The sequence below is a fragment of the Ipomoea nil genome, unplaced genomic scaffold (genome assembly GCF_001879475.1).
Source record: "Ipomoea nil cultivar Tokyo-kokei standard unplaced genomic scaffold, Asagao_1.1 scaffold3087, whole genome shotgun sequence".
Classification (NCBI taxonomy): Eukaryota; Viridiplantae; Streptophyta; class Magnoliopsida; order Solanales; family Convolvulaceae; genus Ipomoea; species Ipomoea nil.
In genome coordinates this window covers 2,594,039-2,649,343 of record NW_017619515.1, presented here as the reverse complement: position 1 = coordinate 2,649,343, position 55,305 = coordinate 2,594,039, and the positions used below count along the sequence as shown (strand labels likewise).

The window sequence follows — 55,305 nt, the reverse complement described above, 5'->3', positions numbered from 1 at the left end:
AAAGAGTGAAATGATGGTGCATCATTGATCCTTTAAGTGGAAGAATCAGTGTCTGATGCCTACAATGATTTATCCCACAAAGAGAGTGTACATTCAAGTAATAGCCGCGAATTTCTCTAGTCATAAAAAAAAAAAAGAGTTAATACACAAAATCGTCCTCGACTATAGTGATTTTTCTTAATTTCGTCCTAAACGACTTTGGTGACCTAATATCGTCCCAGACTTTTGTGTTTCGCTCAATTTAGTCCTCCATTTGTTATTCCGTCAAATTGGTGTTAAATAAAGGGACAATTCAGTCATGTCAATATTGATCTCTCTTTACTTTCAACTTGTGAAGTGCGAAATTCCTCTTTCTTGTACGAATTACACCCAGAATTACTCCCGGACCTGCAAATCAAATTTTACATTCGCAGTTTTAGGAGTAATTCTAGGAGTAATTCGTAAAAAAAAAAAAAAGATTTCACAGTTCACATGTCTATGAGTAAAGAGATGTCAATATTAAAATTACTGAATTGTCTATTTATTTAACATCAAATGAACAGAATAACAAATGAATGACTAAATTGAGCAAAAACACAAAAGTCTGGGACTAAATTGAGCGAAACACAAAAATCTGGGACGATATTAGGTCACCAAAGTCGTTTAGGACGAAATTGAGAAAAACCACTATAGTCAAGGATGATTTTGGGTATTAACTCTAAAAAAAATTGTTTAATGCTAGAATTGTTATTGGAGAATTACTTATGAGGATTTATAAAAGGAAAGTATTAATTGTATTATCAATAATATTTAATGATGTAAATCGAGCTAGTCCATTCAATTTCGAGATGCCAAGCTTATCGAATCAAATTACTTTTTATTTTACTATCGTTAAGTGATTTATATATAATGATAAAATATATTTTTTTGTCATAACTATAAAATCTTATGTCCTATCATGTCGGGTGTAGAGGTCCTTATAAAAGTAAATTTTACTAAGAAAACCTTATGCGACAAGTTCGGTCAAGATGGTGTGGGTAATAATCAAACTTGTACATTTTGATACGAGCATAATGCCTCACTCACTTAATTACTCATTTTGAGACTATTTAATTGTATTGGTATTATTAGTGATTGTGTCAATATTGTTTGATATTAACAAATATATCATATTATATTTAAGGAATAAGGGTCAAATAGCCCATTGAACTGCACAGTAAAGTGCAATTAGGCCATCGAACTCAAAAATAATGCAATTGAGTCCCTAAACAACACAAAATCATGCAATTAGGTCCAAAATGACTTGTTTACCTGAAATGCAGGTTACCAATTTTAAAAATAATTTATAAATATATTTTAAAATAAAATAATTAATTAAAATTATATAATTATTAAAAATAATAATAAAATAAAACTAAAACTAAAACTGCCGAAGACGAATCGTCTCCGACAGTCTTTCGTCTCCATGGCCAGGAGATGAAGCTTCGTCTCCCTGGCCATGGAGACGAAGGCTTCGTTTCCATGGTTGGAGACGAAGCTTTTGTCTCCGGCCATGGAGACGAACCTTCGTCTCCAGCCATGGAGACGAACCTTCGTCTCCAGCCATGGAGACGAAGAACTTCGTCTCCGGCCATGGAGACGAAGCCTGCCGGAGACGATTCGTCTTCGGCAGTTCTAGTTTTTTTTTTTTTTTTTTTTTTTTTTTAATTAATTAATTTTTTATTTAAAATTTATTTTTAAAATTGGTAACCGCCACGTCAGCACAATTTCAGGTCAACAAGTCATTTTAGACCTAATTGCATGATTTTGTGTAGTTTAGGGACCCAATTGCATTATTTTTTAGTTCGATGGCTTAATTGCACTTTGGTGTGCAATTCAGTGGCCTATTTGACCCTAATTCCTATATTTAATTGATACAATACTAACTAAATTGGTAATGATTGACATTATAATATTAAAAATTAAAAATACAAATAAAAATTATATACGAATGTTAGTTTTTGCCGGCGTACCGTTAAACATGGTTAATGTCAGCGGGAGGCTACGGAGGGACTAGTAAACAATGTTGTGCTGGTAGGAGATGGCCAAGTTTGAACATATTCTTATTTTTGGCCACACTCACTCCTCGTTTTATAATACTATATGACAATTAAAAAGGTTGTCTTACAAGAATCAAGATGCACCAGAAAAAGGATGCGCCGCCACTAAAATAAAAATAATTAAAAAAGTAGTATTTTTTTTCTTCAAGAATGTTGAATCTCCACTCCTAAAGTACTAGCAAAACATTTAGAAGGATATAAATCATAGTGACTCATTTGCATTATGAAGGATGTAAATCATGATGACTCAATGATTTAGCGGGACCTGACAGAATATTTGAGGGATGTAAATCACATTGACTCTCAATGACTTGGCTTAGCGGGACCTGACCGAGTATTTGAGAGGATGTAAATCACGGTGGCTTAATGGCTTAGTGGGACCTAATAGAGCATTTGGAATGATGTAAATCAGGGTGACTGAATGGTTTAGCAGGATTTGCCCACTTTGAGCATTATTCCTACACTATCGTTGTCAATGTTCGTGTTGAACATATAACCATTAATGTGCAATCCAACTATCAGCTTCGATTTTTAGTTGAGATGGAGCACATGCTTCAATTGTTCAAACATTGATCTCTTCTTTCAAATATTGCTTACTAAATCAATCAGTGAAGTAAGTTTGTGCAAGCTTAAAAAAAAATATGAGAGAGAGAGCAACTTTCTAGATGCCTTTGGACGCCAAATTAATTAATGTGAAATGGGTGCTAGAGAATTAAATAATAAACAAAATTGTACTAAAAAATCACATGGAAATCAAGCAAAAATTAAAGAAAAAATGGACCACTAACCGCTATTGTCACGAAGAATGAGAGATGAGATAAATCGCATAATCAACTGACTTATATACCTCCAAATTAAATGTTTGTACATAATTCAAACATTGCAAAACTTATAAACTTATTTTAGATTGATTAACCAGTTAAGTTGTGTGATTGTACCTTAAGAGTCTGAATTATTATTATTTTTGTTATTGAGATGGTGATGGAGCAAATTTCTAACGCTAACATTATACATGCTATATTTTTTCACTTTTAAAGTGTGTCATACTTTCATGTAATTAAATTTACAATTCACTTGCATTCAAAAAAAATTACAATTCACTTACTATTTTCTTTGTATTTTACAATTCCAACTCACTTTTTAAAAAGTGGATTTTTTTTTTAAGGAACCATCAAGGTATATATTAGAGACTAGTATTTTTTATGCGCGATGCGCTAAAATATTATAGAGTCAGGAGGGACATTGTCCCAGTACATAGGAGTAGTCTGATCAAAATCAGTAGTAGCTAAAGTATGCGCTAAAATATTATTTGATCTAGGAATAAAATTAACTGAACAGTAATAAAAAAACAGCCATAGATGATCTGCATCCATCAATAGCATAACCAATATATGAGCGAATCGGTGTAGTGGTGGAAGATAGATAATGCTGAAGTGTCTGACAATCTATGTAAAGCTCTATAGACCGTTCTCCACGACCCCATAGCCATGATAAGGCTTCCTTACACGCAAATGATTCGGCCATTAGCGGGGAGAAACAATTTGGAAGTGTTGCAGTGTGGGCCAAAATATACTCACTCCCTCCATCTAGAAGAACTGCCCCCATTGTAGCCATGTTGGACGCGTGATGGTACCCGGTGTCTACACGGCAAGTTCTCGGCAGTTGGGCGGTGATGTTGGCAGCAACCGGCGGTGGTACGGGGGGCATAGCAGCAGCAGCCGTGTCGGAGACCACGGCAGTGGTGAAGCCGGTGGCGAGTGTACTTTGTGCCAAGCGTGCATGGTAGCCGTTGCGCCGACTAGGAGTCTCCTCGACATCGGGAGGGTAGCGTTCCAAACCGCACCATTTCTTGCTCTCCAGATATAATAAAGAATCGCAGCAGCGTATACAACTCCATCAGTGTCTAAAATATTCAAGATTGCACTAAACCAATCATAAAAAAATATTAAAAGTGGATTTTACTTTTAAATCATATTAATAAATTATTATCTTTCATCAATAAATGTTATTTTCTCTTCACAATTATTTATTCTTTAAAGTAAAAAAAAATACAAAAATATTGCCATCAGCAACGTTTTGAATGGCTTGCAAGTCAAATCAAATACAAGTGAAGTAAACAAATTAAAAAGAAAAATAAAACTCCATCTCAACAAGAGCATCAATATCAATGAATATTTTGGAGTTTTTAGAACAGTAAATAATGAGTTGATGGAGAGAGAAGAGGTGGGTTTCTCTGCAAGGGAGGAATTTTTTGCAGAATTGTGGGACTCACTGAAAAATAGCCCAACCGCGTCGTGCCGCATGGCTCCCACAAGTGCGCCTAGCGGGCATGTGCACTGCACGCGCCCGCTCAGGCGCTTTGACATTTGCTTTTTTTTCTTTAAAAAAAAAAATAGATTTATTTATTTTCTTTTTTTTTTTATATATTTCCTAATCACACTTACAAAAACTCCTCAAAAATCATTAAAAAAAAAAAAAAAAAAAAAAAAAAAAAAAAAAAAAACTCTACTATTATGGATGCTTACAAGTAAGGCTATCATTTTTCCAACAAGTGTATCTCACTTTTAACAGCAAGTCCCACATCCACATCATCAAATTTAAAATTAATTCACTATTTTTTCTACATTCCTACAATACTCTCTCACTTTTAAAAACGATCTCACCTTCACATCACAATTATAAATTATATATATATTCAATAAATAAATACATATAATAACAATAAAATATTAAAAAATAACTTTTGTTGTCATATTTGACAATAAAAATAGTGGGTTGAAAGCTTGCTAATAAAAATAAAAAAAAAAAAATTATTGCCTCCTCACCTAGCAAGGGATAAACTTGATGGGTTGAGGTTAGCCTAATGTTGAACTTTCAAGAATAAGATTAGTCTAAATTCTAAAGAGATGAAAAGTGGGATAAAATGGCATATAACATTATAAGTGTCCAAAGTTGACCTTTAAAAATTACAAGCCATTATTGTTTCATAGGGCATTCCAATGGAGAATATTTCCGTTCAAAGTTAACTCCTAAGACATTTGTAATTAAAAATAAAAATTGTCACTAAGGTTGTACCATATGAGAAGTTGTGGATTTGAGCTTCAGTGGATGCGACATTGACTCTTTGTGCTTTACTAAATTGAAAAGTAGTTATGAACAGATATTATATTGTAATAGAGTTAGTAACATTTTTTAAAAAAATTGTCAATATACAAATACATAATAAAAATCAGGGTTGTAAAAATCGGTCTAGGCGTCCGCCTAGGCACTAGGCGCCTCTAGACCGTGGCGATTTCCCCCCTAGGCGCCCGCCTAGGTTACCGGCCGCCTAGGCGTCCGCCTAGCGCCTAACTCGGCCGATTTGGCCGCCTAGCGTCTAAGTTAGTCGAGTTAACTCGTCCATTTCAGTTGAGTTAACCCGATCGACTCGGCCTATTTTTTTTATTATATATATATATATATATATATATATATATATATATATATATATATATGTGTGTGTGTGTGTGCGCGCGCGCGCGTATACATACACACACACACACACACACACACACACACACACACATATATATATATATATATATATATATATATATATATATATATATATATATATATATATGACATATATACACTCGTAGACTAGTTTGATACTTTGAATCTTTGGATGATTGAAGTATTTGAGTATTTCATATTTGAGTATTTTTAATTTGTAATATTGTTTTATTGTTTTTTTTTTTTTTGAAAACCATTTTTTTGATGTTATGACTTATGAATTATCATTAAATTTATTTATTTGGATGTGTTATTTGATTAAATGTTGAAAACAGCCTCATTAAAATTATGAAACTGCAAGTCTACCACTGTTTTTTTTTTTGCGCCCGCCTAGCGCCGCCTAGGCGCTAGGTGCTGTCCAGGCGCCCGACTAGCGCCTAGTGCCTACTGCAACCATGATAAAAATAAATAAATAAATGCATAAGCTTTGTTATACGGGTGCATCAAATGAGCACGACACATGTTGATATTGCACACGTGCATCCTACGAGCATGGTGTGCATCAAATGAGCAGAGTATGTGTAGATGGTGCGCACGTGCATACTACGGAAACCTTTTGTGCATTGAACAAACACAATAAAATAAAATAAAATAAAATCCATAAGTTTCATTATATTTTTTTGGTGTAAATCACGAGGTGTTCTGAGTCTTTCTCTGTCCATCTTACGGTCCTGTCCGGGTCCACCCGACTAATCCCTGTTCGCTACAGGAGACATAGGAGCTGGCACAAGGAGAATTATCACTTATGAAAATTGAACCAAGGTCCCCCACAAAGAAGCTCCTTTGCCACTCAAGCTGCTCCTTTGAGTTATAAGTTTCATTATATACTTGCACCAAATGAGTGTGCATTGAACAAATACAATAAAATAAAATCCGTAAGTTTCATTATATGCGTGCATCAAATGAGTGTGCATTGAACAAACACAAATAAAATAAAATAAAATCCATAAGTTTCATTATATGCGTGCACCAAATGAGCATAACACATGCCGATGTTGCACGCGTGCATCCTACGAGCATCGTATGTGCACCAAATGAGCACGATACGTGTAGATGTTACACACATACATCCAACGAGGTGTGCATCGAATGAGCATAGTACGTGCAAACTACAAGCATAGTGTGTTCAAATAATTTTTTTTTTTTTCAAATAAGGGAAGGCGATACCCACATATACAAGCTAATAATCAAATGTCACCATAATCGTCTCCACTGAGACTTAAATCCACCACCTCCCACATAAGGGAACAACTTGGTACCATTGGACCTGAACCACAAGGTCCTTGGTAGTGTGTGCAAATAATTGTCCACCACTTCTTTCTATTTTCATTTTTATCTCATTTAATATTATATATATATATATATATATATATATATATATATATATATATTAAAAAAAAATCTTTATTGCCAACTCAGCTCCCATCCACCTGTATTGTTATTGCTACTTACAAACGAGACCCAACTCCATTACAAGGAATATACATATGCAAAAACGAATTAAAATAAGCAAATTTGTAAAATGTTAAAAAAAGAAAAAAAAAAAAAACTAAAAATATTTTACAGAATTTTCACAACAGAAGAACAAAAGGCTACTTCTACTTACAGCAATAGGGGGCCCAAAACTTTTGTACATTTTGTATTACAGATATTCAGGAGTAATAATAAGTTACTCCATTCTTATTTGACTGGGGAGCAAACAAATAGCTATGGAAAGTAAAAGAATGTGACGGCCGGTGCTGAGTTGAGTTTGGGTTTCTAACAGGCTGGCGAACGACGGGCAAACCACTGGCAAAACAATATGGAACTGCGGGGTTAGCCACCGGGGCAAATAGTATTGATGCAGGTAATGTTTATATAATGCTACTTTTGAATGTTCGTATTACCTTCAAACTGTTGATTGTTGGAGACTGCTTCCTGGTTTTCCTCGTCTCTCTCTTCCGGTACAGAAGCTCTTCTGTACCCAAAACATATGACACCTAGGGAAATCGGGGGAACAAAATTAGCGAGGAATGTGATTATGTGATCATTTGTTTGTGCATCCTAGGTGCAGGTATAACTTGTGTGTAGGGAAATCGGGAGAACCAAATTAGTGAGGAATGTGGTCTTTTTTTTCTTGTTTTTTTTTGGTGTAAACCACGAGATGATCCGGGTCTTTCTTTGTCCGTTTAACGGTCCAGGTCCACCCGACTAATCCCCATTCGCTCCGAGAGGCCATGGGAGCTGGCCCAGGGGGAATCGTCGCTTGTGGGAACCGAACCCGGGTTACCCCAAAATTCTCCCCCACAAAGAGAGCTCATTTGCCATTTGAGCTACCACCCCGGGTTGTGGTCATTTGTTTGTGCATCCTAGGTGCGGATATGACTTATGTGTTGGATTTACCTTCAGTGTCCTGCTGGATATCTTGCATTCGAGACCGTTGATCATATGAAGCCTCTCCATTGCCTTGCTTGTTGTAAACGAAGTTTCATCTTCGTATCCACATTTTCGCCTGTATCTGCAAATATGAAATAAATTTAAATACGGATCATACTCGTAGCTTGAAATATATATCTGTTTGTTATATATATACTGCAGTACCTGTTGAGGAACACCCTGGGTCTTTCTGGAGCAGGCGAGAGGAGGTCGCTCAAATAAGTGGCAAAGTTTTGCTCCATCGCACCACCAGTCACTTCGTGCTTGTCATGTTCATGGTCCATGAGCTGGACATACAACCGCATTGGTGTAGACGACTGCAGCAGAATTACGTATAGCCCATTTATATGGAGAAATAAGAACTTTTTTTTTTTTTGGTCAGATCACGAGATGTACTGAGCAGATCCTAACTGTATGAGGCACCTTTAAGCCCGTACCATACTCAGACTAATCCCAATCCTCCGCACCGGGCCGGCCCAATTAAGGGACAAAGTGCTGGCCAGATTGGCTTTTCCATACGAGGGAGTTCAAACTCCCGACCTTTCTTAAGGGACGAGAGTGCACGGCCACTCACGCCAACCAAGCTGGTTAATAAAATAATTATTTTTTGGAGGTTCAAATGTTTCAACCAAAACGAGAGTAAAAGCAACTGAAACTTACGCATTCCATTCTGTATATGTTCTCATTGTGGAGGAGAAGACGCATGTTTTCATAATAAACAACATCACAGGACGTGCCAGATTTTCTTGATTTTTCATACATGAACAACTGAAGTAGCTTGTTCTCCATCTCCTCGGTTGCAATCGTTTGAAGCTATACATAATGAAAATAAACAATTATGAAATAAAACTAAAGTTTATATGGCTACAGAAAACAAAATCTTACTTAAATAAGTATGAAACAGAGTATCAAGCGCATTCACCTGCTTGACTATTTTATATATCAGTTTATCTACGGTGAAGAGAATATAGGACTGGGATCCAATAATAGCTCGGCAGTCATCCTCAAACTTCGCATTGTCACAGGAACCATCCAGAAGACCAAAAATGGCATTCATAAATCTGCAGCACAAGATAAGCAGGAGAAAGGATTCATGCTTATAAACAATTGTAAGTAAACCTAATTCAAAAACTAAAAAAGTGCAGCTGCATATGCCCAACCTGGCAAATGGATCAGGGTTTCCATCATTTGATATTCTCCGTCTGTTTTCAGACAATGAACATTCACATTTTGCTTTCTGAACTCTCTCATACAATATCTGTAGAATTAAAAGAAAGTTAGAAAAGTGTCACAGTAAGTGCGGGAACCGGGAAGTACACTTATGTATAATAGTCTCACCTGGTAAAGTCTGAACAGAATATAGAAGCAATCATTTCCATAGAAGATTCGGGAGCCCTTGTCATGCAAGCCCAAAGGGATTTTTGTTGTGAGCGGCTTGGCTGTCTGTACTGCAGGTTCTAGAGATGGCAACAATACTCCATCTCCTTCAACATCACGGGCAGTACCCATTCCTTCTACCTCACCTTCGCTCTCGGCCTTATGCTCATTCCCTTTTTGGTTTCTTTCATTGGGATCTTCATTAGAGCCAGCTTCTCTATCAGCAGACTCACTCATTGAAACATCACCATTTCCAGAAACATTCTCACTGTTCTGAGATGATCTTTGTGCATTTTCGTTCCCAGCTCCCACCTCTCCAATGCCGTGCAGCCTATGTGCAGCTGTTGTGTTTGAAGCATTTGTCAGTTCTGCTCTGGAATCATTAGTTGCTTCAAAATTGTCCTCCGTATCAACATTTGGAGACAACTCACCCTCCTCTCTCTCAACTTTAAAATTGTCATCATCTTCAAGAGATCTCTGAGCCTTGGCTTCTTTCGGGTTTGGCAAACATTCCTCCTATGACCCAAACAGGATAAACTTAAGAGAAATGATAAAAGAAAGGATGAACGTAAACATGCAACTTACAACCTTGGCAATACCTTTGGTCCTTTGATGATTGCATCCACTACACTGGTATCAGTGGGCGGGATTCTTAGTGGAGCAGGGTCAATCTCAGCAGCAGCCATATTTACATCGTGAGAAGCATCATCTTTTACTGCATCATCAGCATCAGCTAAGCAAACTCTGGATGAGCTTGAGTGTTCAGGAGGGGTATCTTCATCCCCATTTCGAGGAATATTAAACTGTCTCAGAGTAATAGCAGCACCACTAGCACTAGCAGTATTATGATCCTTTTCCTCAACGGTACAAAGTACACTACCAGTGACAAGATAGTTGTTCCTTATGGCACGTTTCCCATCCACCGAACCTTGAGAGCAAGGAGGAACACCAAGCATCGGTTCCATGAGCGTTGTCCAAATCTTCATAATTTTATGCAGCTGTTCAGTTGTGCATACTTCTCCACAGGAATGTTTTATAAGCCGGTATAGGTCCTGGTGGATGTCATGATCAGGAAACACAAATTCTAGCTGTGGGCTAATTGGTAATCTATTGCCAGTAGCAATTGATAGCAGTACATCATCCTCTCCACACTTCTTGTCACTGATTTCTTTGATTTCAGCCAGCAATGCTGCGTGGAAAAATAAAAAATGCAAGCTGTGTTAAGCGAGGACATGCTTCCAGTCACAACTAATCAAATTGATATCTCTTTGGATGTTCAGAAAATTCTGAATAAACTAAAATTTACAAAGATGTGGAACAAACCCAGTCCAGAATCTGGAAGAGAAGAGATGAAGTGGTTAAATTGCAATCTGGACAATCTAAACAAATTGGATAATGTTAAAAACCTGATTGTCCTGAAGCATCGATTCTAAACAAATGCTCAGATAGGCTTTGATCTACCATTCTATTCTGTTGCTACTTGTATTAAATAACCCTCAACAGTTAATACCCAAAATAGCCCCTTGGTTATGACATAATTTTCATTTTGGTCCTCAACTATCAATTCATCCAAAATGGCCCCTCAACAATGTAAAATGTACTTAATTTAGTCCTCTAGTGTACTAAATTGAGGACTAAATTAAGTAAATTTCAAATAGTTGAGGGACCATAGTGGATGACATTTAAGGAAAATTTAAAGGATCATTTTAAAATCTGACCATAAATTGGCGCATATTACTATTACTATGTATAGTAAAAGAAGAGAGAAAGAAGCAGTCCAATGCAAACTTGAGCATAACATACGAGCGTAGTAAATTAGGAATTTAAGAAAATGCTAAGAGCAGTTTTGGAAAATAACATAGTATTTGGGAGGATTTTCACTCAATGAGTTACCCCTAGCAAGGAAGGAGGAGAGGGGTGATGAGAATAAAGAGGGAGCATACAAGACAGAGGAGACGTGTCATAGGGAAGATAAAACATGTCAATAGACCCAATCATTACTATATCTTTTAACTCACATGCTAGATAAAGGTACTGCCATACTAATAACATATAACTAAACCTAAACATGGCTCTACATATAACATATCCTGGTCCAATGCATTTAAAGGCCAAGTAAGTTGGAATACTGCCAAATTTCCTGTATATAAATAGTCATACCGAGAAGGGTCAAAGTGAATCATGCACACCATGCAAGCAGTGGATCAGTGGATGCAATAGAAAGATGTTCAGTGCCCTCATGAAATAGAAAAGAAGATGCTTCATATTCCCATGTTCCAATAACATTTCTGACAATTTCCCAGTGACTTGTTTTCTAATTGACTAATGGTAGGGAATTTTTTGTATTACCTTTAGTACTCAAGCTCTTTGAGTCCTGCTGTTTGAAATAAAAGCTACGATGATCCAGTGACTTGTGATGGTTCTTAGCATAAATTTCAGCCCAAACTTTATCAAAATCAGAACGACAGTTTTCCCACTCTCCTAGTTTCTGCTTCAGGCGGGATAGAATGACTGGAAGAGCAAGATGGACATTCCTCCTTAAAACATCAATGACATCAAGTCCATGATCACCATATAGTCGCTCAATGCATCTTAGGTTGAGAGCTACAGCAAAACAATGCAAAAGGATTATTCATTATAGTATGTAGCACACAAATTGAAAAATCATCCACCAGTCATCAGTGTGCTACCTGTAAAATATTCTTCAATATGAAAAGGACCATCGGTAATTATTGTATTATCATTAATCTTGTCAAGCACTTCTTCTACACGTTTTGTCGTTGCTTTTACCGACTCTAATAGCATATCCAGTTCATACCTGACATCACCAAAACAATAATTACTACGAAGGAATCTTATGAAAATCAATATATACATTTATGAACTTGTAGACAAGAGAAAACTACTATTCCCTAGATTTTGTGTTGCAACCCTCAAGTAACTTCACATCAACCAATCATCAGTTTTGATGTATTTCTCTCTCCTCTATAAGGAAATCCTCATATCTCATTACTTCTAAATTATAAAGAAGCCAAATCAAATCCAACTTCCAAAATTAAAGATATTAACTTATTTAAAAGATTCTAGAACAAGACTGTGCTTTGATTAGAATGATATGAATAGCACAAGTGCTCTAAAATTGGAAGAGTGTTAGTCCTAACAAACAAACAAACAAAAAAGACCTTGTAGTCAACTAGCATAGGACTAAGAGTCCATATAACTATATAAGAGGTCTAAGGTTCAATCCTTATCCCCTTTAGTTGAATAAAATAAAAGACAAAGGTCTGAAAGGATCCAATACATCTTAAGGGATAATGAAAAGATAATTATACATTAAATAAATGCCTAATTCTCCATTAACCCATATAACCTAACTCATATAACGGTTTTGGTATTAGTTTTAAGTCTTTAGACAATGAAAAAAAAAACATACACAGAATAATAGCCAATAATTTTATCATAAAACACTAAACAGCCCATGCACGGCATGTAGCTGATACAACGCTAAGTTTAGGGGAAAAGGAAATTGTCAGTGAAAGGGTTTCATTTTATGCCACATTTTAGGTGACTTACTAACTAAATGTTATCAAGGCAACATCTGACCTGTCATCTTCACATCGAAACAAGCTTTCTTCATACTGGTTTTTCCGCATATGTTTAAAAGAGTAGTCTTCACTCCCAGAAGTTACAGATACCCAAAGATCATTCAATACTTCAGCACCTAACTCTGTTCTCTGGCTTGCTATAGGAATTGGATACTGAATTAAGTAAAGACCAAAGTAACATAAGTACAGAGATTTGTAAGATAAATATTTTGGGCATTGAAATCTTAAACATACAACCTACATTATCTGGAAGAAGCCGATAACTTGGAGTGCAATGTTCACAATTGGAAAGGTCAAGTTCATGTATTGGGTTTTCCATATACTTATCCTTGCTCAAAAAAGACATTTTCCTCCCTTGTAAATCTCTACTTCCAAATGCAACACCTCTGTCAGGTCTATCCTGCTCCCTGGTATCAAAATCTTTTCTGTCTTCCCACTGACGGTCCCGGTATCTATCCCTGTCCGGTACCTTCACAGATCTGGGAACTTTCCCATCATTCCATAGGGATCCTGCAAATTGGAATTCAAAAAGGACATGAAGATTAAATCATAATAAGCCAGAATATCACCTAAAAACTATTAAGAAAAGACATCATACAGAATAGCATTATATAGCCATCTGCATGAAAACACTAAATTGGAAAACTTTATTCATCTTGCAGATCTCATAATTCCAAACTCCAGTCTTATACAGTAACATATCACAACAAGAAGCAGCTGCAGTCCAAGAAAGAAAATACAGAAATCAGTCAGTGATGTAATAGATTGTTAGTTAGCTGGTTAGTTTATTAGTTTTGATTAGCTGGCAGTTCGTTATTCTTGTCAGGAGAATAACAAGAATCAGTTTCTTCTTCTTCTTCCTCTCTCAAATCCTCTGCTCTCTGTGATTCTTGATCCAGGTAATGCCACATATAGAGAATTATTGGGGACTCTGAACTTCCTTCAATGCCATATATAGCTCCAACATAGATTTTAGAGATACAAGATTTCATTGTTTCCCTTTTATTCTTTTACCTTTCCTCTTAGGCATTTTACCAAAACAAGTCAATATTAGTTCACTTATTTACTAGAATAAATCCAAAACACATTTCAAAAGATCCTTTATAGTTTATTAACCAAATAAAAAATGAATCGAGGAATATCAAAATCCTCAGAAACTTCCCCACCTTGATGGAAATGATCTGCAGCTGAATTCCTTTCCAACCTTTTTTCATCACGTTCTTTGTCTATTCTTTCCTTTTCCATACGCCTGTGTCGCAGTCTCTCATAATCTGGGTCAGATCTATCTACGCTGAGGTCATAATCAGCATGTGAAGCAATGAACTTCTGGAAACAGAAAACAGAAGTAATAGTTACTACCCAAAAATGTCACAGTACAAAAATACCAGTATGAAAACTACCTTATCAGTATTTATGGGTCTTCCCTTTATCATGGGAGTGCTTTTGTCATCATACTGCAAGATATGAGTTCTATTAGACTGATAATGTGCACGAGTTGTTGCAGATGTGTCAGGTAGAAAACGGGTGAACTCCTCAAGCAAGTCGGGGTGTTCGTGCAAAAGAGAGGCAACCTACCAAAAACACAGAAACATTAAAGTGATTAATAGATTACAGATAGATCATCATATTAAAAGATAAACAAACTTACATATTAATAATAAACTTATCCTAAAGGGTGGGGTAGAGGTTAAACCAAGAAGCAAAAGGAACTAGCATACCTTCTGGTAAACCTCTGAGATTGATTTACTTTCCTTTTTATACATATTCAAAATGTCAAGAAAAGATTTATATACATAATCATCACCTTGAAATCTAGTCTGCAAGGAAAACAAAAACCCATCAACTGTAGAGCATTATGGAAAAAATCAAAAAATAGAAAGCAAAATTTTAAAATGGAATGGATTAATGCACACCTTTATCTTGTTAACAAAACCGATTGCTTCATCAAATTCAACAGGTTTTTTCGCAGGAGGTGTTTCATCCTCAGGTGGAAGGGTGATCTCATATCCCTTTGGCAAAAAGGTATTGAACCCCAAAATTAGATCTCTATGGCCTCTAAATAGATCTTTCACCCTTGCTATGACGCCAGATGTGTCAATTCTGTGGAGATTGACAACCATGATAACAAAATGAATCAACATTAGAAGTTTCACTGAAACTGTCTGCAGAATTGAGGAAAACAAATCTTGGATATTCTCACATCAAAGTCAATGAAGTAAAATATGCACAACTTTATCTCAATTTCTAGAACCCATAACCTCAAGCCAACTCAACTAAACATAAATAAGTCAGATAACATGGATTCCATTTAGTCCTAATGAGCTCCAAATCACTGTTGAACGGTTCACCTAACTGCCCAAATAAAAAAAGTAAAAAGAACAAAGAATCAACCTTTGAGCCTTGAAATCTTTCATGGCTTCAAGAAACTCATCATATTTCTCTCTTTTGTCTTGAAAGATGTCTTTCACAGCCTTGAGATATGCAAGGGCATCAACTGTTGTTAGCTTTTGTGCAGTTACTCCACTCGTCATAGGCGGTTGTCCAGACCTTGAATGCCCAAAGATAAAAGCCAACCATATGAATCGATAAAGCATCAATAGCAACATTTTCTAAAAATTAAATCAGTACTTAAATGCAAACCCTATTTGAGCCACAGGGAGACAATAATTTAAAAAGATTGTATCTTTCATAAATATAGCATATGATACACTGACTTTGAAATGCCAAAGTGGTAAAAGCTGCTATATGTAAACCAGAAGAACAGAAAATGTATTCAAAGCATTCAACTTCCAACACAACAATGAACAGCAAATAGCAGAATAATGAAAGAAAACTTCCTGTAGTAAAGCTCATTCAGGGGTTCAACAATTTTCGATTCAAAACCATGATAATCGGAGACTAATCTCACTGAAAGCAAAAATCAAACATTTCCGAATTCACACAAATAATCACAATTCACTACACAAAAAAATACACAGAGCAGATAAGACTTACCCTTCAGCACGAGAGGAAGAGCTAATTGGGCGTTTGCGAGGAGGACTCCTGTGCAATTCGTCTCCAGACCTCTTCATCGTCCTCGTCAATTAATCCCCTTAAATCCCTTAATCTCCAAACAATTGTGCTTTAATTCACTCTTACCACTACAATTAACCAATAATCAATATCCTGAAAAAAACAAAACAAATTCACGAATTCAAGTACTCCCTCATTTACCTCAAAACACCAATAGATCTAACCAACCGCAAAAAACACACAATTAACCGGCAAAACTAGCTCTAATCCTTACTTTTACGCAGATCACCGTCAACAATTCTCGCACAAAATCCTACAGGAAACAACAAAAACTCACTGAATTGCGTTACTTGTAATTCCACGAAAGCAAAACAAAAACAATGGCGCAGAAAAAGAAGCGAAATTTACACAGCGATCCTTAGACGGAGCAAACAGCTTTGAATTCTCCAAATGAAGAACTGTGCTTTCCGGAGCTCTATGTATAGAGAGAATCTCTGTGTGTATGGTGTTGAGAATCGATTGTATGTATGAATTTCGACTTCATTTATTAAAATTTTATTTTTTATTTTTTACATATCAACAAAAGAATTTCTGCATTTTTCTGTATGTTATGAACTCTCTCTTCAAGCAAATATAGAGAGAGATAGTATGTATATATATATATAAAAATATATATGTATATATGCATGTGTGATTGTTTTGGTAACGGTGGTGATACATATATGAGGTGGATGGAAACCGGGAAATGCCGGTAAGTTGAATCCTACGTGTAGGTTATTGGGTTGTGGTTGTAATAATGGAGAGATTTGGAGGGTCTTATTGTAACTTTTGGAATTATGATTTTTTTTTGGAATAAGGGTTAAATAGACCATCGAACTGCAGGAAAAATGCAATTAGGTCACTGAACCTAAAAAATCAACAATCGGATCCCTAAACTAACCAATTTCAAACAAATCTTTCAATTTGTAGGTTTCCAACAGGTTAACAGGTCATCCTCCCAAATTAATTATTTTTAAAAAAATAAAATTTAAAAATTAATTATTTAATTAATTTAAAAAAAAAAAAAAAAAAAAAAAAAAAAAACCAGAAACGGCCGGAGACGAAGATTTCTTCGTCTCCCCGGCCGGACACGAAGATTTCTTCGTCTCCGGCAATGGAGACGAAGAGTTTCTTCGTCTCCGGCAATGGAGACGAAGAGTTTCTTCGTCTCCGGCAATGGAGACGAAGAGTTTCTTCGTCTCCAGCCATGGAGAAGAAGAAACTCTTCGTCTCCATGGCCGGAGACGAAGAAGTTTTCTTCGTCTCCGGCCGTTTCTGTTTTTTTTTTTTTTTTTAATTAATTAAATAATTAATTTTTAAATTTTATTTTTTAAAAAATAATTAATTTGGGAGGATGACCTGTTAACCTGTTGGAAACCTACAAATTGGAAGATTTGTTTGAAATTGGTTAGTTTAGGGACCCGATTGTTGATTTTTTAGGTTCAGTGGCCCAATTGCATTATCTTGTGCAGTTCGATGGCCTATTTGACCTTTATTCCTTTTTTTTAAAAAGATTTTTTTCGAATTACGTTTTTTTTTTTTTTTTTTTTTTTTTTTTTGTTATTAGAGTTTTACTATGATTTTCAAATAAGTATCTAAATTGAACAAATAATGCAAGTGTGTCCCATAACTAAAAAAGTTTTACCTAAACCCCCCTTTAAAATGGGAAAAAGTAAAATTAAAGTCATATGATAACATACTAAACAAGTTATTACTAATTCGGTGAATATGTGGAAAAAAAATATCTTAAAATAACAATAACAAACAATGTAATAATAACAACGCAATAATAATATACAAAATATAATAATTTAATATTATTTTTTATGACAATAGAAACTTACAATTACTACCTAAATGTGCACAGTAAGTAAACCTTGCACATGTGTTATAAACTCCGCAAAAGAAGTAAATCACATTATTAAAAATGTTATCCGACGAGTTCAATCAATAAGGTGTTGGTATAATAGAACTCATGGTTAATTAATACTAATTTTTTTAGAACAAAAATTAATACAGTACTAATTTTGTCATTAATAATTTTATTTTATTTTTTTACTCTCCATCTTTGAGTTAGTTCCTAGGTTAAAGAAAATATAAATAAGCTGGTTGGTATTTCCAAAGTAGGAATCTATTATACACTACTGATAAGTGATAAATTAATGAAGATGACAGCAATTAAGATAGGTTTAAGAGGAACACAAAATACTAGTCTTTTGTCATTTTTTTTCATGAAGGAAAATGAGATCATCAGAGGAAAAAAAATAATATATATATATATATATATATATATATATACTTTTGTTCAAATGCGACCGCGCCCTCCCGTGGGGCCGTTTGACAAAATACACCAACAATGCTAACAAAAAGTATCAATAATGTTATGAAAAAGCACAACAATGAAATGCACAAATATTTCAAAAAACACACAACACATCAAAAAAAAAAAAATGCACCATATGACTCCCCACTCTAGTGGTGTATATCTGAATACTGTATGATGTTTTTATTCATACCTAATGGTGCGTTTTTTGTGATTCGTACCTAATTTGTGCATGTTTTTTTGTTGTGCATTTCTTAACATGGATGGTGTATATTTGTATAACTATTGGTGCGAGCGCACCTGAACTCGACTATATATATATATATATATATATATATATATATATATATCAATGACATTGTGATCTAGTGGTACGAAGTGACTTTCCTATATGAAAGGCCATGAATTCGCCCCTCAGTATATGTGATATTGTCTATTTTTGTGCTTTAGTATATTGAGAAAGTATTTATAATTTATGAATAAATATTGTATTGTAACAGCGTAAATAAATATATATATATTTTTTATATTTATATGTTGGAAACTTGGAATACAGCTACATTAATGATTGCTTGTGGAAGTGAAGCTCCAATTGCCTTTTTAGTTTGAGTGAAGAATTGGATGAGATGATTCACAATTTATATTTGTAGATATCAAATACTCGGAGTATTTGATTTGGAGTCGCTAAGATAATTGTAGCATGATAAAAGGATTACTTCGATGATTTAGTAGGCAGTAATTGAGAGAAGATATTAAGGTTTGAATCTCAACCGCAATAGTCTAGAAATTATGTCTAAATTGGATAGATTTATTGTGTGCATTGCCATATGACCATGATTGTTAAGTCGTTGAGTCACTGTGATTTACAGCATTTCAAATATTTTGTCACGCAATTGTGACATAGGTGTAGGGGCCCTTGGAGTTAGGGATTCAATCTTTTGGGAGAAGGGGTTACTTCGAATCTTCGATGAGTGAGTTTGCATAATTTTTCATGAGAATAAAATAAATTATAGAAAGTCTCACAACAAAATTTTTGGCATTTTTCCGCTACTTTATTCTTCCAAAAGATTGTACCCCAATCCTAAGGGCTCCTTTTCAGCTACTTTATTGAGTCTACAAACGAGTGTTCAAAATGTTAGACGGACAAGTGACTTAGTGATAATCTATAAAATCAAGTCTTCTTTAAATTAGAGATTTCAACTCCATGTTAGTTAAGGAAGCTATTAGATAGCTTATTCAAAGAGAGTAAAAGTGTTCACTTAGGTATTATACATGTAGAAGTACATAATTTACCCTAATCTTGTTGGATTTCCCCGGTATAGATAGATTCATAGATTTGTCTAATTTTTTATTTATATATTTTATTTCCTTGTATTTCAAAATTTTATTATTGTTAAAATATGAGTGTCAAACTTGAACCGTTCTCTAGCCCAAGGCCCAAGTACTTGGCAGATTAGGACTCGGCCCATATATCAATTTTCTATGAAATGCCAATTGGCCCAAAAGATAATGAACCCATGGGCTTTTAGTGCTAGCAAAGCGACTGTTTAGAACAGCAGCTTTAAATCTAAGGCCCGAACAATAATTTGCAAATTTGCGGTCCCTCGCGATAAATTATGGCAAATTATATTGTGGTGCACAATGAATTATGCACCGAACTTCTAAACGACGTCGTTATATTTAATGAAAAAGAAACGGCACATGTTTCGCACCGTTTCGCAAAAAGTAACTATGTTATTCAATTTCATTTTGTATGCACTGCAGTTTCATTTCGATATAACTACAGTTTCATTCGATATTTATAGACTCAAATATGTGAAAATGTTATTTACTTTTATTTTATATACACTATAGTTTTATTAAAACACAACTACATTATTATTTCGATATAACTACAGTTTCATTGCACAATATACACTCAAATATGTAAAATATTATTCAGTTTCATTTTATATACACTGCAGTTTCATTTCAATACAACTATAGTTTCATTTCAATTTATTTGCAGTTTCATTTGATAATATAAAAAAAATACGTGAGGTATTGTCAGTTTAGATACACTGTAGTTTCATTTGATAATTAATATACCAAACATGCGCGTTCGGTTAACTGTAACGGCGCCCCGTTTCTTTACTTAAAGAAACGGTGCCTTTTTGAACCGCGTGCCACAAAGCTTTGTGGACCGTGGTCCACATTATAATTGCTGACAAATTATATTGTAGACTATGATTCACATTGTAAGATAGACGATTTATATATGTTCATTTTTAAATACGATTGATATAGGCGTTGCTTAATCTAGATTCATATAGGCCCTGTTTGGTAATATAGTTAGTTTTTCAATCAATTTTGACTTATCTGACCATTATCAATCAATTTTGACTTATTAGGTCACTATTAGCCGTTTGACTTGGTTAAACAATAAATATGAGTGTTTGATTAATTAGTTTTGTGTAACAACTTATTACTCTAAAAGCTGTTCAAAACAGTTTTTTCGATCAATTTTTAATAAAGTCGTTTTGCATGTAATCAGCTATTAACTAACAACTAATTTACCAAATAATTTTCTACAATCAGCTAATGCTATCAACTAGTCAAACTCACTAACTCAATCAGTTAGCAACTATTTACCAACCACCCCATAATCTTTTATTTGATTTTTGTTCCCACGTATATCAAAAAGAAAAAGAATTGGTTGGGAATTGAATGAATTAATATGTCACACTCAATGTTGCAAAACACGTTAGGCGCCCCCTAGGCGGCAAGGGGGCGCCTAGCGCCTAGACGTCGATTTTTTTATTTTTTATTTTTAAATTTATTTTTAAATTTTTTTTATTTTGTAATTAAAAATAAAATTAAAAATTAAAATTTTTTAAAATTTAGTAATAAAACATAAGGTTTTCATAGTTATTTCTTAGAAACTATTTACGAAAGTGGTTGTAAAAGTGTTCAAAAGATTGTTTAAACCATCTAAATACATAAAAAACTAAAATTAAGAGCTAAAGAAGCATTTTTCTTTTGAGAAATTAGTGGACCAAACCGCCTTAGGCAGTTTGCGGATCTCGAAAAAATACGTGATTTCAAAAAAAAAAAAAATGTCCAAAACGAACAACCGAGTCAAAAGTTATGCCTTCCCGAACTTTTCGCAATTTAAAACGCAAAAAAACAAAAAAAAAAAACAAAAAAAACAAAAAAAAAAAAAACAAAAAAAAAATCGCGGAGGAGGCCGATTCCGGCCTTCTTCGCGGCAGCGGCCGGGCGCCTAGCGCCTAGGCGCGATTTTTGCAACCTTGGTCACACTACATGAAATACGCTGTTATGCATATGAGGTGTTAGTGTGTTACTCGCATGGATTGTGCCCCTCGCATTTTCAATGTTGCTTGATTTAGATTCTTATAATTTTTTTCTTTGATTTTTGTTCCCTCAAATACCAAAAAGAAAAGGAATTAAAATAATTATTGATCGGGTCCAAAAAAAAAAATCTAGGTCAATGTAGCGTTGATATGGCTGAGGTCTGAGTTATCAGATACGGTCTTGAGAGAGCTTGGACTAATAACTTTGAAAGAGTGATTATATATAGCAACCCGTAAATTTGGTGCATTGGATAAATGATCCAAATTTCTCTTCGGAGGGCGGTGGTCCTTTGTTTAATATGATTCTAGAGTGCAAACAGGGAATGAAAAAGAGATGGACTATCAAATGCTGCCACATCCTTCGTGAACAAAACCAAGTCGTTGATTGACTTGCAAGGAGTTGTGACATTGGTTGGGATTTGACCTTGCTTCCGTTCTGCCCATCGAGAGACCAAATATCGGTTCATCATATCCGCAAAGACTAACTTTTCATGTGTTTCTTTCATGGGCTTCCTGAATTCACAAATATGTGTAAGATTACAAAAAAAGTTCTATTACATGTACTCTCAAATCTTACCCTCTAAATTTTATTCCATAGTGTGATGGACTTTAATAAGTTATTTTTTCCAAATGAATCTTAATACAAGTGTTTACATCAAGAATTTGTGTGTCAGAGTACAACTAGTATTTTTCTTACAAAAAAATCTCTTATCTATTACATGTTATTCATTATGATTATTCTCGCTCAGATTCATAAAATTTGGAGTGTTCCTTGAAACGCGTGCCCCGTTGTTTGCTATTGTTGTGGATGGTTTTACCTAAATTTTTGTAATTCTTAAAAAGTTTTTTTTTTTTTTTTTTTTTGAGATTTTCCAAAAAAAAATAAAAAAATGTTTGATTTATTGTATCCTCAATTCCTCATATGACTTAACACTAAAACAGTAAATATTGCAGACTGAAAATATGAGAGTGAAAAGATAAATCAAAAACTCAAAAAAGAAACTGAAAACAGTTGAAAGCTACAGTCTTCCCCCCAACCACTCCACACTTCAGTCACTTCAACCCTCACTCGCATGCTTTTTCTCATCCATTTCCGTTCCTAAAACTTCGCAATCTTCTCTCCTCCGCGCTCCGCCGCCACCGCCGCCGTCACAATGGCTGCGACAACCGCCTTCGTCCTCGTCCTCTTCTTCTTCCTCGACGTGAGCCTCGCTTTCGCTGCCGCCTCAACGGAAACCGTCGTTCCAGAGGACGACGTGCGGTGCTTAGAAGGCGTCAAAGCCGCGCTCTCCGATCCGCTCAATAAGCTCGGTGCGTGGTCGTTCTCCAACGACTCCGCAGCTTCAATCTGCAAGCTCGACGGGGTTTCCTGCTGGAATCAGAAGGAGAATAGGTTGATTTCTATCCAGCTACCGGCGATGTCGCTCTCCGGTTCGCTCCCTGCTTCTCTCCAGTTTTGCCGCTCTCTCCAGTCTCTGGATCTCTCTGGTAACTCACTTTCTGGTTCTATTCCTTCGCAAATCTGTGTCTGGCTACCTTACCTTGTCTCCCTTGATCTCTCTGGTAACTCCTTCTCCGGCGCCATCCCTCCTGATCTCGTTAACTGCAAGTTTTTGAATACTCTCGTTCTCAACAATAATCAGCTCTCCGGTGAGATTCCCTACGAGATCGGACGCCTGGAGAGACTCAAACGTTTCGCCGTCTCGAACAATGATCTCTCCGGGACGATTCCGGCGGATTTGGCTAGGTTTTCCAAGGATGATTTTGAGGGGAACTACGGGCTTTGTGGAGGCCCGTTGGACTCCAAATGTAGCCGGCTGAGTAAGAGAAATCTATCGGTTATTGTGGCTGCTGGAGTGTTGGGTGCTGTAGGATCCCTGATCCTTGGGCTTGGTATTTGGTGGTGGTTCTTGACTGGTTCAAGTAAGAAGAAGAATAAAGAAGTTGAGGAGGGTAAATGTGATAGTGATTGGGTTGATAAATTAAGAGCTCATAGGTTAGTTCAAGTGACATTGTTCCAGAAACCGATTAATAAGATAAAGTTGAATGATATAATGGTGGCAACAAATTGTTTTGATAGTGGAAATGTGTTGTTATCTACCAGAACTGGGATTTCTTATATGGCTATGCTGCTTGATGGATCTGCATTGGCGGTCAAAAGATTGAGTGGTTGCAAGATGAACGAGAAGCAGTTTAGGTCAGAAATGAATCGTTTAGGGCAGCTTAGGCACCCCAATTTGGTACCTTTATTGGGTTATTGTTTGGTTGAGAATGAGAAGCTTTTGGTGTATAAGCATATGCCTAATGGTAGCTTATATTCGGCTTTGCACGGGAGCCTTTGTACTGGTGTTAGGAACAATAGATATGAGCTTGGTTGGCAATCTAGGCTTAGGATAGCTGTTGGTGCAGCAAGAGGGCTTGCTTGGCTGCATCATGGCTGCCAACCGCCCTATTTGCATCAATACATTAGCTCGAATGTGATTCTAGTGGACGATGATCTTGATGCTAGGATAACTGATTTTGGCCTTGCCAGGCTCGTTAAATCAGCTGACTCCAATGATGGTTCTTTTGTCAATGGCGGTCTTGGGGAATTCGGGTATGTTGCTCCTGAATACTCGAGCACTCTGGTTGCATCGACAAAAGGAGATGTCTATAGTTTTGGGGTTGTGCTGCTGGAGCTGGTGAGTGGGCAGAAGCCTCTTGGAGCAGGCAATGCACAGGAAGGGTTCAAGGGGAGCCTAGTGGATTGGGTTAGTCATCTCTTAGTCTCGGGCCGAAGTAGGGATGCCATAGACAAACACCTTGTTGGGGGAGGACAGGAAGATGAAATCATGCAGGTTTTGAGGATTGCTTGCTCCTGTGTAGCTCCAAGACCAAAGGATAGGCCTTCTATGTACACTGTTTACCAGTCCTTGAAGACCATGGCTGACAAACATGGTCTCTCTGAACAATTTGATCATGAGTTTCCAATGAACTTTGGAAAACAAGATGACAATCCAAAGGACTAGATTGCTCCTGCAACCAAAGATTAAGCATCATCATATTGTCTCTTATCAGATGAACCTCAATTATTATGATGCCATGTTACCCAAACCTTTCTACTGCCAAGAGGTAATTCTCCTTTCTATTGTCCATCAAATTGTTGACTATGTATACTAGAAAATCAAAAGCTCAATGGCATCCTGGCATCTGGTTTCTTGACAGAAATCTTGCCATTTGCCAACATTGCAAAAAAAAAAAAAAAAAGCAGCTTGCTGTATTCATCTTGATGGCTTTGAGATAATTCACTTCATGTTAAAATATTTTGGCTCTGCCATTCATATTCTTGACTTGATTCCATGTTCAAAACAAACTGTTGATTACAGATCTATGACTGACCCAGAACCAAGAATGTTCAATACATCATCAGAAAACAGTTCATCTTTAACCATTGATTTCTTGAATAAACTCATTGTTTCTTTTGATAATGAAGAAACCCGTAGGCCGTAGCCACTACTTAAGTTTGTGCACTAGGTTAACCTGACTTTGTGATCCTAATTGGCAAAAGTCCATAAGTAGGTAAACTAACCTAGGATGTACATAGTTGACTGGTACAAACCAAAGAGGGTCAATAAGTTGCTTCCACTAAGTGTCGAATTTGAAATTTCGTAATTATCAAGTGCTGATGAACTTAGATTGCCCCGAATAAACTGTTTGATGACAACACATTGTAGATTTGCAACAGTTATTGCAGCTTTAGAACCTGAAAAAAGCATGCATGCCACTCCATTCTCGTGATATCATTTATGACTCCATGATTGAAAGACAGTGGGGTGGTCAACATTATCTACTTTGTAATTTGTTCACAAAAATTATTTAAATTTATGTTGGACCGCACAATACGTTATGTTGGCCCTCTGTTCTAAACCCCTCCATGTGAACCATCACCTTTGTGTTCTTGTCTTTGCCTAAAATTATATATTCCCCCGTCGCATTTTAATTGTTTTATTTACAATTTTTATTTTTGTTGATTTGCATTGATTGAAAAAAGATTTTAAAGGAATTTTTATAGTGTTCATCGTATTTTATTAGTAATGATTTTTAATAGTATCTAATATAATCACATATTGTGTCGGTATAATTATTATTGAAATTGAAAACTATTTCAATAATAAGTAGTATAATTCAAATTGGTTGGACGGTTAATTTGGTGATTATAAATTGATGTGGTAAATTTCACCGGGTATATGTATTTGTATTCGGTTAAGTAGTATAATTGAGGATTGTGGCTCGAGTTACAAGGTCCGAGGGTCGGAGGTCCCCGAGCTTATAAAGATTTTAGAAAGAGAGTCGAGAGTCTCCTTTACAGGAGTATGATGTGGTATTTATAGGGGTTTGAAAAGGACACATGCCAGAGGATCGGCATGTGTGACACATGTCTCTCATGCACTCGGCGATCCCGATGGCTAAGGAGAGGCGTCGTGCACATGTAGGAGTATATCTGATTAACCAATAATCATCAAGCTCAATTATCGATGTGCGCTTAGAGCTCTAACCGACCAGCCAAATCGAGACTGAGTACATAAGGTTAAAGCAGAAGCCCGTTAAGCCAATTAGTTGTTTAATGCTCATGTCAGGTCGGTCAAGTACCCTATTGTGGTCGGTTCAGATCAGGGAAAGACCCCTTGCCTTTTGGTATCCGACCAGGTCCCTAATATAAAATGAGTCAGTAACCCGTGATATATTCTCTATCATAAAATTTCAAATTTAACTTTTTGTGAGTTGTTTATATTGATTTTCTTAGTTCGAGACAATCATTTATGAATAGTTTAGGTTTGTTTATTTCATAGTTATCTTTTGTCAGTTAAAGTCACAATGCGTACTTCACTCAAAGCATACCCAAAGGTATGGTGGTGAACTTTTTTGTAAATCAACAATCAATCAATAATACTTAATATAACACATAATTGCATTGAGTTGTATACCATATATAATTTTCTTAATTTTTTAACACAAAAATTAAGTATTACTCCATATTTGTTTTAAAAGATACTCCGTACAATTTAATTTTATAAGAGTATATATATTTTAGTTAAAATTAATAGGTTTTCATTCCCATTGGACAGATCATAGAGGACACTAATACTTACATACACATGATGTGTTTTTGGGGACCCATGGCCTACAACTATGAGACTATTATTTGCGTTTTTATCCATAACTAATTTGACACGACTTAATAAGTTTTGATGCAATCACTCATTCATACTCGAGTTAGTTATTCATCATCTCCATGCCATTTGTTCATCTTCGACCTATAAGTAGCTATTCATAGGATAAATCACCTTGGTCAAACTTATTACAATGTAAGTATTTGTTCAACCTACTGAAGTACAAAAAGTCAACGTCTTTACACTAGAGTTCAAACTTGAGACCTCTCATTTGAGGGGCTACAACTATGCCGTTCAACCACAAGGCCTTTGGCAAAACTAAAACAAAATTAACACATAGACCCTGTGTAATAAAATAGTAAGTCTATTAGTTAATTTTGATTTTTTTGACCACTATTAACTTTTTAACTTTGTTAAACAATCAATATGAGTGTTTAATTAATTAACTTCTTATAACAACTTATATTGTTTCAAAACACTAAAATTCAAAAAGTGGCTCAAAAAAGCTTTTTAAGAGAATCATTTTGTATGTAATCAACTAACAGGTAATTTATCAAATAGTTTTCTACAATCAGCTAATGCTATCAATTAGTCAAACATACTAACTCAATCAACTAACAGCTATTTACCAAGCATACATAGACAAAGCAGCACATTTTTACAACAAAAAAGGGTTTAGTGCATAAATTAGTTTCCCAATTTTTTTGCAAATACTTCCTGTATTGCAGCAAATGCCTATCTACGAAAATTGAAAATCCCTGTGAAAGAAAGAAGAGGGGATGTAGTCACTCACTCCAAAAGCCATGCCATTGTATTTCATCTTCAAAGCCTCCACATAGAAACTACCCGCTACACATTTTTGGCAGCTAACAAGGCCAACAATGGAAAATAATAACAATAACAAAATTCATACATACCTTTGATCCCTTCCAGCATATTTTTAAGCAAAATAATGCTCAAAGATTCAGGGTTAAAAAAATTTTGCCCAAAAGTGGACGCCTTGGCTTGTATGGATTAATAGGACACAAAGAAAGAACACAGCTAGGGCTGGCTGTAAACAATGAGCAGAAGTATAAAGATCACAAAAAATAGTCCGGTGTCTTCCTTGTAGTGTCGGGCTCGATCTGTCGAGGAGCAGGGTCGAATTGAAGAAAATTCTGCTCCATGTTTTCCCCGATTTCTAGTATTGCTGCCATATTCCCACACCGGTAACAGTAGTTTGGAGCACTAAATACAGTCACAACATTCTTATCCTGCACAGTAAATGTCCCCCCAAAAGGACCATGTCACGATTGGAAACAATTAGCGTAAAGGAAATAGAGTTCCTCCTAGTTATGGTCCCTTAAAGAGAAAACTGAGCACAAGGAGGAGGGTTTGTTAAGGTCCACAAACCTGACACCAGTTGTAACCTTCCATAACAAGCTGGTGAGCTCTTGAAATGAGAGTGAGCCCATTGGTGTGGTTGAACTGAGCAGCTATATCCTGTCCAAAGGTGTACCCAGCCCCTCGAGGAGAAATTCCCCAACCACAACGATCATCCGGATCAGACCATAAGAGATCGCACATTGGCCCTTCATGGGGAACCTAGAGCACTCAAAAGTATAATTTGTGAGTAGTGGAAGAAAAGCAAATCAGGTGGGTAAAAAGCAAATATTACAAAAGAATTTGTGAAACTAATGATTGGTAGAACAACTGAACAAGAATTGTTATGACTAGCAGAGGGGCAAAGATAGAGAGAGTGAAAATGCAATCCTGTGTCAATCACACCTAGTGGACTAGTTTTCAAGTGGTCTTTCTTGGGAAAATCAATCAATAGCTCTAAATGAAGCAGCTTTTAGTAATTATGATATAGAATCATTTAGTAAACTGGCTGGGGCGACAACAAGACTAGCAGTATCACCCAAAATGAAAAAAGGAAAAATCTGAACAGGAAGAAAAAAAAATCATTTTAACCTTGGAAGTCTGAATGATTTTGATTTGAAATGCAATAATAAACAAAGGGGTTTCTAATATACTACATTGTTAGAGAGGGGGAAGCTGTTTGATAAAAGTATACAAACACACGCAAACAAAAGTTTTTGACTCTTTGAGAGCCTTTAACTTTTTGTACCTCCTGTATACGATCTAGAGCTCGAATGTTATCAAGTGTATCCAAAGATGGTGAAAGTCCTCCGTGCAAACAGAATACCTACAAATATAACAACTTCACATCAGCAAAACCCTTCTATAAGGTCATTCAAAAGAAATGTTTGTACAGTAACAGCTCATAAGTCATACCTGACTCTCAATAAGTGCTGTCAGAGGTAGATAATCAAAGAGATCTGTGAAAAACTTCCAAACATTGGCATTTCCATACTTCCTCAAACATTCATCATAGAAACCATACCTGGCAAGAAAAGAGGAATCTATAAAAAGGATGAATATAACATTCCACAAATAAGAAAGAAAAAGGCTGTAAATGTGTGGGATGATTGCTTTCTAAAAAGACATTGAGATTAGATCTCTATGACTGCTTAGATGTACATCTAGACCTACATGCCATGCACCAGAGAACGCAAATGAGAAGTGCAAACTTCTCCCCCTGTTTGTTTAAGCACAATAACATTACCATTCAACCTCAATTTATAGGATTTAAGAGCATTTGGCAAGGTACTAATCCAGCAACCAAACAACCAGTGTCATCTATTAAAGATGTAGATGGGGAGATGAAATCTGGTCCATTTATGAAAAGATAACCAAAAAATGATTCCATTCATATAATGTCCTGTTAGTAATCATAAAATCTTGAGTTAAAAAAAAAAACATTTTAGCAAGTTAAAAACTCACACTTGGGTAATTTGCCGACTTTCATGATTTCCCCTAAGAATTGTGATTCTATCTCTGTAACGAACCTTCAAAGCAACTAAAAGTGTAACAGTCTCCACTGAATAGTATCCACGATCTGCATTCAATGGATAAGTATTACTAATATGGTATATTAGACAAGTCATTGAGAGAAACTAAAACAGCACGGGAAAAAACCAATAAAAATGATACTAATTGTCATGGTAGAGTTTTCAACTATCTTACATTTAAGGGACTCAACGTTAAACACAATCAGTTTCAATGCATTCCATGCAAAAATAAAAATAGTAGATGCAAGATAAAGCATTAAAGCCTACTATTCTGCTCCTCTTTTATTGGAAACACCTAGAGTTACCAATATAGTTGAACAAGCAAAATGCAAAATGCAAAATGAAAGTTCTAACGATTCATGGAAGTATCCCACATCAGTACCCTGACAAATAAATGAATATAGAAGTGATTCTTAACAAATTTTTGTCTGCCATCCCTATAGTCATTGACCTGATTAAGTTAAGAGAAGAAAAATGATTCTCCAAGAATCATGAAGACGTCCTAAGGAATCCCCCTAAGGCCAAGTTGAATGGAGCCGAATATTTTTATGGCGGGAAAATTGAATTTGTTTAATCTCAAGCATCCCGAAATTTTAGCCATAACTAGCTTGCACTATTAGAGGACTTCCAACACCATGGATATTCAAGCCATTTTACATATTCCTAATGAGGAAAGAACCAAGTTTGCTATATCATATTGGAAAAGCAAATTCAAGGTTTTCAGAAAGATCTTATTCAAATTTCTTAAATAGAACTCAACAGATTGTCATAATTTTGCACTACCAAGTTTATAGTACAAAGATGCCAAGATTATGGTTATACTGTTATAGAAAATCCAAGGGATTGCTACTCATACGAGCTCATCAAATGTAAACCAATGATTGCTGCTCATATGAGCTCATCAAATGCAAAGCAATCAACAGAATTATCTGACATAAGTACACAAAATCCAGCTTCCTACTAATAAACAGGTCAATATCTCTGGAATCCGAGATAGGATATCCGAAACTCACCTACGTAATCTCCCATGAAAAGATAGTTGGTGTCAGGAGCTTTGCCGCCTATCCGAAACAGCTCGATCAGATCATAGAACTGCCCATGAATGTCTCCACAGACCGTGACTGGACATTTCACCGGCTGCACATTCCACTCCTCCACCAGAATTGCCCTCGCCTGATCACAAAGAGTCTTCACCTCCTGCTCCGTCAACGGCTTGCAGTCCATCAACTGCTCGATCTGCCGATCTACATCCGCGTGCGAAGGCATTCTATTTTATTTTATTTTATTTTCAAAAATCCCCCTTCTCTCCCTCCTCCGATCTGAAAATTTCCATGACGATTGAATCAAAACTTAAATCAAATAAAACCGAGGAGAAAATCATTTCAGTAAGCAGATTAAACAACAACGAACTCTCACGTACTGGAATTAAAATTCAGCGAAAAAAATTAAAACAGAATCAAAACAGCAAGCTCGCGGAAATTAGGGTTTCGCTCCCGTATTTCTCAGATTCGTCTCCATTTGAATCTCCTTTTCTCTCTCCTCCGGTCCTCCCTCTCTCTAGAAATGGAGCAAAAGCTTTCTGTACACAAATTTTCGTGTTTATATATTACAAAATTTATATTTATATATTCAAAAAAATACATAAAGAAATCGATATTTTACATGAATGTTTTTGTACGTATTTCGCGCGTGCGCGCGATTGGTATGAAGAGAAAATGTTTTTAAAAAATCGGTAAAAAGAGATAGGGAAAAGAGTGAGTAAATGATGCTGAAATGAAGCGAAATGAAATGGAAATGAGAAAAAACGTTTTCGCCACTCTCACTATTTTGGGAGTATTTTCTCTTCCTGCTTTCTCTCTCTCTCTAACGAGCTTCGTTGTTGATTGTGTATTTGCTGGCGACAAAACGAAAGGAAATTTCTCGCACCGGTGGCTCCGCCGGCTCTGAATCTACAAACCGATTGACACGTGTGGTGTCGCAAACTTGCGGTTGCAATATGTTTCGATTATACGCCATTGTCTATATAAAAAACAAAACATGTATATACTCCAGAAAATTCTTCTATGTTTTCTGTCTTTTTATTTTTTGTAGGAATAAGGTTCAAATTGGCCACTAAACGTAACCTGAATAGGCCACTGAACAAAAAAAAAGTGTAATTAGGTCATTGAACACTCAAAAATGTGCAATTAGGCCACTGAATTCTCCAAACGTATGCAATTTTACCGGATAGCAGGTTACCTGCTTACGTGACAGCTTAGTTGGCATTTTAAATAATTTTTAATAATTAATATTAATAATAAATTTTAGAAAAAATTAAATAAAAAATAAAATAAAGTCGTTTTTATTTTTAAAAAAAAAAATTAATAAAAAGTTATTATTAAAATTAATTATTAAAAATTAATTAAAATTTATTAAAAATGCCAACTCAGCTGCCACGTAAGCAGATAACTTGCTAAAATTGAGGGTAACCTGCTATCAGGTTAAATTACACATTTTTTGAGTGTTCAGTGGTCTAATTGCATTTTTTTTTTTCGTTCAGTGGCCTAATTGCACTTTCAGGTTACGTTCAGTGGCCAATTTGAACCTTATTCCTTTTTTGTATTCTGGTTTAAAAATTGGTTTATTAACACTTTATTTTTTAAATTTAAGGTTGCTTTATAATTAGAACATGAGACCCGAGTCATTTTATTGAAAAAATCTTACCCCACATGTTAAAGGAATGAGATTGCCCCAAATTTTGTTAGGCTATAAAGGCATGGTGATCCAAAAAGATACAAAAGATAAAAGAAAATAAATTTGTCATGACAAAATCGTCAGCGCCCATCCGGCCATTGACCGACGGGGCCAAAACCTCTACCATAGCAGCGCGCCTCAACCCACCAACCCACACCATTTCTTATTTATCAAAGCGTTACATCTTATATTTCTTCTAACTTCCCCAGACTAGCAGATTCACAAACTCGCCACGACCGGCCGACGATGTGGCCCGCTGACCACCTCAGCCCATAGCGACCCCAGCGAGCTTGATGTGTCTCGTGGTGTGACGGCGACGCCCCGTCGGAAGGGGGCACCTCGCCATACCTCCATGCCTACTGCCCATGTCACCTTGCTTCCACGCCTGCCGCCATCAGCCAAGGCGTCACGCCCCACGACTAGGACACAGCGGGGTGACGCGCCCAGCCTGCCTCGCCCCGCGGTAATCATCAAGGCCCCAACCTGCGCACACCAAAGGTGAGGGGTGCTAAGCCCACCGGTCTGGGTGCCGTGGTGCTCTGCAGTGTTTAACAAGGAGGAAAATACTAAAGTTAAATGAAAAATATAGTATGGTTAATGAAAAATAGATGAATTTTTACGTTTTTTTTTTTTTTTTTGTTGAATTCATTTTCCGCTTCTTCTTCGCTCCTTCGCTTTTTCGTTTTTTTTTTTTCTCCGATGGCAAATATGACATATCTTGACCACCGGAAAATAATTTTTAGCTGTGGGTACAAAAATTCACAGCCGAAAACTTATTGATTTCCGACTTAGAAACCCATAGATATGATTTTCCAAGTCATAACCCAGTTTGGTTTCCGACTTGAAAATCCATAATATGATCTTCCAAGCCGGAAACCAAACCAGTGTTTTGGTATGGTTTCCGACTTGGGAAATCAATCCATTGTTATATATATATATATATATATATATATTAATTGTATGTTAAATATTTGAATATTATACCGTCATAGACCAGAACACTCTATGATATATTTTGTTTGTGAATTTTGTTTTTATATTATGCTCATTTTTTGCAAAATGAGCTAAATACAAAAAGATAATTTTCAGTTATACAATTAAATATCAAATTTTTTTTTTTTTTTTATAAAAAATAACTCATTTTCCAAAAGTAATTTTCAAACCCATCCTAAAATATCAAATTTGAAAAAAAAAAAATAAAATTTGCGGGCCGATAATAGAGAACAATGTTAAGTCTGTTAACGCACCTCGCAGGTTATTAGCATAACATGAGAGCTGGGAAGTTCGTTAACAAGGTAACCATGGCGCTAATGACCAATCCGTGCAAGATTGCATCGCCTTCAACATCCTTACTCTTCTCTCCATCGCATACTGCTAACGCGCGGCAGACGCCACCTCCTCCCCGCTCATTCGTAGCGGCGAGCGATGCCTCTGAAAATGCCAACCAGCTTGATGCAATTTTCCGGAAAAAGCACGCTCTCCGATCAAAGATTCGTAGAGAGCTAAAGAACATGAGCCTGATTCAAAGATCCGAAGAAGGTATTGTTAATTTTGTTATCATATCATCTTCAAGCAAATAATTTTCCTGCGTATAAAATTGCATTCGTTCTGTTTGTATAATTGTCTCTTTGGAAATTTGTTAGTCATGTGCTTCAATGCCAAATTGCTAACAGCATGAACGTGGAATCGTTGAACAGAAACGATTAATAGGCGTTTACATTTCGTGTGATATGTGGCCGTTATTTGTTATTTGTTTTCGTATCAGATAATTCAATACAGAATATTGTATTAGAAGCTCCGTGGTTCAAATCCAGTCAGAGTTTGTGTACGTATATAAGCTCAGCTGCTTTACGTGAGGTTGATACATCGACAATTTTGGCAGAAGTTCTACACCATGTCCCCAGCAATAGTATGTACTCTGTTCTGACATCTACTATTGTCAATGAATTTGATATTTTTTTGAGATATTGCATATAGAGCAATTCATTATAGCATTTGTTTGTTAAAGGAGCCATTATTGCTAAAGTTGGATCAACCCTGAAGAATGAACACTTTGTCTCATTAGTCACCTTATAACGGGGGATGAAAGTCATGAAACTAAGCTTTGGTGACAAGTTGTTCATATGAGCAAGTAATAATTAGGCCATCTATCTTAAAAGCTCAACTTAAGTGCATTTTGGGTACTTTCTTTTGTTTGGTTGATCAAAATGGTGATAGTTTTGTGATGATCCTAGATAGAATAGTTTGTAAAGTTTGCTTCATTTTGCTTTGTTGTGATCCTAAAAGGAATAGTTTGTAAAGTTTGCTTCATTTTGCCTTGTAATTAGCCTAGGAGAGTACTGAGGCTCATAATGTGGTCTGTTTTGGTATCTATATAGTTCTAGCTTTTATGCCATGTCTTTTCCATCTAGAACTCTATAGGTGTTATTACTATCATCTTTTCCATCTAGAACTCTATAGGTGTTATTACTATCAATCAGGTCCTCGACATTGGGAGTACTTTCAGTAAATTAGATTTCTGTGAATATATTGGTAGGCATATAGATACGCACATATAGTAGTGCACCACTGCACCTAGAAATATAGTGTTAAGTTTTGATCTCATATTGGTTGAACAGAGCAGGAAAAACCAAAGAGAGTATATGTCCCGCGTGTAGAGGATAGATTTAGCAACATGAGGATGCTGAATATTTCAAGTTTGGATGATCTTGTCAAGAGCTCAATGGATATTCTAGAACCAGCCCCAGTGGATTCTGATGGCAAAGAACGTGAGGATGGTATGCTTCCTATGCTTTATTATTGTTCATTCCTCCAATTTCCATTTGGTTTCATTGGCGCTTATTATTGATCTGAAGGATTTACTTGGTCTAGTTATGCAGGCTAGTGAGCCAGTGGACTTGTTCATTGTACCTGGTGATGTCCTTTGTCCTGTTAAACATGTTTCCTTTCCCTGGACAAAGTTTCCACTTCTGAGTTCTGATTGCTTGCTTACATCATTATTTTACTAGGGCTTGCATTTGACAGATCTGGAAGGAGGTTGGGACGCAGTGGTGGGTAGGTTTATTCGTCTTGGCTATAGCTGTTTTCTTCTAATTATTAGTTGTAACAGAAAAATAACTTTGTGTAGTTAATTATTGCTATCTTCATTTAAAAATTTTTCTTAGTGCCACAATTTTTTATATTGGATACAATATTGAAAAGCAAAGTTGCAGAATTTAAAGTGGTCCCTGTTTCAAAAAAATAAATAAAATACTATGTAAATTGATGTGAGATTCATTTTTTTAGCCCACCATTCTATTGAGGTTAGTCTCCTTCACTGCAGCCTGTCCTCCTCTTGATTCACACAGAATTGATTTGCTGTTGCATTGGAACACTGTTTCAAATATTATCATTTTGAAATCCCTTCATTCCCTACAATAGCTTCATTTATACGAGATGCTGATATTCTTTTGGATGCCATTCTGATTTCATGCTTTAATTTTGCAACCTTCCAAATTTGATGTGGCTTTTGCCTGAAGTTATTATGATCTGTTCCTAAGAAATTATGAAGAGCTTGTCAAGAGAAAGAACTGGAAGCAACCGCTACTTGGTAAACTCCCATTTTACAGTATTCTGCAATTCTGCATTCTCAACACTTCATTTGTCCATAAATACATTATTCCATGCTACCATGTTTATCAATACCTTTACAAGTTACATTACACAAATCCTAAGCTCTTGTAATCTCTCCTTTTATATTATATCACGCCAGTTTATACTCTCTGGTTTGCAGTTGCGCTTGCATATTCCATACAAGTGGTGGAAGAGGGAGCTATACCCATCACTCCTAATGATGTTCCAGTCGACGCACTTGTTTCTCCAGCAGGTTTTATTCCCATTAGCCCAATTGCCAAGAAACTACATGACTCCACTGTTGCTTTCTGAGAAACCAAATATCATGTTAATTTAGTTATCCTCAGTACTGCAAATGCTGGTGCTGCCTCCCCATTGTTAACCTGAACATACATGATGATGGTGGGATGAATTTCAACCTATAGTTAACTATGTAACTTGCCTTAGCTTTTAGCATTGCAGGCTATGGATGGTAACTAATTCACTTCACACCCAATGGTTCTCTTTTATATATCATTATTATAATATCTGTCAAAATTGAATTACTATTAGGTTTTATGCATGTGGGGTGTTGTTGGATTTAATGTATGTGAAGTACTGTCAAATTTTATGTATCTAGGGTGCTGTTGGATTTAATTTATGTAGGGTGTTGTCAGGTTTTATGTGTATGGGGTGAAAAAGGCAATGTCCTTGTCTTGGCCTTACATCCCAGCTAGACAGAACGGTGGAGAGGTAAATTATGTTAATTCAATGGCCTTTTAAATGGGATAATTAGTGTTAGATGCTTACAAGGAGCCCACCACACTAGGAGTTGTTCTCACATTGTGATGATCAAAACTCGAATCTATATTTTAGGGTGTAATCTGTCAGGACCCTGATTCAACAAAATTATAAAAGGGATAAATCATGATAACTTAACATTATTTTAAGCGAGATAATTAGTACATAATATCTATAAGAAACCCACCATATTAGGTATTGTTTTCATATTACTATTGTCAAAACTCAATTTTATGTCTTAGGTGCAATATGCTACCAAGTATCAATTGAGCTGAGTTGTGCATGAGGCTGAACATTTTTTATTTTTTTGAGTGCTATTGAGTCACAGTTATGTCGCTCGATCATAATGTCTATTCATGACCTATCCAGCAAGGCCCGACATTTATTCTTTGAGTCTGACATCACTCCTGCAACGTGGCATCTGCTGAATGGCCATCACCAAATCAACGTCAAACTCCACTACCTGAAATTTCAAGAAAATCCTATGGTTTTTTTTTTTTTAAAGACAAATCCTATGGTTTTGTTAGTTCAATTTGCATTAACAAATTTGGAATTTTTGGATTTGGATGCTTGCGAGAAGTCACGGAAGTGGTAATAACTGTTAGAATGGCATCCATTCCCACGCGCTATATCACGAGCGTGTTTCCACACGCCCAAATATCACCTCCGCCCCCATTTGCAAGGAAACAAAGTCCCAGCGGAGCTTTGAATATAAATCTAGGGAAATACTAATCTTAACGCGGTTTAAAAATATAGTTGAAGCTTGAAATAGTCATCTTAGTATAATCATATATATGTTAATGACGAAGTTCAATCGTTGAAAAGACAAATTTCTTATCATTTTCAACTTCATTTTCGATCACGAATATTGGAGCAACAATTCGAATATTCTGCCGGAGATTGTAATCACCGCAGCCGCGTATCCTCTTCCGTCCGGTGAGATTTGGACGATTTTTGGAGGAGATGGGCGGATGGAGGGGATCTAGATCGGGCAGCGACGGATCGCCGATAATGGAGCGTATCTCATCTTCTCGCACCGTGCAGCTCGGTAAGGTCCAGCCACAAGCTCCTGGTCATCGGACCGTGTTTTGCAATGATCGTGAAGCCAACGCCCTCGCCAAATTCAAGGTCAGAGTTTAGTTCTTCTGCCTAAGTAATTACTGTTTTTTATGAAAGATTCAATTCTACAGTACTTTTAAGTTAGTAAGTTTCAGTTTAGGGGATTGGAGATGGGATGGTGGAGAATGAGTTTAGGGATCAGTGATCGGTTTTAAGGCGATGCTTTGGTCTTCCAAGTTCGAAGGGTTTATCGAAGGTTTAAATTTGTGAGCAATGCATGGGGATGAAAGGGAAAAGGAAGTACTGGATAAGATGGGGATTTTTTTTTTTTGGTCGTACTGGCCAAGTTTTTAGCGGTTTAAGATGTTGTCTTCATCAATAACTTTTGTTGTGCCATTTGAACTCTTGTTACCATTTTTATTCAGTTTAGTTTTGCCAGTAAATTAGAAATCACCGTACTCTTATTTTGCTCATGAGAAATGGATGGAGCTTATTGGGACTCGTCTTTGGTTTGCATGCATCAATATTTCTAATTAATTCAGCGTTGGCATTGATTGGTACTGCTTAATTATGGGATGCTAAACTTACTTTTGGTTGCTCTTGAATTGGAATATTAAGATATGCTCCTACTTGAAACCAACTAACAAGCAGGGTTGAGTGCTGAATTACAGATGATGATGAGACCCTGTAAAGTAATTTTTTAGTGAAGTCTGAATGGCTGAGTTCACATATTTGCTTTGGTAGCTAATAGATTGAACAATGCTATATTTCTGTGCTTCTTGGGTAGTTAATTACAGACCTTGAGGCTTGGCAAGGGAATTAAAGGGATTTGCTAATTAATATTAGTTTAAATTTTAAAACTGGTGGTTTTTGTCAACCAATGAAAAGGATGGATCTTATTGAGCTGCAAGATGTACTTCACAGAATCTCCTCCACACCATGTCACTATCTATGGGTTACTATTCCCTCTCCAATCCTTTATTTGGTTATTTTAAGCATTTGGGTTTAGGTGGTGGCCTTGCCTAATACTAAATTTTGGCATACAAAGAAAAGGGGAAAAGGTTAGGGTCGTTATTGAAGGGTTAAAGCTTTTTGAAATCAAATGCTTGGTACTATCTTTAAGAAATCAGACATCAAATCAAAATCTTGTCTTGTCACATGCAAAAGAATATCTATGTAATTGTCTTTCATGTAAAAGTCAATGCTTCTTGTTTAACGAACTCCTTTCAGCCTTAATCCATTTGAGGACTACATAGATTCTCCATTCAACTCTTTTTAAGTGCTAAATGTGCAATGCAAATTTGACTACTCACGTTTCGCTTAACAGCTTCATCATCATTCTAATAAGTTTTAGCTCACCTCTCTCTATATGCTCTTCTCTTAACTACTACGTTGTCATTCTTTTTAATCAGTTCATGTGTAGATCTTTACTAAACATGTTAAACCATGGTATTTGAGTTTATTCCACTGAGAGTTTCCCTGGATACATCACTTTTCACTGTATGTTGGAGATTGTATTATCAAATAAAATGAAAGTGGAACTTCTCCATTTCAATGAATCAGATTTCAAGTATATGATTTTTATCATCATCTAACTTGAATGGCTTTAATAAAAAATAGAACTAAGTTTTTGGAAGTGCTTACACTTTAGCTCATTCATTACATCTGTGTTTATGATGTAGCAAACAGAGAATGACAAAGATAATGGAAATTTCATTTCTTAAAATAACTGCAATAGATACATGTGCTACACATTTACACCTGATCATTTATTTTTGTGTTGGTTGAGATTTCTTATCAGAAAAGGTTAAAAGAAGTATGTTTGAGAAGTTGTTAAGCTACACTTCATATTAGTGATAATGTGCTTATGCACAACTATACAAGTATGCAACAGTACTACGTCTGTTTTTTGGTTTAAGGTGAAGCCCTTCTGATGAGCAGAGAAATGATCTTCTTTTTTCTTCTAGGCAAACTCCGTATCGACTACAAAGTACGATGTGTTTACCTTCTTACCAAAAGGTTTATTTGAACAGGTAATATTTTCCTCTATATTATAAAGAAAATATAAATTGTGTATCATGTTGAATTATAATGAACGTTCTGCATTACTTGTTGAAATAAGTATTCAGTATTACTTATAAAAAAAAGTACTCTATTTATATATTTTCAGGTTGGATAATACACATTGTTACAGTTTGTTTTGGAATAAACATGATTGCTGCTAACTTGCTAACTTATATTCTTCAACCTGTATTTCTGTTCACTTTTATCTTATTTTTGGTTCTGTATTTTGTTTATGCTGACAGTTCAGGCGGGTGGCTAACCTCTACTTCCTTATGATATCAATTCTGTCATGCACTCCAATCAGGTATGTTTCTTCAGCTGGATAAAACCTTAAAAAATATGCCCAATTGAACATAAGGATAAAGTGAAAAGAAGAAAGTTAATCTTTGCATCAGTTTATTGAGATTTTTTTGTATCTATAAATTTTTGTTTTGGTGCAGTCCTGTGAGTCCGATAACAAACGTGGTTCCTTTGAGTTTGGTGCTTCTTGTTTCTCTTATAAAAGAGGCATGGGAAGACTGGGTATGTGCCACTAGCTAAATATGCCATTATTTTTATGAATGATCATTTGCTGTGAGAGTATTTCTGTGACAGATCATTAACTTGAGTCTTGCATAACTTAAACTCTGCAGTCTATTTTAATGTGCTAGAACTACTGCTTATATTTTCTCTTCAAAATTGTGCACAGAAACGTTTCCAGAATGACATGTCAATTAATAATACTCCTGTAGACATCTTTCAAGATCAGAAATGGATGAGTGTTCCTTGGAAGAAGCTTCAGGTTGGGGACATTGTGAGAGTAAGTAGACCGCTAATAATTACTTCCCTCTTTAATTTTTAATATTTATGGGCTAATTTTGTTACCATTTTCTTAGTCATATCAGTAGATTTTCCTCTTTCCGTGTCTTCTTGGCATACATAATAAACTATTGCATTGTCTTCTCTTGCAATTTCCATTGTTTTAGTAAGAAAGAAAAATTCTAAATTTGCACACTTTACCAACAATTCAAGAACTTCAATTTATTAGACTTTTGCTCATTGCCATGTCATAATGCCGAACTGTTATCAGTAGGTGGGCCTGTTTTTTATTTTTATTTTTATTTTTATTTTATTTTTATTTTTATTTTTTATTTTTTAAAGCAAGATTTGTGTCTAGAATTTTCAGGAACATAAAGTGTTTTTTGTTTTTGACTTCAGAACACATCATAAAGACAGTCTACTTATTACCCTCTAAATATTGGTGATTAGTTTTAAAAGTCTAGTGACTGTAGTCATGTTTTGTAGTTATAGACTTATAGTGTTAGATGCTTGACAATTCACTGTAGTATGAGTAATTAATGGTTGCTATTGTAACAGGTTAAACAAGATGAATTTTTTCCTGCAGACATAGCATTTCTTGCCAGCACAAATCCTGATGGGGTTTGCTACGTTGAGGTAGGACTTGGCTTTTCCTTGGGTGTTCTTCTGTATTCTGAGAATTGAGTACTTGTAGCTGGTCAGGAAATGGAGTGAATATTCTTTTAAAAAAAATTAATGGGATAGAATTATATATATATTTTTAATGTTTCATCTGTCTCTGTGTTGCCCCCTCCCTTCCTCCTATAACTCTCTTGAAATTATGCTGCAGACAGCTAACTTAGATGGTGAAACCAATTTAAAGATCAGAAAAGCATTGGAAAAAACTTGGGACTATCTTACTCCTGAGAAGATCACTGAATTTCAAGGTTTTGACCTTTCTGATGCTTCACTCATTACCTCGTATTCATGCGTGTTTATTAGAATTCATGTCATTCTTATGCCTGAGTAAGAAATATGAATTCCAACTTTTTTGAGTCAAGCTGATGTCTGAGCCTGGATTATGGTTGCTCATTTATACTATATTGATCTGCCTTCTGTTAAACATTGATCAAAACATTGGCTGGTTGTTTAATTATGAGTTATAATGGTAATGGATCAAAGTCTGAGCACATTTTAGTTGTCAGGCATTGTAGGTGGAAATTGGTGTTTAGAGTTTAGTTGTTGAATTCTTGGATGGGGAGATGATTTCATGAAGTCATGAGATGAGGATGCATTTTGGTAGGAGTATATCTTTACTTGGGTTTCTGTGAATTGCAGGTGAGATACAATGTGAGGAGCCGAATAACTCTTTGTACACATTTACTGGCAATCTGATAATCCAACAACAGACCCTGCCACTCAGCCCTAATCAACTTCTTCTGAGGGTACATGTTTTCTGCATTTTTTTTGTTAGCTAGCTTGTATATGAGCCTATATTATTGCTTTAAAATAATGAAAATTATCCTGGTGAGTTATTGAAGAGGAGAGAAAGTATTAAACACATAATTCATTTGAAATAGAAATGCTGTCCAGCATGTGTTTCACAAGGGGAGAGAATTGGTTTTATACTCTTCTCCACTGTCAGTTAATAGCTATTTTATTTACAGTTTTATTTTTCTACAAATTTTCTAATAGGTTTTATTGTTTTTATATGGACAACTGATCATCATGTATCTATTGAAGCTCACTTTACATTTTTGCAGGGTTGCAGTTTGAGAAACACTGAATACCTTGTTGGAATCGTCATTTTTACTGGCCATGAAACAAAGGTACTGATTACTCTATAGTTTTTAGCTCTATCTCTCTGCCTGTGATTCACATAGACTACAGTATTTCTTCTTCAAAAATATTTTGAGAAATTAGGGCATAATGGGCCCAATGACCCCAGGTGGTTTAACACATCATATATGGAACATGACAGATTTCTTTTGTGAATTCCTAACTTCCATGCCAATTTTGTTTCCTTTTATGAAGCTTTATTTGGTTATATTTTGTCTTTCTTTGTGATGTGCCCCTTCTTTGAATTATCATACATTTTGGTATTAATCACTTGTTGTCAATACTCATTTTATTGCAGGTTATGATGAATGCTATGAAAATTCCCTCTAAAAGAAGCACCTTAGAGAAGAAGCTTGACAAACTTATTCTCACTCTTTTTAGTGTTCTCTTCTGCATGTGTCTCTTGGGAGCCATAGGAAGGTCTGGATACTTGCCACTATAATCTCCATTTCACTATGCTTTACACCACATAACTTTCTCTTGTACTTATAATGGTACCTTGTCGATGATTTTTTTTTTTTTTTTCTTTATGTTTCTTGAAATTGTCGCAGTGGGGTGTTCATAGATCGGAAGTATTATTACTTGCGATTTGAGAGTGGCAAGAATGCAGATGTACAATTCAATCCTAACAATAGGTTTGCGGTAATGATCAAAACTTGCCTGAAATAATTCTCTAGATACTCCTGTTTCTCATGCTTGCTTAAAATGAATGATTCTGGTTGGTATGCACTCATGCAGGTTGCTGCTTTGACTATGTTCACCTTAATTACTTTGTATTCACCGATTATTCCCATCTCTTTGTACGTTTCCGTCGAGGTAGATCTCACAAACTTTTCTACCTTTTATTCTCTGCATACTTTTGGTTTATAGAATATTACCTATACTTTGTTTTTCAGATGATTAAGTTCATTCAATCCACTCAATTCATCAACAATGACTTGTGCATGTACCACACTGAGAGTAACACTCCTGCTCAAGCAAGGACATCCAATTTGAATGAGGAACTTGGGCAGGTAATGCCTTAGATTTTAGGGGCACATGAGTATGCTATTTATTTTACTAAAACTGTAATCCTCTTTTTAATATGATCTTTATTCTATTTGCACAACCAGAAAACATGCGTATATTTGGTTTAATGTTCTAAGGCTGTTCAAGAACGAATCGTGAATAATTGATTTCAAATTCTCTTTGATAGGTAGAGTACATATTTTCTGACAAAACTGGGACTCTTACTCGAAACTTAATGGAGTTCTTTAAGTGTTCAATTGGAGGAGAGATTTATGGCACTGGTGTCACTGAAATAGAAATTGGCATAGCACAGAGAAATGGGTCTACGGTGCAGGTGAGCTTCAGCAATTGGAAAAAGATAATATACTTATTTCTTGCTGTTGTATCAAATTGTCTCAAAATTTTGACAGGTTCAGAAATCACCCAATACTGCCAAAGAAAAAGGTTTCAACTTTGATGATGGTCGGCTAATGCGTGGTGCTTGGAGGAATGAATCTAATCCTGATGCATGCAAGGTGAGAACAACTGCACCCGAGGGTGGGGGTGGGGGTGGGGTTGTTGGATTAAGTTGTGTGACCACAAGAGAGATGTTGCACAATGTTCTTGCAAGTAGACTTTGGTTTCCCTGTGTTATAATCTAAGATTAGGCTAGGGTAAATCAATTGGGCTATATAATGGACATGTGCCAAACCACACTAAAAGACTGAATCCAATCAATTAGCTTGTCTAAACCATGACCTTACTCTTAACATTCCCGTCAAGTGGACCGAACAAGCGGGCTTGGGATTGGACCCTCCCCCTGAAACAAAAGTTTGGATGCCACCAATACCACAGGTAGACAATCTGGTGAACACAAAGTGCAAAGTGGACCGAACAAGGCTCTGATACCATGTTATAATCTAAGATTAGGCTAGGGTCACTCAATTAGGCTATAATGGACATGGGCCAAACCACACTAAAAGATGAATCCAACAATTAGTTAGTCTAACCCATGGCCTTACTCCTAACAACCCTGAAAAGATAAATGCAGTGGACATAACAAGGAAACTGTATGTGATTGGCCACCAACATTATAGCATAGGAGTTCATCCAGATAAGAGATAAACATGATAAATGTTGGTAGATGCAACTGATATTGCAGTTTAATCTTCTAATAGATAATTCTAATAGATAATTGGAATCTTGGTCAATGGTTTCGTAAAATAGAGCAATTGATCAACTAACATTAGAATGCAAGAACACAATGTGAAGAGATTTGTAAAGGCATGGATATTGTATAATCCTCAACCTTTCAGTTTTCTATATCAAATGTGCTATAACCATGGTCTTCATGCAACTTTGATGTAAGCCACTATTGCTACTTTACAGTTACTGTTCTCCTTTATAAGGGTTCCTCTTACATTGAGGCTCTTCACCTTCTATGAAAGGCCATTAGTAGCCTAGAATTTTCCCAAGTTCTCCTCTTTTCCAAGATGTTACTCCTATCCTATAACTTCCCATTCACTATGCTTACACTGATCTATCAAAAGCAGTGTTATCTAAAATCCACCATTACCAGGAATTGGGTCGTTTTCACCAAGGTTAATGCTGAATACATCCTTTATGAGTGAAGAAGTAAAGGTCCCTCCTATAGGAAACTTTTGGAGCCAGAGTGATACTCTTTACAATTAGCTGACTTCCACATCTGCAAATGCAACTAACAGTTTATTGAGCTGGTTTGTCAGGACTTTTTGGGTATTTCATACAGTCATATACCCTCAAGGGTAAACATTTCATAGTTTTTATCATGCAAATATAGGCATTTCTTAGCTTTTATTGGATGTGTAGTAAACCCTCACAAGTATTCATACTTACTATTCTGTTGTTCGTGATGTGATCTTGTTAATGAAAACCCCATGGCTCTTTGTGCAGGAATTCTTCAGATGCCTTGCAATATGTCACACTGTACTCCCAGAAGGAGAGGACTCCCCTGAAAAAATTCGATATCAAGCAGCATCACCTGATGAGTCTGCTTTGGTAGTAGCAGCAAAGAACTTTGGTTTCTTCTTTTACAAGTGCGATTCTTTAGAATTTCATGCATATACTTTTATTTCATTCTTTGGAGATTCCTTGTCATAATCCTTTGATAGGAGGCGGAATATTTTTATTTGAAGAAAAAAAAAACAAGATTCAAATTCAGTACTAGAATGGTAGTTGCTTGAATAGTATGCTTTGCTATTGTTAGAAAACTACCGTGCAGATTTCCTTATTCAAATGCTTTCTCTTCTATTGTTTTACTACTTTCTTAACACATGATGGCCCTTTGCCGCTTGCCAGTTTAAAAGTTAGCCTGCTTTTCATTAGTGTATAATGGACTGCTTACATGATGAAAGCTAAGCATGAATATATATATATATATATATATATATATATATAGAGAGAGAGAGAGAGAGAGAGAGAGAGAGAGAGACACACACACACACACACACACGTGAATAGATTCGTACACTGAAAGTGAGATTCCAGTTCCTGCTTCTCTCTCTCTCTATTTTCAGATCTGGTGGAGTTAGGTTAGAAGAACATTTTCTTTCAGCATCTGTGGATATATTCTGTAATACTTGTGGTAGTTGAGCTACTCTGCTTTTATGAGAGTTTTGCTTATGAAAGTTAATTATCATATTATAATTGGTAAAAGGGGTTACTAAATGTTTTACACAGGCGTACACCTACTATGATATATGTGCGTGAGTCACATGTTGAAAAGATGGGAATGGTTCAAGATGTTCCATATGAGATCCTGAATGTGCTTGAATTCAATAGGTGACTTTTAAACTTGTCTTTGGAGTTTACTTGCACATTTAATAAGACTTGAGGGTGACATTACCTTTTGTTTTGCATTTAGTACAAGGAAGCGCCAGTCTGTTATATGTCGGTACCCTGATGGCAGGCTTGTACTGTACTGTAAGGTAATAGCTTCGTGAGGATAGTAGCATGAGAAACTTATGGGGTTGAAATAAATGATATATTAAACCTTTTTTTTATCACAGGGTGCCGATACTGTAATTTATGAAAGGTTGGTCGGTGGAGACCATGATATGAAGAGAAGAACCAGGGAGCACTTGGAGCAGTTTGGAGCATCTGGATTGCGCACACTATGCTTGGCTTATAGAGACTTAAACCCTGGTGTATATGAAAATTGGAATGAGAAATTCATTCAAGCAAAATCGTCTCTGCGAGATCGTGAGAAGAAATTGGATGAGGTGCACAACCAGTGTGAATGTTCCCTTATTTTTATTTTTTCAAGATTAACATGGTTTTTATTTTAATCTATATCACAATATGATTATTGCAGCTTAGGCTACTCATTCTTTTATCATTATGTACCTTACCATTATTTATTTATTTATTTATTTTCCATATTGGAATATTCTGCATTAGGTGGCCTCCACTCTAGAAGGATAGGGACTGAACGCTTCACCTTTAAGTTTAGGAGGTCTCTCTTTGACCACTTGAACCAATGGTCACTGGCATAAGAAGAGGTCACACTTGGTGGCTTTTAACTGATCAGAATTATTTCCTATTCTGTACATATATTGTTTTAGATAAGCCATAACTTGTACATGAAGCTTGTAACATATTCTAAACTAGCTACCCGTGTGTTGCATGTTGCATTTTGCTTCCAGGTATAGAAATTTTTACAAGTTACCTAATCTTGCTGATCTTATTCAGGTGGCAGAACTCGTTGAAAAGGATCTAGTTTTGATTGGATGCACTGCTATTGAAGATAAGCTCCAGGAAGGAGTGCCTACATGCATAGAGACACTTTCAAGGGCTGGAATCAAGATTTGGGTGCTTACTGGGGACAAAATGGAAACAGCAATAAATATAGCTTATGGTTTGTATTTGTGTGAGATATTTTAATTTTAATCTGTTTATATTCAGAAATCTATGCCAGCATCTTATGCTGTTTCTGTTTTGATGCTAAAGCATGCAGGTTGATCAATAATGACATGAAGCAATTTATTATCAGTTCAGAAACTGATGCAATCAGAGAAGTGGAAGATAAAGTGAGCAATTTTCTTTGATTTACCTGTCAGAATTATAGCAACATGTCTTAAGTTAACATTCTTTACTCTACTCATTTAAGGGTGACCAAGTGGAGATTGCTCGTTTTATGAAAGAGACAGTAAAAAATGATCTTAGAAAGTGTTACGAGGAAGCGCTACAGTGTCTTCATTCTGAAGCTAGACCGAAGTTAGCACTTGTTATAGATGGAAAGTGTTTGATGTATGCATTAGACCCTAGTTTGCGTGTAATGCTGTTGAACTTGAGCTTGAATTGTAGTGCAGTGGTTTGCTGCCGAGTTTCTCCTTTACAGAAAGCACAGGTGAGTTCTTTAGCTGGCTATTGCTACTTAGTTTTAGCGTGAATAGTTCTGAAGTCTCTCTTCCTTTTCTGTGGTTGGATATGTTATCAGATTGGCGAAATATACTACTAAGGTTCCATTTGTACATATAAAGACGAATATTTTCCTTCTTGCAGGTGACTAGCTTGGTTAGGAAGGGAGCTAAGAGAATAACTCTTAGCATCGGTGATGGTGCTAATGATGTTAGCATGATTCAAGCTGCTCATGTTGGTGTTGGAATAAGTGGGCAGGAAGGGATGCAAGCAGTGATGGCTAGTGATTTTGCAATTGCTCAGTTTCGCTTTCTCACAGATTTGCTCCTTGTCCATGGACGGTGGTCATATATGAGAATCTGCAAGGTTTACCATCATACCTGTCCTCAATTTACCCCATTGCTAATATTTCTGTTTGGAAATTCATATCCTTGAGGAAATTCTGGATGCAGGTCGTGACATATTTCTTCTACAAAAATTTGACATTTACTCTGACTCAGTTTTGGTTTACCTTTCGTACTGGATTCTCTGGTCAAAGATTCTATGATGATTGGTTCCAGTCTCTTTACAATGTTATCTTTACAGCCCTTCCCGTGATTGTTCTTGGGCTTTTTGAAAAGGTACCTTTGAATCCATTTGACAGATGGCACCGCCACTACTGTCATTTCCGCTTCCCTAGTGCATGATTTAAGCTTTTTCTATCATTGCAGGATGTCAGTGCAACGCTCTCCAAGAAATATCCCGAGTTATACAAGGAAGGCATAAGAAACACATACTTTAAATGGCGGGTTATAGCTGTCTGGGCTTTCTTTGCAATTTATCAGTCACTAGTGTTGTATTATTTTGTAACTGCTTCTACTACTAAAGGCATGAATTCAGCCGGCAAGATGCTTGGCCTTTGGGATGTCAGTACGATGGCCTTCACCTGTGTTGTAGTTACTGTCAATTTGCGACTTCTTATGATGTGCAACACAATTACCAAGTGGCATCAAATTAGTGTCGGTGGAAGCATTTTGTTGTGGTTCATATTCATCTTTATTTACTCTGGCGTTGTATTGCCAAAAGATCAGGTGCGTTTTCTTACAGTCATGATTAACCTTTTTTATATTTGAAGTTACCGGTGTTAACTTATTCCCTGTTCTTGTGATCAAACAGAAGAACATCTATTTTGTCATCTATGTCTTGATGAGCACGCTTTATTTCTATATCGCACTGCTTCTTGTGCCTGTCGCTGCACTCTTTGGTGACTTCTTATACCAGGGGTAAGATTTCGGGACTAGAAAACGTGCCTTGCCCCACGACGTTCTACTTTCAAATTTCAAGTCGGTTTTCATTGATTAGTTCTTTCACGAGTGTCATTCATTACATTTTCAGGGCTCAGAGATGGTTCTTCCCATATGACTATCAGATCGTTCAGGAAGTTCACATGCACGAGGTCGACAGCACGAGGGTAGGACTATTAGAGATCACGAACGAGCTCACACCCGAAGAGGAAAGGAGTTTCGCCATGATGAACCTCCCAGGACAGAAATCAAAGCACACTGGTTTCGCCTTCGACTCACCAGGCTACGAGTCATTTTTCGCATCCCAGGCGGGTGTCTTCGCCCCCCATAAAGCATGGGATGTTGCTCGGAGAGCAAGCATGAGAACGCGTGCCAAGACACCTCGGAAAAATTGACTTCAGATGTAAAAACCCATTCTATATTCCCCCTTTCTTGTAACATACACATATAAAAAGCGTTACGGGTATACGTATATACATATGTATATACGTATATCCTATATATCAGCCTTTTAATATGTTACAAAGTATAATGTAGGCTTGATTCTTTTAAATGTCTTCCTGGCTTCCCCTTTTTGTTTTTCTGTTAGCTACATTGGGGTTAGCAATGGAGATTGTACATCATTTAGGGAAGGTGACACGGTATGCCATCACGGCATGTACTTGTCTAGACTAGAAGTAGTTTTCTTAATTTTACGTAGTCGGAACCTTATGGACAAACAGATTTTGTATGATTTTAGTGGGTGATATATATACGAGTTTTCCCAAAGATCGGACACAACATTATGGACAGATTCTGTATTCTTTCGGTGAGTGATAGACAAAAGACAATTTTGGTTATTTAATAGCATGGCCATCTGATTCATCTCTAGTGAACTTTTGTTATATTATGATGCAATAGTGGGGTAAATTATAGTATTATACCATGGACTATGGTTTACCTTGCATTGTGAACCCTGGTCAAAAAATAACCTTCAGATTTTATATTTATAGTTGACAGTTCTGTACACGTAGTTATCATATTATGTATCAGCAATTATCAAGTCAGTCAGATTCTGTATCTATAGTTGACACATTCTGTATCTGCAATTAATAGTTTCTGTACTTGTAGTTATCATATTATGTGTCAGCAATTATCAAGTTATTTGTTTACATTTACAAAAACTGTTTAAATGTAGGTGTTATTACATTTACAGACACAGACAAACTGAAGGTATAAAATTTTTGTATCAAAGTTCACAATGCAATATGAACTCTGGTCCATGGTACAACAATTGCAATAGTGGTGTGAGTTTTATGAAAAGTTTGAAACTAATTTGAATTCAACTAATGTTGTTGCGATCACTATTCGAGAATGTGTATTGGATAAATTATCAACACACTATGGTAATCTCACTTGGTCATCTCGTTTTAGGCAACAAGTGGTGTGCTTTGAATGTATTAAACATTTAAGTTCATAAATATGTACCTTAACCTTCTAGGTAGTTACATTGAGATTTGATTAATTTAAAGTCAAAGTCAATTTAATTGTATTATTTATTTAATTTTAATTTAAAAATTGAAAGTTCTAAAAGATCTCAATTGTAAACTTAATTAAAAATTTAAAAGTACCAGTAGCAATTATAGTTTTCGAAACTTATCTTCAACCTCTTAATTATAGAATTTATAAAGGAAAACAAAAAAAAAAAAAAAACAAAAACAAAAACAAAAACCCCACTTATCTCTTGTATAGCAATAAAAATAATTTTTTATTTTTATTTTTTTTTACAAAAGAGAATAAAAGCAATTTATATTTAAGAATAAAAGCACTCCAAAAAAGCTGCAGCACTGAGACAAGCCCTTTAATGCTCTTATTCAGAACTAGCAAGAATTGCAGTGTGCTGTTTATTCATGTTCTTTCAAATCCACCTCCAGTCTGCATATGTAACCAATCAGGTGATGTGCTGCTACCATATTCCCTTGTAGCTTGCGAACCGAACGCCAAGCCAGATGTATCGAAGATTTGCGGGGGAAACTGAGGAGATAACGACTCATTACAAGTTATTCAACCGACAAAATGTTAGAAGTAAATCGATTAACAGCACACAATGGGTTGAAAACGGGTAGATATTTAACCACAAATGGTGTATGGTATGCAGTGCTTACATCTTTTGATGGTAATCCTTCAATCCCGGGGGGTATTCTTGAATTCACTGCCTCGAGCTTCATTGATAGAAACTGGAAATGAAACAAACCGTGAACTCCTTAGCAAAACCAGGTCACGTAAGAATTGCAGTTAGTGTGCACTATACTAGAGAGAGAAGAGAGAGAGAGAGAGGAGCAAACCTCGACTTGGTGTTGTAATGATTGGACATAATTAATTATCTCATCAAGGACCGACGCTTTGCCAATAACCTGACACCAGACAAAACACCCTTAAAACCGTTGGTTTCAAGTAAATTAATGGTTTAAAACTACAAAGATTCTCAACTTGTACTTTGTTCTGAAACGGTGATTAGTTTGGATTTTTACGGTTAGAAGGACACCCTAGGATATATGATGCGAGTATGCATCTGGTCTTTCATAATTCAGGTTTCTCTATTCCATTATTTGATGGATGAAAAAGTAGAAACTATGGTGACAAGACATAACAGGCATCTCAAGTCCAATACAAAAACTTTTGCTAGACATATTCAGGATACTTCGACTTCTGAGTTCTGACACATAGTAGGTCCACCCAATACTAGTTCTACTATCATTGAAGGTAGTTCTCAGGAGAAGTGACAATTTCCGGACATTCTGTGAATAGTTCCACTGACAAAATCAGGACAAACGAAAAGAATAGACGAAGAAGTAAAACCGGCTAGGCTGAACACTTGATCTGATGAATAGACTAATTATTACGGAGTAATTTTTAACTAAGGAAATAAAGTGAAATGCAAATACTGCACCTTGTTGCAGCCAGGGACTAAATTTTGTAGAATTTTCATCCTCTCGCTTATTTTCTCTCTCCTAGCCTGCGCATCAAAAGATTCAAAAGGGTCCAATTAGCAAAGATTGAAGAAATTCTAATCACCATCACCAAATATAAACAGATTCTATGAAGGTGGATGCAATCAGAAATTAATCAAGATTACTCTTTCTGCTAGGCTGTGACTATCAGTTGCTTGTCCCCTCCTAGCTCTAACATGAATGTAATCTTTAGGCGGTTCCGCTGCCTTTGCAGCTTGTTCTGCTTGCTTTCCAGAAGCTCCTTCCCCATCAGCTTTGGACCGAGGAATCTTGTTCTGTCCACCGGTCTTTAACCGTTTACTGTCATCTTCACTCTGCTAAAAGTCACAAAATCCCAATAATAAATATATTCAGTTCTTCAATATGCTGCAATAAATCGGTAATAAAGGCTAATCAATCTAAGTGCTAAAACTAGCTTAATTTTGTCTAGCTCGGACATGCAACTCAATTGGTTCCTGGTGGTAGATTATGGAGCAAACACAAGATCGAGCCCGGTAGAGAGTTACACCTAACGTAGTGGATTCCTTGTGGGTACCAATAAGTACTCCCACATAATGGGCTGTTGAGTCACCGCTATTTACTCCTCTACTATCCTGTCAGGGCGAGATAATTTCGAAGGATACCAGACAAGTACTCCCACATAATGGGTCACTGAGTCACCGCTATTTACTCCTCTACTATCCTGTAAGGGTGAGATAATTTCGAAGGATACCAGACAAGTACTCCCACGTAATGGGTCACTGAGTCACCGCTATTTACTCCTCCTACTATCCAGTCAGGGCAAGATAATTTCGAAGGATACCAGACAAGTACTCTCACATAATGAACAGCTGAGTCACTGCTATTTACTACTCTACTATCTTATCATATCAGGCGAGATAATTTTGCCTTTTATGGAGAAGCTTAATTTTGTCTAGGTTTCAAGTATTACAGATGAAAGGCTATCTTTGGACTAAATTACTGAGCACAATTCTGATTAACTAACTGTTCAACAACATTCTCAACCAAAACAGAGTGAGAAAAACGGCATTAATTGTGCGCAAAGCTTATGCAGATAAATCGAATTGGAAAGAGTACCAAGCCGTTGCCGCTAGTCGAGGCTCCCGCTCCTCCCTTAGCAGATTCATCCTCCTCCTTGCGCTTCCGTCCTCCGCCGTCGCCGCCGCTCTGACTCACTCTCCGGTCGATAACCATGGGATCACTCATCGCATTCACATCCTCCTCCGCCGGCGCCAACGCATACGGCGACGTCGCTCCTCCGGTACTGATCGGAAACGGCCAGATCTCCGCCATATTAAACTGCGCGTTGCTGGAACCAGGGTAAGCTCCTCCGTCATTCAACATCGGATCCGTCTCGCTCCGGAACTTATAAACCACGCCGCAACGGCTATGAATCAACTGGAATTCGTTCAAACAGGAAGCGAAGATATAGGGAGGGAAAAAACATATGCAATTATGCAGTGCTCAGTGTGATCTACTTGAAGAATGGAGATTACTGCGCCGCCCACTGTCGTACACTGGAGAGTGGAGACCACCACCGCTAACACCATTCACTGTAGAGAGAGAGAGAAGTTGAAAAGAAGAGACTTTGAATAAGGTTCTTCAGCTGGGTCCACTTCCAGCGCTTCCTTTCTTATCATTTATCCCTATCATTCATTATTTCTTATCCCGGCCGGTACGTGTTTACTCATTGTTTAATAGACAGTATTTAAAAAAAGATATTAAGATTTAAAATTCGACATTGTATTTAATTTTTGCTTAATCATTAAATACTGTAATTTAAACTCTCTCACATATTCTATCAAATTTAGCCCACTTAGAAGTGTAAACGAGTCAAGTCGAGTCGAATTCGAGCTCAAACCAACTCAAAAATTAAAACTCGAGCTCGAAGCTGACCAAGCTTGAGCTGAGCTGCTCGACTATATATATATATATAGCTCGCGAGCAACAAGCTTAAAACATTTGAGCTCGAACTCGAGCTGAGCTTTGACCAAGCGACTTGCGAGCTGCTCGGCTCATTTGCACCCCTAGTCGCACTAGGGCGTGGGAGCCAATTGCTTTGAGAAGAAGATATTTGTTATTCTATTTACCTCATTCACCACTAAGGCACTAATCTCTATGACAGAACAGTGACAACTCTAAAATTTTATTTTGAACTTATTATTTGTTATTACCGAACAAAAATGATCATAATTCAGTTCAAATATTATTTGTTAAAGGTGATCAGAGTATAGTCTAAACCATTATTATTGTTTAGAGTATCGTGTCTTATACAAGTATGTGATATTAAAAAGTTTTGAACTATATTTTTGTAATGTTTTATAATAATAATTAAATTTTTAAATTATAAAATAAAATTGATACACTGAAGGTTTATTTTAATATATTAAAAGATAATTGTAATGTATTTATTGATTCATATTTAGTGTATTATTTAAAATGAATTTTAGTACATTATAAATTACTCCGTAATTTTTAGTACATTAAAAAATAAATATTTATTAATAACCCACCCTATAATGTAGTGGTCCACTGCATAATTTGGCCCTAGATGGTACCTCAATCTCTGGACAAATGATTCGAATGATCTGAGCCAAATAGTACTCTATAATAATTTAGATCTTGAATCCAACATATTTAAAATTATATATATATATATATATATATATATATATATATATATATATATATATATATATATATTCACATGAAACTAGTTCCGTGAGAACGTATAAACTAATCTCATACATCCATCTAAGATGATCAAGGGTTATAAATTAATGAAAAAAATTAAAAGAAAATGTGGTGCTATTGTTGTAATTATGACGGTACATTTATGGTTGCTTACTTGCTTTATTGTGAATCCGCAAATAACTAATAATGTACATACGTGGGTGCGCTATTATATATATTGAGTGTACTGTTAGAGTGTTAGTTATTCGCCGATCCATTATCAAGTGTTTTTAAATAGATCGTCATAAT

General features: G+C 36.1%; 6 protein-coding genes across 14 annotated transcripts; 3 read left to right on the top strand and 3 right to left on the bottom strand.

Annotated features, from left to right (window-relative positions):
• Positions 1 to 7,131: 7,131 nt before the first annotated feature.
• On the bottom strand, positions 7,132 to 16,715 carry LOC109166355 (paired amphipathic helix protein Sin3-like 3). 4 transcript variants are annotated; one of them, XM_019315326.1, is made up of 21 exons: positions 16,451 to 16,715; positions 16,317 to 16,355; positions 16,025 to 16,195; positions 15,422 to 15,577; positions 14,944 to 15,130; positions 14,749 to 14,847; positions 14,431 to 14,601; positions 14,197 to 14,353; positions 13,272 to 13,540; positions 13,029 to 13,183; positions 12,116 to 12,243; positions 11,775 to 12,029; positions 10,025 to 10,614; positions 9,387 to 9,941; positions 9,209 to 9,306; positions 8,971 to 9,109; positions 8,709 to 8,861; positions 8,214 to 8,365; positions 8,016 to 8,130; positions 7,520 to 7,612; positions 7,132 to 7,421 (listed from the first exon to the last, which is right to left on the bottom strand). In XM_019315326.1, the coding sequence occupies exons 3-21, from the start codon at positions 16,099 to 16,101 to the stop codon at positions 7,392 to 7,394; spliced, it is 3,579 nt and encodes a 1,192-aa protein (XP_019170871.1). In that variant the 5' UTR covers positions 16,102 to 16,195; positions 16,317 to 16,355; positions 16,451 to 16,715; the 3' UTR covers positions 7,132 to 7,391. The 4 variants fall into 4 exon arrangements, with proteins under 4 accessions (XP_019170871.1, XP_019170869.1, XP_019170870.1 ...); XM_019315324.1 differs by having other exon boundaries at positions 14,197 to 14,356; positions 16,317 to 16,378; positions 16,451 to 16,714; XM_019315325.1 differs by having other exon boundaries at positions 14,197 to 14,356; positions 16,025 to 16,170; positions 16,244 to 16,355; positions 16,451 to 16,714.
• Positions 16,716 to 22,712: 5,997 nt separating this feature from the next.
• LOC109166231 (probable inactive receptor kinase At1g27190) lies at positions 22,713 to 25,077 on the top strand. The gene has a single exon (XM_019315142.1). It carries the CDS (start codon positions 22,912 to 22,914, stop codon positions 24,763 to 24,765), a length of 1,854 nt encoding a protein of 617 aa, XP_019170687.1. The 5' UTR covers positions 22,713 to 22,911; the 3' UTR covers positions 24,766 to 25,077.
• A 2,472-nt stretch (positions 25,078 to 27,549) lies between these two features.
• Positions 27,550 to 31,773, bottom strand: LOC109166232 (serine/threonine-protein phosphatase PP2A-2 catalytic subunit-like). Of its 4 annotated transcripts, none has more exons than XM_019315145.1 (8): positions 31,625 to 31,773; positions 31,222 to 31,380; positions 30,815 to 31,120; positions 29,734 to 29,848; positions 29,185 to 29,293; positions 29,018 to 29,095; positions 28,300 to 28,491; positions 27,550 to 28,160 (listed from the first exon to the last, which is right to left on the bottom strand). In XM_019315145.1, exons 3-8 carry the CDS (start codon positions 31,065 to 31,067, stop codon positions 27,987 to 27,989), a joined length of 921 nt encoding a protein of 306 aa, XP_019170690.1. In that variant the 5' UTR covers positions 31,068 to 31,120; positions 31,222 to 31,380; positions 31,625 to 31,773; the 3' UTR covers positions 27,550 to 27,986. The 4 variants fall into 4 exon arrangements, with proteins under 4 accessions (XP_019170690.1, XP_019170691.1, XP_019170692.1 ...); XM_019315146.1 differs by lacking the exon at positions 31,625 to 31,773 and adding an exon at positions 31,464 to 31,478; XM_019315147.1 differs by lacking the exon at positions 31,222 to 31,380.
• A 1,958-nt stretch (positions 31,774 to 33,731) lies between these two features.
• LOC109166233 (5-formyltetrahydrofolate cyclo-ligase, mitochondrial-like) lies at positions 33,732 to 36,691 on the top strand. The gene is made up of 7 exons (XM_019315148.1): positions 33,732 to 34,073; positions 34,300 to 34,443; positions 35,153 to 35,311; positions 35,406 to 35,447; positions 35,543 to 35,588; positions 36,053 to 36,123; positions 36,307 to 36,691. The coding sequence occupies exons 1-7, from the start codon at positions 33,803 to 33,805 to the stop codon at positions 36,456 to 36,458; spliced, it is 885 nt and encodes a 294-aa protein (XP_019170693.1). The 5' UTR covers positions 33,732 to 33,802; the 3' UTR covers positions 36,459 to 36,691.
• A 968-nt stretch (positions 36,692 to 37,659) lies between these two features.
• LOC109166230 (phospholipid-transporting ATPase 3-like) lies at positions 37,660 to 50,196 on the top strand. Of its 2 annotated transcripts, XM_019315140.1 has the most exons (27): positions 37,660 to 38,054; positions 39,953 to 40,018; positions 40,292 to 40,353; positions 40,490 to 40,571; positions 40,738 to 40,848; positions 41,406 to 41,483; positions 41,677 to 41,773; positions 42,165 to 42,271; positions 42,590 to 42,655; positions 42,964 to 43,085; positions 43,217 to 43,307; positions 43,404 to 43,481; positions 43,562 to 43,678; positions 43,861 to 44,007; positions 44,084 to 44,188; positions 45,585 to 45,727; positions 46,371 to 46,472; positions 46,555 to 46,618; positions 46,700 to 46,912; positions 47,382 to 47,547; positions 47,640 to 47,719; positions 47,800 to 48,039; positions 48,195 to 48,416; positions 48,503 to 48,670; positions 48,761 to 49,120; positions 49,206 to 49,312; positions 49,425 to 50,196. In XM_019315140.1, exons 1-27 carry the CDS (start codon positions 37,890 to 37,892, stop codon positions 49,726 to 49,728), a joined length of 3,663 nt encoding a protein of 1,220 aa, XP_019170685.1. In that variant the 5' UTR covers positions 37,660 to 37,889; the 3' UTR covers positions 49,729 to 50,196. The 2 variants fall into 2 exon arrangements, with proteins under 2 accessions (XP_019170685.1, XP_019170686.1); XM_019315141.1 differs by lacking the exon at positions 40,490 to 40,571 and having other exon boundaries at positions 37,661 to 38,054.
• An 833-nt stretch (positions 50,197 to 51,029) lies between these two features.
• Positions 51,030 to 53,939, bottom strand: LOC109166067 (transcription factor BPE-like). Of its 2 annotated transcripts, none has more exons than XM_019314957.1 (6): positions 53,401 to 53,939; positions 52,449 to 52,637; positions 52,263 to 52,328; positions 51,658 to 51,726; positions 51,478 to 51,549; positions 51,030 to 51,346 (listed from the first exon to the last, which is right to left on the bottom strand). In XM_019314957.1, the coding sequence occupies exons 1-6, from the start codon at positions 53,665 to 53,667 to the stop codon at positions 51,221 to 51,223; spliced, it is 789 nt and encodes a 262-aa protein (XP_019170502.1). In that variant the 5' UTR covers positions 53,668 to 53,939; the 3' UTR covers positions 51,030 to 51,220. The 2 variants fall into 2 exon arrangements, with proteins under 2 accessions (XP_019170502.1, XP_019170501.1); XM_019314956.1 differs by having other exon boundaries at positions 52,449 to 52,640; positions 53,401 to 53,938.
• Positions 53,940 to 55,305: the final 1,366 nt, after the last annotated feature.

Excerpts from the sequence above, each read along its gene's own strand:
- LOC109166355 (XM_019315324.1), bottom strand. The coding sequence starts at position 16,101 with ATGAAGAGGTCTGGAGACGAATTGCACAGGAGTCCTCCTCGCAAACGC. Across the intron at positions 15,131-15,421 it reads AAAGATTTCAAGGCTCAAAG|AATTGACACATCTGGCGTCA; the intron begins GTTGATTCTTTG and ends CAATCTCCACAG. Across the intron at positions 14,602-14,748 it reads TCTCAGAGGTTTACCAGAAG|GTTGCCTCTCTTTTGCACGA; the intron begins GTATGCTAGTTC and ends TGTTTTTGGTAG.
- LOC109166230 (XM_019315140.1), top strand. The coding sequence starts at position 37,890 with ATGGGCGGATGGAGGGGATCTAGATCGGGCAGCGACGGATCGCCGATA. Across the intron at positions 48,417-48,502 it reads CATATATGAGAATCTGCAAG|GTCGTGACATATTTCTTCTA; the intron begins GTTTACCATCAT and ends TTCTGGATGCAG. Across the intron at positions 48,671-48,760 it reads TTCTTGGGCTTTTTGAAAAG|GATGTCAGTGCAACGCTCTC; the intron begins GTACCTTTGAAT and ends CTATCATTGCAG.
- LOC109166232 (XM_019315145.1), bottom strand. The coding sequence starts at position 31,067 with ATGCCTTCGCACGCGGATGTAGATCGGCAGATCGAGCAGTTGATGGAC. Across the intron at positions 29,294-29,733 it reads AGTCGGCAAATTACCCAAGT|GTATGGTTTCTATGATGAAT; the intron begins GTGAGTTTTTAA and ends TTTTCTTGCCAG. Across the intron at positions 28,161-28,299 it reads AAGGTTACAACTGGTGTCAG|GATAAGAATGTTGTGACTGT; the intron begins GTTTGTGGACCT and ends TTTACTGTGCAG.
- LOC109166231 (XM_019315142.1), top strand. The coding sequence starts at position 22,912 with ATGGCTGCGACAACCGCCTTCGTCCTCGTCCTCTTCTTCTTCCTCGAC.
- LOC109166233 (XM_019315148.1), top strand. The coding sequence starts at position 33,803 with ATGAGAGCTGGGAAGTTCGTTAACAAGGTAACCATGGCGCTAATGACC. Across the intron at positions 35,312-35,405 it reads TGGCAAAGAACGTGAGGATG|TTATGCAGGCTAGTGAGCCA; the intron begins GTATGCTTCCTA and ends TACTTGGTCTAG. Across the intron at positions 35,448-35,542 it reads GGACTTGTTCATTGTACCTG|GGCTTGCATTTGACAGATCT; the intron begins GTGATGTCCTTT and ends TTATTTTACTAG.
- LOC109166067 (XM_019314956.1), bottom strand. The coding sequence starts at position 53,667 with ATGTTGAATGACGGAGGAGCTTACCCTGGTTCCAGCAACGCGCAGTTT. Across the intron at positions 51,727-52,262 it reads TAGTCCCTGGCTGCAACAAG|GTTATTGGCAAAGCGTCGGT; the intron begins GTGCAGTATTTG and ends GTCTGGTGTCAG. Across the intron at positions 51,550-51,657 it reads CATTACAACACCAAGTCGAG|TTTCTATCAATGAAGCTCGA; the intron begins GTTTGCTCCTCT and ends TTTCATTTCCAG.